The sequence below is a fragment of the Lactuca sativa genome, chromosome 6 (assembly GCF_002870075.4).
Source record: "Lactuca sativa cultivar Salinas chromosome 6, Lsat_Salinas_v11, whole genome shotgun sequence".
Classification (NCBI taxonomy): Eukaryota; Viridiplantae; Streptophyta; class Magnoliopsida; order Asterales; family Asteraceae; genus Lactuca; species Lactuca sativa.
In genome coordinates, this window is record NC_056628.2 from 133,458,170 (window position 1) to 133,530,258 (window position 72,089).

At 36.0% G+C, this 72,089-nt stretch overlaps 3 long non-coding RNA genes and 1 pseudogene across 3 annotated transcripts; all 4 read left to right on the plus strand.

Annotated features, from left to right (window-relative positions):
* Positions 1–29,546: 29,546 nt before the first annotated feature.
* On the plus strand, positions 29,547–32,621 carry LOC111905001 (U-box domain-containing protein 44-like; annotated as a pseudogene).
* A 4,551-nt stretch (positions 32,622–37,172) lies between these two features.
* On the plus strand, positions 37,173–38,296 carry LOC111904999 (uncharacterized). The gene is made up of 2 exons (XR_002854706.3): positions 37,173–37,657; positions 37,766–38,296. It is a non-coding gene; the product is annotated as an uncharacterized LOC111904999 (long non-coding RNA).
* Positions 38,297–51,470: 13,174 nt separating this feature from the next.
* Positions 51,471–53,946, plus strand: LOC128126634 (uncharacterized). The gene is made up of 2 exons (XR_008224602.1): positions 51,471–51,987; positions 53,781–53,946. It is a non-coding gene; the product is annotated as an uncharacterized LOC128126634 (long non-coding RNA).
* Positions 53,947–58,636: 4,690 nt separating this feature from the next.
* LOC128126635 (uncharacterized) lies at positions 58,637–61,112 on the plus strand. The gene is made up of 2 exons (XR_008224603.1): positions 58,637–59,153; positions 60,947–61,112. It is a non-coding gene; the product is annotated as an uncharacterized LOC128126635 (long non-coding RNA).
* Positions 61,113–72,089: the final 10,977 nt, after the last annotated feature.

The window sequence follows — 72,089 nt, forward strand, 5'->3', positions numbered from 1 at the left end:
AATCTTGTTTGTTGAGCCTAGCTAGCCCAACGACCTGATCTTAAGGCCCGAAGACTTCTATCTTACGAAGTGTTGGGTTTTACCGATCCGACACGACGTAACCGGACTTTCAATGGCTTGTATACTACTGGTCCCCAAGGGTCCTTTAGTGTCGCTAGTAGAGTCTACCTTTTATGCGAGGCGGGTCTGGGACCCCTCGTACCTTTTTATCCCCAACCGGCTAATGGAGTCATCGAGGCCTTCGTGTCCTCTTTCTCTTCGGATGTGGGACTACACGTAGTCAGGGCGGTTGGATAACGTGATTAGTACGGACGACGCCTACGGGATCGTTAGTATTGCTATAGACTAGTCGTTTGTGTAACGCGTGTTTGTAGCAGATAATCATGCTCAAAAATAATCCAATGTCGCCTGGTAATGATAACTTCATGCGTTGCAATGGTTTCAATGTAAGTTTCATACCTACTTCCAACATATGACCGACTGTGGATGGTTTGAATAGCTTAGTCATTCATGAAGAGCGACTTAGCTATTCTGGAAGTCAAAACATGTAAAGTGAACCACAAGAATAATCGAATCCAATATGGTCTCAGAACTTATGAATATAAATAAAACATCTTTTATTTATCACCATATTGGTTATCCATCATTCATTGCGTACTGTTTCAAACTATCAACTTTATACTTGAATTAAAACAATAGTTGTCATGTGCTCCAAGCATGTACATTATGGTTTTCTATGATTTTTACTTTGTGAAATAGATCGATTGAACATAATTCTAGTGATACTCATTTCACAATCCAAAATCCTTACTGCAAATGCAAGAATTCCAAATTCCTGCCATTTACCTAAATTTGTTTGATTCTAAACTTATATGCATTGGTCCTCTTGTAATGATTATGCACAAAGTCACAAACACTTGTCAACAGACATTATAGAGTATTCCAGTGGAGATCAACTCCATGGAAACGAAATCTTATATTCAAAGTTCATTGCCTTGGAACATTCTTCTTGCATTAAGTTTCCTAATACTACACAGATTTAATGAATACCTTCCACCTATGGGAACATTTCCATATTCCCCTTTTGACTATTACTCCTGAACAAGAATTGCCTCTTTTCCAGAATATGTCAATATGGTCCTTCCAAAATTAACACTATACTTCCAACTGTCCTTGAGCAGTAAACCTTAGATTGTCCTTGACAATTGCTTAATCAAATTAGTCATATCTAGTTCTAGTACTTTTCCCTCTTAATGCTTTGGGCATTTGGAAAATTTAGAATACATAAATCTTATAGCGCAGGCAACCGATCCCATATCCGCAGCATATGGGACACGATTCATAAAGACATGATACTAGACCAATCTTTTGCTATAATATTTCTATTTTTATTTGTCAACTTCTCATAATTCAGATTATGAAAAAGGGATGTCGTAATCATAATCGAATCTTAGAACGCAAATAATGGACCCATATATAGAATTTCCTTATGTTGATCCACTCCAACATGAAATTCTTATATATATATATATATATATATATATATATATATATATATATATATATATATATATATCCTTGACTAAATATGATTAAAACCTCAATCTAAGCTTTTAGAATTAAAGTGAAGTATAATTTCCTCTCCCTTAATTATAGCAAAACAACTTTTTCCCAATTGAAACCTTTAGTTTTCTATAATTAACATTGCTAACATGCAACACTTATTCTAATTATCATGCTCCCACTTGCATGATGCTTGTTAGCATGAAGCCTATGCTCCCACTAGCTTTGACATGTACTCAAAAATCTGTTGGACTTCTAGATATCAATACTTTATTGACCTTCTTACCAAAGTTTATATTTCTGATATGAGATGCTTTGATAAAACTTTATCAAAATCATACACCTTTCCTTAGATAGCACATATGTGTGTCTAAACAATTTCGGAACTATGAAAAGGGATCTCGTAATCATAGTCTCAATTGCTTAGACCTTTGCCATTTCTCACAAGTCCATGTTAGTGTGCCGGTTAACCACACATGCTCCACTAACGACTTTGAGAATTCAAATATCACATTTGCCATCTCCTTAAAATCTACTTAGTGAAAGCGTTTCCTCACCATCATTTTCATGAATCGGATAGAAACCTTATGACACTTAGATTTTATGGTGTATGTGTTCCTATCCATGTGAATTTGTCAAAACCATAATCACAAGACATGGTTATTGACAAATCCAAACTCTTATGGATTGAACTTGTGCAATCTTAACTTCTTGCCACCTGGAAGCACAAGGGTCTGCCATTACTTCCAAGCTGTTATGCAACCAATTGAGGACTCTCAGAACTCATATGCAAAGCCAACTTTAACTGGAATGGGCACAGAAATAGGAATATGTCAACACGATAGGTTATAAACCTCAAGTCGCTGCTAGTGATAAAGTATAGGCTTTTCCTTCTTGATTAGTTCTGGAAGCATTTCCAAGATCTTTAAGACTCCCACTGCCTTCTTGACATATAAGACTCACTTGCCAAATTTTCAAGAGATAGTGCAGATTCTTTATCAACACAAACACTTCACACAATTGGCCTTAAGTTGGTCTCTGTTTTATCAAAAACATCACAACTTACCAATTTCAAATGTACAAGAGTGGGATACATTTTACTCTTACATTTGACTAGTGTTATAAACCTTTCTTTAAGATATGTCACTCAAGTTACAATCTTGGAGTATGACTTTAAGAATTGTTTTTGGAATGAATTTTGACTCATCTTCTTGATTTAACCATTTCAACAATTCTTGATTCCTCTTCTTAGCCATATGAATGCACTAAGATGTCTTTAGAGGACCAATTGTGACATGGTTTCTTAATCATTAAAATGAACACAAAACATGATACTAAAGTACTCTCTCATCTTTTCAGATTTGAGAAACTTTTATCCTTCTGCCTAATTTGATTCTTCTCATCCGTCCTGCCATACACTGAAATTTTTTCAATGTTTCAGAATTATACTTATACTTATAAGTATAACCATATTTACTAAACCTTAGTAAATCATGATGAATAGTCTTATCAACCTTTTGTGGTGGACCTTGATCAGTGCACAAGAATGTGTACTCGATCCATTAGTCCTTCACTTGACTCACATATACATGTGAACAAGGAACTAGTCTTAATTTTCCAAAGCTGAAAGTTCTCATTCATCATACTGTACAACTTGTATGATTCCAAGTTTCTATCCAACTGAAAACATGGGTGATGAGAAGCTTTCCTTATTTGGTAAATTTAGACACTACCACAAACGAAAGAATCAAATTCACATTTCCATTATTGCTAGAAACATATAAAGATCAATTTTTAATAAAATTCATTGCAAGGAGATATAAACTAAAATAAAATCAAAATTTTATTTATTTATAAAAAATGCAGAAATTTTTTTCCTTACAATGCAACTTTAAATGAAAAGTATGCAATTACATATTTCCTAGCAATCTATCATAACTCTCTAAGTAGTAGCTAAAAAATCTGATCATCAACCATGCAATAGAAATCCATCTTCGCGATCAGATTCAGCATACTCTTTCTTTAAGTTTCCTTTCCTTTGCTTGATCCTGCCAAACATCAAAATGTAACTTAGTCACATCATGTCACAACTGGAAATTTCGTGTCATGTAATCTATACATTCAAGCCAATGTGAATCAAAAACTTAAGAACATGTGTAACACCTATGATTATGACTTCAAAAACTTCAATCAAATACATTATACAAGTACTACAAATAGTCATCAAACAATTGGAAACCCTAGAAGTCCTTGTTTAAGTCCATTTAAGGCTAGGACTCCCTTATTGGATCCAAATGGACCAATAAGCTTCCAATTAGACTATCATGGGCTTAGAACCCTAATTGGGCTCTAATTGGACCCACATTCATTTATTTCAATATTATGGGCCATATTGGGCCTAGAATGAAATAAATTGAAAGCTTTGATCCATGATTAACCTAATCTAGCTTATTAAAGCATAAAAATCACAATTTTATTTTATAAGGCCAATAAATACCCAAGATTAACTCTAATAGTGGTCTTAGGGGCAAAGGCCCAATTTTTTTTCTTTCCCTCCCAAAAATCTCGGCCCAAGGCCCAAATCCAAGAAGATAAGAAGAGAGTTGACTTTAGGATGCCACCTCATTATTGTCCCTTGGATATCCATGCAATTTAGTCCATATTTCCATGCAACATCACTTCAAAATCACTTCTATCCTCTCCTCTCTCTCACTCTCGGCCATACTCACACACACACACACTCACAAAAATCTCTCAAGCTCTCTCAAGAACATCCCTTCCTCTCCACTCAAAATCTCGAAAATTAGGAAGCATTCAAGAAGAAATTTCCACAAATTCTTCATCTAAGGTAAGATTATGCTTGGATCTATGATTTAGATTCTTTTTGTTATCAAAATCTTTTCCTAATCCATGCAAAAATCATGATCTTACACCCTAGAAACACTCAAACTCGAGATCTTCAAGGAAAGAGTGCTAAGGCCAAAAATCACCAAGTGTTCTTCCATATTCTCTTCAAAAACCGAAACTACATCCTAAGGTGAGCTTCATACCCCCTATTTTCTGTTTTTATGAGTTTTGTGGGAGGGGGAATACAAGTGAAAGTGTAGATCTATATGTGTTTTGTATGCCTTGTATGATTTCCATGCTTACATGTATGCTTTTGTGTGCTATAATGTTGGATCTAGCCATAAAACCCCTCAAAACCGAGATATATCTTATGTTAAATGATTTTAGCATCAAATGTATTCTACATACAAAGTGTTTCAAGAAAAATAGCTAAGTGGTTTAGTAGCAATTTTCTTTGGGCTAAAAACACAAATTTTGGGCCTAAAATGTGAAAAATACAAAATTAAGGGCCCAAATTGACATATCACGAATTCTGATGGATGAAGTGTGTCAAAACAGTTTCAATAAAACAATTTCTGGAAATATACTCATTTAGAGGATTAAAAACATAAATTTCAAGCTTAATGGGCTAAAAATGACAATTTCGGCCCAATGAGGCCCATTATGCGAGTTTTTCTGTTTTGGAGGGCCAAAACTGTGATTTTCTGTAAAACAGTGGACTATAAGTGTTCCAAGTCCTTTTCAGAGGTTTAAAAATGCTTTTTAAATTTAAAAAGGACCAAAGTTGCAAAAATTTTACAATTTGGGCCAAAATTGTCAAAATTGCGAAAAAGAAGGGTTATAACCGAGAAAACTGAAATTTCAGGGACTTAAGCTGTTTTCTATGAAAAATATGCTGGAAAATATTTATTTCAATAATTTTTGGTGTTAAAATGTCAAGAAAATTGATTTAAGGACCAAACCGGAAGGTATTTAAAATAAAGGGTTGGAAAGGTAAATTTTACAAACAAGGAGGGGCTGAAAACAGAAAATTTTCAAGACTAATTCAATACATGCAATTTGACCAAATAATGGTACCACGACTATCGACAAAATACAATACATTACAACACCAAAAGTCGTTGTTAAACGAATTGGATCGGTCTCGAACCAATAAAAATCTGAAACTACTAACACGACGACACTATGATACTTCAACACTACGATTCATACAAATAACGATTGGGAATTCATTATACATGCGAGTGTGCACAGACGTCTACGCACCATCTTTGGGCCCCACAAGTGTAAAATCTTGTTTGTTGAGCCTAGCTAGCCCAACGACCTGATCTTAAGGCCCGAAGACTTCTATCTTACGAAGTGTTGGGTTTTACCGATCCGACACGACGTAACCGGACTTTCAATGGCTTGTATACTACTGGTCCCCAAGGGTCCTTTAGTGTCGCTAGTAGAGTCTACCTTTTATGCGAGGCGGGTCTGGGACCCCTCGTACCTTTTTATCCCCAACCGGCTAATGGAGTCATCGAGGCCTTCGTGTCCTCTTTCTCTTCGGATGTGGGACTACACGTAGTCAGGGCGGTTGGATAACGTGATTAGTACGGACGACGCCTACGGGATCGTTAGTATTGCTATAGACTAGTCGTTTGTGTAACGCGTGTTTGTAGCAGATAATCATGCTCAAAAATAATCCAATGTCGCCTGGTAATGATAACTTCATGCGTTGCAATGGTTTCAATGTAAGTTTCATACCTACTTCCAACATATGACCGACTGTGGATGGTTTGAATAGCTTAGTCATTCATGAAGAGCGACTTAGCTATTCTGGAAGTCAAAACATGTAAAGTGAACCACAAGAATAATCGAATCCAATATGGTCTCAGAACTTATGAATATAAATAAAACATCTTTTATTTATCACCATATTGGTTATCCATCATTCATTGCGTACTGTTTCAAACTATCAACTTTATACTTGAATTAAAACAATAGTTGTCATGTGCTCCAAGCATGTACATTATGGTTTTCTATGATTTTTACTTTGTGAAATAGATCGATTGAACATAATTCTAGTGATACTCATTTCACAATCCAAAATCCTTACTGCAAATGCAAGAATTCCAAATTCCTGCCATTTACCTAAATTTGTTTGATTCTAAACTTATATGCATTGGTCCTCTTGTAATGATTATGCACAAAGTCACAAACACTTGTCAACAGACATTATAGAGTATTCCAGTGGAGATCAACTCCATGGAAACGAAATCTTATATTCAAAGTTCATTGCCTTGGAACATTCTTCTTGCATTAAGTTTCCTAATACTACACAGATTTAATGAATACCTTCCACCTATGGGAACATTTCCATATTCCCCTTTTGACTATTACTCCTGAACAAGAATTGCCTCTTTTCCAGAATATGTCAATATGGTCCTTCCAAAATTAACACTATACTTCCAACTGTCCTTGAGCAGTAAACCTTAGATTGTCCTTGACAATTGCTTAATCAAATTAGTCATATCTAGTTCTAGTACTTTTCCCTCTTAATGCTTTGGGCATTTGGAAAATTTAGAATACATAAATCTTATAGCGCAGGCAACCGATCCCATATCCGCAGCATATGGGACACGATTCATAAAGACATGATACTAGACCAATCTTTTGCTATAATATTTCTATTTTTATTTGTCAACTTCTCATAATTCAGATTATGAAAAAGGGATGTCGTAATCATAATCGAATCTTAGAACGCAAATAATGGACCCATATATAGAATTTCCTTATGTTGATCCACTCCAACATGAAATTCTTATATATATATATATATATATATATATATATATATATATATATATATATATATCCTTGACTAAATATGATTAAAACCTCAATCTAAGCTTTTAGAATTAAAGTGAAGTATAATTTCCTCTCCCTTAATTATAGCAAAACAACTTTTTCCCAATTGAAACCTTTAGTTTTCTATAATTAACATTGCTAACATGCAACACTTATTCTAATTATCATGCTCCCACTTGCATGATGCTTGTTAGCATGAAGCCTATGCTCCCACTAGCTTTGACATGTACTCAAAAATCTGTTGGACTTCTAGATATCAATACTTTATTGACCTTCTTACCAAAGTTTATATTTCTGATATGAGATGCTTTGATAAAACTTTATCAAAATCATACACCTTTCCTTAGATAGCACATATGTGTGTCTAAACAATTTCGGAACTATGAAAAGGGATCTCGTAATCATAGTCTCAATTGCTTAGACCTTTGCCATTTCTCACAAGTCCATGTTAGTGTGCCGGTTAACCACACATGCTCCACTAACGACTTTGAGAATTCAAATATCACATTTGCCATCTCCTTAAAATCTACTTAGTGAAAGCGTTTCCTCACCATCATTTTCATGAATCGGATAGAAACCTTATGACACTTAGATTTTATGGTGTATGTGTTCCTATCCATGTGAATTTGTCAAAACCATAATCACAAGACATGGTTATTGACAAATCCAAACTCTTATGGATTGAACTTGTGCAATCTTAACTTCTTGCCACCTGGAAGCACAAGGGTCTGCCATTACTTCCAAGCTGTTATGCAACCAATTGAGGACTCTCAGAACTCATATGCAAAGCCAACTTTAACTGGAATGGGCACAGAAATAGGAATATGTCAACACGATAGGTTATAAACCTCAAGTCGCTGCTAGTGATAAAGTATAGGCTTTTCCTTCTTGATTAGTTCTGGAAGCATTTCCAAGATCTTTAAGACTCCCACTGCCCTCTTGACATATAAGACTCACTTGCCAAATTTTCAAGAGATAGTGCAGATTCTTTATCAACACAAACACTTCACACAATTGGCCTTAAGTTGGTCTCTGTTTTATCAAAAACATCACAACTTACCAATTTCAAATGTACAAGAGTGGGATACATTTTACTCTTACATTTGACTAGTGTTATAAACCTTTCTTTAAGATATGTCACTCAAGTTACAATCTTGGAGTATGACTTTAAGAATTGTTTTTGGAATGAATTTTGACTCATCTTCTTGATTTAACCATTTCAACAATTCTTGATTCCTCTTCTTAGCCATATGAATGCACTAAGATGTCTTTAGAGGACCAATTGTGACATGGTTTCTTAATCATTAAAATGAACACAAAACATGATACTAAAGTACTCTCTCATCTTTTCAGATTTGAGAAACTTTTATCCTTCTGCCTAATTTGATTCTTCTCATCCGTCCTGCCATACACTGAAATTTTTTCAATGTTTCAGAATTATACTTATACTTATAAGTATAACCATATTTACTAAACCTTAGTAAATCATGATGAATAGTCTTATCAACCTTTTGTGGTGGACCTTGATCAGTGCACAAGAATGTGTACTCGATCCATTAGTCCTTCACTTGACTCACATATACATGTGAACAAGGAACTAGTCTTAATTTTCCAAAGCTGAAAGTTCTCATTCATCATACTGTACAACTTGTATGATTCCAAGTTTCTATCCAACTGAAAACATGGGTGATGAGAAGCTTTCCTTATTTGGTAAATTTAGACACTACCACAAACGAAAGAATCAAATTCACATTTCCATTATTGCTAGAAACATATAAAGATCAATTTTTAATAAAATTCATTGCAAGGAGATATAAACTAAAATAAAATCAAAATTTTATTTATTTATAAAAAATGCAGAAATTTTTTTCCTTACAATGCAACTTTAAATGAAAAGTATGCAATTACATATTTCCTAGCAATCTATCATAACTCTCTAAGTAGTAGCTAAAAAATCTGATCATCAACCATGCAATAGAAATCCATCTTCGCGATCAGATTCAGCATACTCTTTCTTTAAGTTTCCTTTCCTTTGCTTGATCCTGCCAAACATCAAAATGTAACTTAGTCACATCATGTCACAACTGGAAATTTCGTGTCATGTAATCTATACATTCAAGCCAATGTGAATCAAAAACTTAAGAACATGTGTAACACCTATGATTATGACTTCAAAAACTTCAATCAAATACATTATACAAGTACTACAAATAGTCATCAAACAATTGGAAACCCTAGAAGTCCTTGTTTAAGTCCATTTAAGGCTAGGACTCCCTTATTGGATCCAAATGGACCAATAAGCTTCCAATTAGACTATCATGGGCTTAGAACCCTAATTGGGCTCTAATTGGACCCACATTCATTTATTTCAATATTATGGGCCATATTGGGCCTAGAATGAAATAAATTGAAAGCTTTGATCCATGATTAACCTAATCTAGCTTATTAAAGCATAAAAATCACAATTTTATTTTATAAGGCCAATAAATACCCAAGATTAACTCTAATAGTGGTCTTAGGGGCAAAGGCCCAATTTTTTTTCTTTCCCTCCCAAAAATCTCGGCCCAAGGCCCAAATCCAAGAAGATAAGAAGAGAGTTGACTTTAGGATGCCACCTCATTATTGTCCCTTGGATATCCATGCAATTTAGTCCATATTTCCATGCAACATCACTTCAAAATCACTTCTATCCTCTCCTCTCTCTCACTCTCGGCCATACTCACACACACACACACTCACAAAAATCTCTCAAGCTCTCTCAAGAACATCCCTTCCTCTCCACTCAAAATCTCGAAAATTAGGAAGCATTCAAGAAGAAATTTCCACAAATTCTTCATCTAAGGTAAGATTATGCTTGGATCTATGATTTAGATTCTTTTTGTTATCAAAATCTTTTCCTAATCCATGCAAAAATCATGATCTTACACCCTAGAAACACTCAAACTCGAGATCTTCAAGGAAAGAGTGCTAAGGCCAAAAATCACCAAGTGTTCTTCCATATTCTCTTCAAAAACCGAAACTACATCCTAAGGTGAGCTTCATACCCCCTATTTTCTGTTTTTATGAGTTTTGTGGGAGGGGGAATACAAGTGAAAGTGTAGATCTATATGTGTTTTGTATGCCTTGTATGATTTCCATGCTTACATGTATGCTTTTGTGTGCTATAATGTTGGATCTAGCCATAAAACCCCTCAAAACCGAGATATATCTTATGTTAAATGATTTTAGCATCAAATGTATTCTACATACAAAGTGTTTCAAGAAAAATAGCTAAGTGGTTTAGTAGCAATTTTCTTTGGGCTAAAAACACAAATTTTGGGCCTAAAATGTGAAAAATACAAAATTAAGGGCCCAAATTGACATATCACGAATTCTGATGGATGAAGTGTGTCAAAACAGTTTCAATAAAACAATTTCTGGAAATATACTCATTTAGAGGATTAAAAACATAAATTTCAAGCTTAATGGGCTAAAAATGACAATTTCGGCCCAATGAGGCCCATTATGCGAGTTTTTCTGTTTTGGAGGGCCAAAACTGTGATTTTCTGTAAAACAGTGGACTATAAGTGTTCCAAGTCCTTTTCAGAGGTTTAAAAATGCTTTTTAAATTTAAAAAGGACCAAAGTTGCAAAAATTTTACAATTTGGGCCAAAATTGTCAAAATTGCGAAAAAGAAGGGTTATAACCGAGAAAACTGAAATTTCAGGGACTTAAGCTGTTTTCTATGAAAAATATGCTGGAAAATATTTATTTCAATAATTTTTGGTGTTAAAATGTCAAGAAAATTGATTTAAGGACCAAACCGGAAGGTATTTAAAATAAAGGGTTGGAAAGGTAAATTTTACAAACAAGGAGGGGCTGAAAACAGAAAATTTTCAAGACTAATTCAATACATGCAATTTGACCAAATAATGGTACCACGACTATCGACAAAATACAATACATTACAACACCAAAAGTCGTTGTTAAACGAATTGGATCGGTCTCGAACCAATAAAAATCTGAAACTACTAACACGACGACACTATGATACTTCAACACTACGATTCATACAAATAACGATTGGGAATTCATTATACATGCGAGTGTGCACAGACGTCTACGCACCATCTTTGGGCCCCACAAGTGTAAAATCTTGTTTGTTGAGCCTAGCTAGCCCAACGACCTGATCTTAAGGCCCGAAGACTTCTATCTTACGAAGTGTTGGGTTTTACCGATCCGACACGACGTAACCGGACTTTCAATGGCTTGTATACTACTGGTCCCCAAGGGTCCTTTAGTGTCGCTAGTAGAGTCTACCTTTTATGCGAGGCGGGTCTGGGACCCCTCGTACCTTTTTATTCCCAACCGGCTAATGGAGTCATCGAGGCCTTCGTGTCCTCTTTCTCTTCGGATGTGGGACTACACGTAGTCAGGGCGGTTGGATAACGTGATTAGTACGGACGACGCCTACGGGATCGTTAGTATTGCTATAGACTAGTCGTTTGTGTAACGCGTGTTTGTAGCAGATAATCATGCTCAAAAATAATCCAATGTCGCCTGGTAATGATAACTTCATGCGTTGCAATGATTTCAATGTAAATTTCATGGAATTCAAATAAATTAGGAAAACATCGGGTTTTCCTAGGGTTTTCAATACATACAGATTCGAAATACCTATAATTTCAATAAACAATCTCTTTTTTTTAACAAGTATAGAAACAAACAAGCATACTTATGGATCTTCACAAACGTTTTCAAAAGCTTCTCTTTTCAGAAAATATCGGATTTTCTGGTGGTTTTCAAACGATACGAAACATTGTTTCAAATACAACTTATGAACTCACCAACATTTCATATGTTGACGTTTTTCAAAATACTTGTATTCTCAGGGAACCAGTGAATCAAAGGAAATCGTATTCAGTGATGGCTTGCAGTTTATTTATGTACGAATCGAACAATTTATTTTGGGAATGTAATGTTTAAACAATGTACTTCATGTAAACTTTACTGGTTGTACTATATTAATGCATGGTGACGAATGTTGTTACGTTTCATATATATACAATGTTATGGTATTCAATTGAGTCACGACAGCCCCCGAACGTTTCCGCCGCCTGGTTTGGGGGTGTGACACATCATGTATTGATAATCAACAATTAGGAACTTTAACAGAGTTAGATAATGGACTTACCTGAATCATAGTCAAACTTTTTGATTCCTTTCAAATCCTTCAGGTAGCTAGGGAAGCTTGGCTTCCAATGTCCTTTTTCTTCACAGTGAAAACATATAGATTCTTTGGGAATGGTACAAAAGGCTATTCCAAACTTATACTTTCTCTTTACCTTCTGGTCAACCGGGTTGACCAAGGCCGATCCCTTTCCATTGGGAGAGAAAGATTTTCTGGACTTCTAATGTTACCATTGTCCATGTCCATGAAAGTTTGAGAAGTAGACCTTCCACCCATATTTGCTTGACTATTGCGCCAAATCATTTCTGATTCAGCAGCAATAAGCAAATAAGAAAGATCTAATAGGGTCATGTCGAGATTTGTCACATAACAGTCTTTAATAAACTTACTATATGACTCAGGAAGTGACTGAAGGACCCAGTGAATAGCCAACTTCTTTGGGACAATGACACCCAACATCCTCGACCTGTCAATGTCTGACTTCATTCCTAAGACATGAGTGCACACAGGTCTTCCATCTTAATGTTTCATTGTGAGCAGGGCTTGAGTGATCTTGAACTTTTCTAGTCTTTGAGCGTGTGGGTCAGGGAGAATAACTAGAGGAGGAGGAGGAGGAAGAGAAGTATGATTTCCATGAGCCAAACTCTGGAAGTCATCTTCATTAGGAAAGTTTGCTCCACAAGATTTGGGAAGATCATTGTTGTCTGAACCAGACATCTATAAAGGGAGAAATTCAAGTTAGTTGATTTAAATCCTTAATATAACACCCAATATGAAATATTAAGGCTAGGACCCAACACAATATTTTGTAACTTGGAAGAGGGATGTCGTAATCCAGGCTATAAGATATTTGAAGGTAGGTGAATGACGATTCACCAATTTCCACGATGAAAAACGAAATAGATTATTAGGTTTTAATTGGATTTGAAACTCCTAGATCTCTTGAGATTCATTGAACTTTCAATGGCATGTTTCAATCTCGAGTGTGCCCTTCAGGTTTTGTGACTGGGATGCCAATGATCACAAAACAAGGTGTGAATAACCATGAAAATATACTTGGTACCCTTAATTTTTACCCCTCAATCAATGTGTAGGTTAACCATACACGCTCCACCGATACTATGATAAACATTAAGTTGCCCTTTGCCTACCTTGTTAAATCAAGCTAGTGTGTTTATTAACCACACACGCGCCACTAACCGACCTAAGCAAAGTGCAAAGTGCAATTTCATGGGTTAGCACCAAATTCACATTTTCCTAAGTAACTAAGATTGGTTATTACTAAGAGTTTAGTTACTTAGTATTTATCATTAATACTTATAATGAAGGGAGAATTATAGTCCTTGTCATACCCATTCGGATAACGACCCTCCACCAGTCAAGGAAGTGGTGGGTGAGAGTGGACACCCATTGAACTGCCATTTTATAGGCAGTAACCTTATACCCCCTTATAGACCGGCTTCGTGAATGAGGCCTACTAATGGTAAGACGACTTGCTCTTATACATATATATAAATATTATTAACTTATAATATTATAAAGTGTAAGGGTTAAATTTTAACTTTTAAAATTCTAAGGACTTAATATGACTTTTCTTTGTTCATAACCTATGGAAATATTTATGAGTTTTATGAATCTTAAATGTGACTTTTCATATAACTTGAGAACAAGTTACAAAAATACATTTTAGAATCAACTCATAGATAAATTTGTATTGAAAACAACAATTTCACATAACTTTTCTATTAATCTAAGCAACTCATAAGAACAAGATAATTTAATCAAACTTTTTCATGTAATTAGCCTAGCCATTAAATTAATACAAAACATGAATCTATTGACAATTATCTTAGAAATTGGATTAGCATGAACATTACCACACCAAAAACAAGTTTATAAGTTGAAAAACAGCTTAGGGTAATGTTCCTAGTCCAATTCCAGCCAAAACAGTCGAAGATATGCTGTCTGGGGGTCCAACTCGTCGAGTGCACGAACCAACTCACCGAGTTGGATGATTTTTGTCATGGACTCGTCGAGTCCCTTCAGGGACTCAGCCAGTCTGCTGTCCACACAGCATACAAACTTCGATTTTCAGCCAATTTTGCAAGTATAACAAGAAAATAAGCCTAGGATCTGATACCACTGAAGGGTTTTGAGCATTCTAACACTCCTATGGTGTACATGCAACCCTAGAAACCTTAGATCTATGTTTTATCTATGATACATGCAAAATTAATTTTCCAAGGTTCTTAACCTATCTAGCATACAATGAAACTTTTAATAAAAATAAAAAAAAAGTTATGGTATCTTAAAAACATTATACTAACAATTTAAAAACATGTTTTTTGATGAATTTTGGAAGCTCAAAATCATAAAAGATAGTAAGAAAACATACCTTGTAGTGCTTTGGATTCCTTGAGAACCGTGTGAACCTAGCACCCCAAGTGTGATTCCTCAAAAATGCACTTGGAATAACTTGAGAGAAATGTCACACACTTAGAATCAACTATGCCCTCTTATTTCTTACACACTAGTCCGATTTTGGTCTACAACATGTAGCTAATATAGTGTGTCATAATTAGGGTTACACCATGTAAACCCTAATTTGACGTGGCTCTTCATTTCCATGATCCATGGGTTCAAAGACACCATGGAGCATCCTATGGTTTTTATCCCAACTTGATAATCCATGGAGCATTAGCCCACTATACAAGTATGGGTGATTTACACAATCAACCCATATATTTAATTAGTCTCCTTTTTGATCACTTAATTAATACCAAATTAATTCTTGATCAATACTAATTAAATAATACTATTAATATATTAGAATTTATAATATATTAATAAACCTTAAGTGTTATTTCTCTCATTTTAGTATATCCAAATACATGATGCCATGCAACCCAAATGGACCATGCTTATCGGGTCAAGTACATCCCATAATAGTTATGAACTTAGACACCTAATCCAACACCAAGATCAAAGCAATCGAAACCGGGGCAATTCCAGCAACGCCAACGGAAATTCGCCAATTCCTGGGTCTCGCAGGCTACTACCGAAGATTCATTCAGAACTTCTCCAAGATAGCCAAACCCTTCACCACATTGACTCAGAAAGGCCTACCTTTCAACTGGACCGAGAAGCAAGAAATTGCCTTCCAATCCTTGAAGCAAGCCCTTTGTAGTGCTCCAGTGTTATCCTTACCGGAGGGAACCGAAGAATTCATAGTTTACTGTGATGCATCAAATCAGGGTTTAGGTTGTGTCCTTATGCAACGTGGGAAGGTAATTCCTTATGCATCTAGACAACTGAAAACGCATAAAGTAAATTACACCACGCATGATCTTGAACTGGGGGCGGTGGTCTTCGCCCTAAAAATTTGGAGGCACTACCTCTATGATACCAAGTGCACCATCTTTACAAAGCACAAGAACCTCTAGCACATTCTGAATCAAAATGAACTATACATGAGGCAATAGAGATGGGTTGAACTGTTAAATGATTATGATTGTGAAATAAAATACCACCCAGGCAAGGCTAACGTAGTAGTCGATGCCCTGAGCCGAAAGGAGTATTCAAGTCGTCGCGTGAAGACCATGTCAATCACCATCCACTCGCATCTAGCCTTACAGATCAAGGAATCCCAATTGGACGCATTGAAGCCAAAGAATGTCGCTAGTGAATCGCTACGAGGAATGGAGAATGAACAACAATATTGAAGTCAAAGACGATGGAAACTATTACTTCATGAATAGAATATGGGTTCCCAAAATTGGGGGATTTAGAGAGGTAGTCATGCATGAAGCCCACAGGACATGATATTCTATTCATCCAGGGTCAGACAAAATGTATTTGGATATTAAACAACAATATTGGTGGCCTAATTTGAAGGCAAAGATAGCTACTTTCGTGGGCAAGTGCCTTACTTGTGCCAAGGTGAAAGTAGAATACCAAAAGCCCTCGGGACTACTGCAACAACCAGTGATACCCCATTGGAAATGCGAAAGGATTACTATGGACTTCGTGGCCAAATTGCCAAAGACGGCAGACGGATTGGATGCTATTTGGGTAATTGTCGATAGGTTAACAATATTTGCTCATTTCCTGCCAATAAAAGAATCCTACAAGATGGAAAATCTAACCCGAATCTACCTCAAGGAGGTTGTGAGACTCCATGGAGTTCCAGTATCTATTATCTCGGATCGAGATAGCATATTTATTTCAAGATTCTGGCAATCTCTTTAGAAGGTAATGGGAACACAACTAGATATGAGAACTGCTTACCACCCACAGACAGATGGTCCGAGTGAGCGCACTATCTAGACTCTAGAAGATATGCTCTGAGCTTGCGTGATCGATTTCGGCAAGTCATGGGATACCCATTTGCCTCTGATCGAATTCTCTTATAACAATGGTTACCATACGAGCATCAAGGTTTCTCCCTTCGAGGCTCTCTATGGTTGTAAATGTAGATCACCCCTATGCTGGGCCGAGGTGGGCGACACTCAACTAGCAAAAGGGAAATCGCCAACCAGTGCTCTTACAGGACCCGAAATCATTCGTGAAACAACCAAGAAGATAGTCCAAATCAAAGCTCGACTTCAGGATCGCGAGACCGACAAAAGAGCTATGCTGACAAGCGGCGAAAGCTACTAGAACTTCAAGTTGGGGATCACATGCTATTAAAGGTCTCTCCAAGGAAAGGAATGGTTCGATTTGGGAAATGAGGAAAATTGAACCTGTGGTACATTGGAGCATTCGAGATTCTTGCCTGGATTGGTCCAGTGGCTTACAAGCTACAGCTCCTCGTCGAGTTCAGCAACGTACACCTAGTGTTTCATATCTCGAATCTGAAAAAGTGCCTATCAGATGAAACCCTTTTCGTCCCTTTGGAAGATATAGAGATAAACGAGAACCTCCTATTCGTCGAAGAACCAGTCGAGATTATGGATAGGGAGGTGAAACGTACAAAGCAAAGTCGCATCCCGATCATGAAGGTTCGATGGAGCGCAAAACGTAGACCAGAATTCACGTGGGAACGTGAAGACCAGATGAAGCAGAAGTACCCTCACTTATTCTTTCCTCCACAATCCTAGTTTTCAAAAGAATTTTGGGACCAAATTCCCTCTAACGGGGGAATGATGTCACAACTAGCATTTTAGCTAGGAAATTCTATTCATGTGTAACCATTCATCCATTATAAAACATGCACTCTAAGTAAATCTCAATCAATACTCATTTAAATTCATCATTTATGTTCAACAAAGAGTCTAAAAACCCTAAGAATCCCGGTTTGAGTCCATATTGGACTAGAAATTCCTTATTGGGCCTAATGCAACAATAAGCCCTCAATTCAACTTTATTGGACTTAGAAGCCCTAATTGGATCCTAATTCGACCCATTCATAAATCTAAAACATTTTGGACCATTTGGGTCTAGAATGATTCATTATAACCCTACTGGCCTTATTGGGCCATAACTAATCCAATTAACCTTAGTGATCCATAAGCCCATTCTTTTTATTCTATTTGGGCCGTGAATGCTTCCAAGGGCCCAATGGGCTGAAATTTTTTTGGAGGTGCCACCTCCATATTATACACCAAATAACAAGACAATTGCATCTCATACTTCCATGCAATCTTGTATGATCCAACATGCATTAAGATTACTCTTTCTCCTCTCTTCTTGATATCTCGGCCTAGAGCCAAAACACACACACACACACACACTTGAAAAATTCTCTTCAAACTTCTCTAAAATCACCCTCTTCCTTCCTCCAAGATCTCAAAAATTTGCTAGGATTCTGAGGATCTTCATCAAGTTATTCAAATATTTGGTAAGTTATTTTTAAACAAAAGTAGCTCCTTTCATCTTTACATGAAAAACTCTTTCTTAATGGTTTTTATTCCATGATCACACCTTAGAAGCTTCATAAACTCGAGATCCACAACAAAGGTGTGCTAAGACCAAAAATTCTTTTCACTTCTTCTTCAAAAACCGAAACATCAAGCAGAGGTGAGTTCATATCCCCTTTTTTTCAGTTTTTAAATGATTTTTGGGGGAGAATGCAAGTAAAATGGGTAGATCTATGTGTTATATGCATGTTTTGTGTGAATTCTTAGCTTAGTTGATAATAAAGTGTTAGATCTTAGAAAATCTTGAAATTTTAAGTATTGTTTAGGAAAGATCTATGAACTATGACATTATATACATTACCTTACCAAGCCAAAAGTGATTACATGTTTAAGATACAAAAGATTTCAACAAAACCTTGTTAAAGGCCAAAATTGTCAAGAAAACAAAAGATTAGGGAAAAAGTGACATTTATGTTTTTATAAGGGCCATACAGGTCCTACATGTATAAAAATGTATTTTTGTGTTAAACATACTTTAAAAAGGGCCAAAAATGAAAATTTAAGCTTAATGGGCCAAAACTTTTGGGCCTCACGGTTTTGGGCCCAATTTGCGAAAAACAATGAAGTTTGGGGTTAAAAATGTTATTTGGTCAAAGTTTGAGTCATAAATGTAAATAAACTAAATTTAGGGGTGAAAATAACATTTATTTTCAAATTGGACCAAAAATGTAAAATTTTCCAAAAATTGGGCCAAAAGTGTAAATTTTTACATACAAGGGGCTTAAAATGCACTTTTCTACAAAACAGGGTTCTAAATGTAAAAATATAACTTTTTGGGCTAAAATCGTACATTTTTAGACATTTGGGACAAAATTGCAATTTTTTATAAATTACAGACTAAAGTGTCATTTTTACAAAACTTTGGGCCTTAATTAAGAATTGGAGGTTTATTGGCCAAAAATGTCATTTTTACAAAAAGAAAGCTTCTTATCATCAATCTAGTAACCCTTGAGCTAAAACAAACAACGGAACAAAACGAATGAACGGAATACGTCGATAACTATTTATTGGGCTTAATATTCATGTTACTTGGCGATTGGGCCCTAAGGGCCCAATTAAGTGTATATTGAGCTCCATGTTTTCCATGACATGTTTATTGGGTCTTGCGACTCACTTACATGTTAATTTGGGCCTAAGTTATGGACTACATGTTTATTGGGCTTTTGTGGCCCATATACATGTCTATTGGGCCCAAATTACTCTCTTACATGTTATTGGGCCTTGGAATGGAATTCATATGCTAGTGGATCGTAACTATACCGTTGCGTAATCATTAAACTTCATATACTTATATATGTACCTTTTTAATCCAAAACATACTACATATACCTAAACATTAAACATAGTACAAAAGGGGTTGAGAATCTAGTGAGACATGTCGGTTGGCACCTCTGAGTGTATAATCATAGCATGTAGTTATAATCAGAGTTTCCTAGTAGGAAAGTGGGAGTTTGTATATAGATCTATACGGGGTGACCCCCCACGCCTTAGTTGATCGCTACAACTAGACTAGGCCAGTGTAGGGCGACAAAATCCTTAGCAAGACCGGCATTTGGAAAAATACCAAGACGGGCGACCTAGTCATTATCATGCATGGTTATAAACGGCTCATAAAGGGATTCAATACCAAAAATTTAACCTTTTGAAGACAAACTCTTTAATTGTGTCAATGCAAAACGACTTATTTAACGATACAAGAATCTAAACGTTGTTCTAAAACATAAAATATCGGATTTTCTGGGGAAATTATTCATATACACTTATCATTTATTCAAAATACAATGAATCTAAACTACACTCATATAAGTTATAACTATGAAATTCACACATGCATTTATACCTGATTTTCACATCATTTTCAGACATTTTACAGAAAATATCATATTTTCTGGGTTTTTATGAAGATACAAAGACTTTTCCTCAAACATACTTACGAACACACTAACATTATATATGTTGACTGTTTTCACAATAATTTGTATTCTCAGGTAATCGTTAAGCTGGAAGATTTGCTAGTGTTTATGGTTTCGTTTTATGTAACAACACTTATTGTACTTTTAACAATATGAACTTATGTATTTTACCAATGTACTTGATGTCAACAATGCTAGTTGTATTATGTAATGTTGGTGATGATCGTGTTATGATTCATGTATATTCATTGTGATGATTATTCAATTGTTAGTCACACGAGCCCCAGACGTTTCCGCCGTTTGGTTCGGGGGTGTGACATAATGCCAATCTAATGATAAGTGAAGCAAAAACCTGAGATCAATTGAAAATGGATTTTTGAAATTCCTTCGATCCAAAATACGATGGTAAGGTCGGGTTTAGAGTCAATTTTTTTTTTTATTAAAAAAAATTCGATTAACCCGATCGTATTGACCCGATTAACAGCCCTAAACGCTTGAGAAATATCTATAATCTACGGGCTACACTAGTTATTGTGGTTGAAAAAAAAAAACATGATTTTTTATAGCAAATCTTTGACACTAATGATCAGCTACTTATTAAATAACAATTTTATATTTATTCTTTAACTATTTTTATATTGTAATATAGATTTTCTTTTGTTGATTTCTTGAACGTGTGATAATAACATCGAAGGTTTATAATTTATTGAATTTTGTAGAGTTTAATATATTCTTATGTGGTCATTTAATTTTTTATATAATTTTATCATTGTGTTTATATAATTTATTAAATATTCTAAAAAGTTCAATGAAACAAATTTTAAAAAAGAATATTTATTTGCTGATTATTTTATATTAAAAAACGTTTTATTTTTCTTGTAAAAAATTCAATGTCGGGAGTAATCCATATTTATTGAATGTAGCGTGATATTCTATTGTTTTTTAGTTTAATCTTATTACATGACAGTTAATTAATTTAAAAAGTTCAATTTAATTCATACGATCGTTCTATTAAACTTTACATTATATTATGAATTCTGTAGATTGATTAACAGTTTTTTTAGTATGTTTTGTAAACCTTTATAGAATTTAATGTATTATATAAAAAAATATGTGACAATGAAAAAAATCGATTAAACTATATAGTATTTAATGCAGTGAGGACTGAGGATATCGTGAGTTTAATCCTGATATGTATTTGGTTCTGTCCTAGAAATGGTAAACATGTTGATGCGTGTCTTCTTTACACCATCCACATAGATGAATAATTGGATGAGTCGGTTGGTAAAATATGATTAAATAAATAGAGTGTTTCCAAATGCCAAGTTGCCAACGACCGACACTTTATGATAAATGTCATTCACCTATTTTTAATTGATTTATACATGGCGGAATTAAACAAAAGTTTTTTTTTTTTTTCAATAAAACTTTTTTCGAAAACCAAGAAATTTATATCAAGATAAGACTTTTATACAATGTAAAAAAATATATACAAATATTATTAAGAATTATCGTTTTTTACTTATAAATAGATTATAATATGGAGATACTTTTATATCTAGTTCCTATAGATGCTATTTAGAGATGGAGCATCAAACCAAAGAGGAACTCGCTTGGTGATCATACTAAAATCGACATAGGGGGACATCCTACCCAAGCAACCAGTTGTGAATTTAATGAAACCAACAAGGAAGGAGAATACAAGGCACTAAGCATGGGACTATAGCTAGCCAAATATCTTCAAATCAAGGATTTTCGGGAGATTATTGGATTAGGTGTCTAACCCCATAACTATAATTGGTATGTACTTGAATTGATAATGGCATGGTTCTTTTGGGTTGCCTTACATACGCAACTAGACATGATGATCAATTGAGGAAGAGGAAGAATTTATTAATTGATTAATAAATTGGAATAAATGATTTATTAGTATGCTATGAAAATAATATATTAATTAGTAATCATGTTATTAATTAATATTTAATTTGAATTAACTTTGGGATTAATGGAATTAATTAAAAATGTAGGGATTAAAAGTGAAAATTTTCAATAGTTGAGCAAAAGGGTCCAGAACCTTCCTAGGGGAAGGGTGGACGTTTTTAAATGTGTATATGTAAGATTATTCTATATTTTCGGGAATATCTTATCATATATGGATAATCAAAGGAGGTGGATAATTATCATATTTGAGATTAGGGTTATCTATAGTATCCTTGGTGCACTATAATAGAACCCTTAAGACTATGATTTTCAGCTACTCTTTGATAGAAGCTAGAACCGAAAATTTAATCTCCTCCTCCCTCATTTCATTCTCTTGCATTGTGTGTTTGTGAGCCATTAGAGGTGTTACACTTGTGACACTAAGTTCTCAAGCTTCAAGATCTACAAGGGAATCATTGTTATTACAATATAAAAATCAAGGTATGTAACCTAACCCTACTGTTATATGAATTTCGAAAATTGTAGACACTTCCTAGGGTATCTCCTTTTGTGTTCAAGTTTGCATGTTCAATTAGAGAAAACCTAGATCCAAAGCATTAGGGTTGCGTGTACAGATAGGAATTGTTGTTATGCTCAAAACCCATCAAAACATTCCAAAATACCAAGGATCCTAATACAAGTAAACTGGCACCTAAATAGGAAGGGCCATATCTCATAGATGCCGAAGCACGAAAGGGGGCATATTAGTTAGCCACCCTAGATGGAAACATTTTTCCAAGATCCTGGAATGCTATACATCGCAAAGCCTATTTTATGTAAGTAAGGTTAGTCGTTTCCCAACACACTTAAGGTACGCATGCTATTTACCATTTATCCTTTATTACTATTATTATTTATTCTCTTCAAATACCATTACTAACTTAAACATCGGAGGGGCTTTAGCTAGGCTAACGCCCACCCCTAGCTAATCTTTGTTGCATGCAGGGACTTACAGATCCTAACATATAAGGATCTTAACGGTTGAACACTCAAGGATCCTAACATTCTGGGATTCTGACACCTAAGGATCTTGACATCCAAGGAGCTTGACAGATGAATACTGGAGGATCATAACGTTCAAAAGACCACTGGAATAAAAGAGTTCCATGACTGCAAACATCTAACAATTCACAATATGAATTTCCTAAGAATAGAGACCGATCATCTCTCCTACAAATAAGGGTACTTAATCCCCTATAATGTTTAAAGAGCTAATTACCTCTTTCACACGAGTTAAGGTTTATACACCTTGCTTGGACGCACGATATCCAACTATGGGATGTGAATGAGGGGATCATTTTACGCTTTAGTAACTTGGCAACCCTCTAATTTATGAACATAAGGTGAGATCCTAATGTTTGAATCTAAGGTTAATAACATTTACATGTTATCTCAAGTTGGGATTTTCACTAGAGCTTGCTATAAAGTCATAACATTAGCATGTTATCTGAAGATTGGATACTTCCCAAAAAGTAAACAAGATTTATAGCATTATCATGCAAAGACTTTCCTGAAGTTAAAGTTAATTTCAATAAAGGATCCTTCCTAAAATTTGCTAAGATGAAGTCAAATAAGGATCCGTTGCAAAACAATATCTAACGTAAAGATCTTTTCGCATAATAGCATCAAAATCATATGAAGATAGGGAATTCGTAACTTCAATAACCATTTAATCCCATCTGTCCACGCAAATCAAAGCAGCCCAGTTCGATGCTATGAAGATAGAAAACAGAACAAGCGAAGCGTTACATGGAATGGAAAAGAATTTCGAAGTGAAGGAAGACAGAGCATACTATTTCATGAACCGGATTTGGATCCCTAAACTTGGGGGATTCAGAGAAATAGTCATGAATGAAGCCCACAAGACACAATACTCCATCCACCCGGGTTCAGATAAAATGTACTTGGATATCAAGCAGCATTATTGGTGGCCTAACATGGAGGCAGAAATTGCCACTTACCTTAGCAGGTTCCTCACTTGTGCTAAAGTCAAGGTAGAATATCAGAAGCCCTCAAGATTATTACAACAACCAGTAATTCACGAGTGGAAATGGGAAAGGATTACTATGGACTTTGTGACCAAACTACCCAAGACAACTGATGGTTTGGATAACATATGGGTAATAGTTGACAGGTTGACAAAATCCGCTCATTTCCTACCAATAAAAGACTCATACAAGATGGAACGATTAACAAGAACCTATATCAAGGAAATCGTGAGGCTCCATGGAGTGCCAATATCTATCATCTCAGATAGAGATAATAGGTTTACTTCATGCTTTTGGCAATCGCTTCAGAAAGCTATGGGAACACAACTTGACATGAGCACTGCCTACCACCAACAAACGGATGGTCAAAGCGAGTGAACCATTCAAACGCTTGAAGATATGCTTCGTGCATGTTTGATAGACATTGGAAGGTCGTGGGATACCCACTTGCCTTTAATCGAGTTCTCGTACAACAACAGTTATCACTCAAGCATCAAAGTTTCTCCATTCGAGGCATTGTACAGGCGTAAATGTAGATCACCGTTGTGTTGGGCTGAGATAGGTGACACTCAGCTAGCAAGAGGACAGACACCAAGCAATGCATTAACAGGACCAGAAATCATACGCGAAACGACAGAGAAGATAGTTCAAATCAGGGCTCGACTTCAAGCATCACGAGACCGACAGAAGAGTTACGTTGATAAACGGCGAAAGCCCTTGGAATTTCAAATCGGGGATCGGGTGTTGTTAAAAGTCTCTCCCTGGAAAGGGGTGATTCGTTTTGGGAAACGGGGAAAACTAAACCCACGATACATTGGACCCTTCGAGATTCTTGCCCGAATCGGTCCAATGGCTTATAGACTGTAGCTACCCACTGAGCTCAACAGTGTACACCCCGTGTTCCATGTTTCCAATTTGAAGAAGTGCTTATCCGACGAAACCCTCGTCGTTCCATTAGAAGAAATCGAAATCAACGAGAATCTCCTGTTCGTCGAAGAACCAGTCGAAATCATGCACATGGAAGTGAAGCGTACTAAGCAAAGTCGCATTCCGATTGTGAAAGTTCGGTGGAACGCAAAACGTAGACCAGAATTCACATGGGAACACGAAGACCAGATAAAGCAGAAGTACCCTCACCTATTCTCGCATTCTCAAATCTAGCTTTAAAAAGAATTTTGGGACGAAATTCCCTCTAACGGGGGGATGATGTCACAACTAGGAATTCTGATGCTTTGTAAAACCCTTAACAAAGATAACAATGTAGCTAAAACTTGAAAACATGTATGGTGCTTATTAAATGACAAAAAAATTCCATCAAATACTCTATACAAACATTCAAATAGTAAACAAAAGGTTGGAGACCCTAAAAAAATCCCGGTTCAAGTCCATTTTGGACTAGGATTTTCTTATTGGGCCTAATGGACCAATAAGCTTCCAATTTGACTATTTTGGGCTTAGAACTCTTATATAGGCTCTAATTGGACCCACTCTCATGAGACTTAACCTTTTTGGGGCTTATAAGCCTAAAATGGACTAGTTGATCTTTAATGGGCCTTATTGGGCTATAACAAATATAATTAGCCCTAATGGGCATAATCCTTTCTTTTATACCAAAATGGGTCGTGAGTTTCCCAAAAGGCCCAATGGGCCGAAAAATAATTATTGGGCCTCATAAATTCGAACCAAGGAAAGGATTTGGACCAAGCTACTTCATCCTTTCTCCTAGCCCAAGTTCTCTGCCCAATAAAACAAAAAAAGAGAGATTTAGCGAGTTGACTTGTGTGGTGCCACCTAATTTTTATTTGGTGGATAAATAGGCTCATTACACTCCAAACATCCAAGCCCTCTCATGTTCCCATGCAACCTCATCTCTCTTCTTCTTCCCTCTCACTCTCGGCCGAAAGTAGACACACACACACACCCATAATTCATCTCCAACTCTTTCCAAATTCTCTCAAGAACACTTTGCTTTCCTCCATCCAAATTTCAAGATCTAGGCACTATTAGAAAAACAGCCTTTTACAACGCTCATTGCGCATCGTAAAACGCTCAGACGACGTGCAAATGCGCGTCAAGAAAGGCCCTGTCATAAAGAGAGACGACGCGCTTTTGAGTGTCGTCTATAGACGACGCGCATTTACGACGCGTATTTAAAACGCACATTTACAACGCTCGGTTAAGACACGCAATGCGTATCAAGGAAGGCCCTGTCATAAAGGAAGACGACACGCATTTGCGTGTCGTAACCTTACGACGCGCGTGTTTATGACACGCAATGCGTATCAAGGAAGCCCCTGTCAAGAAAGGTCATGTCATAAATGAAGATGACACACATTTTTGCGTATCATAATTTTAAATGTTCTAAAAACAGTATATTTATATATTTATTAATTTTTAAATTAAATTTGCATTTAATGTCTCATAATATAAATAAAATATCATATACAAAAAATAAAATCCATTGCATAAAATTTAATGTCATACAATTCTATTTTTTACAATATCTAAATTTGCATCTAATCTACTATGTACATCAAATTCCAACTAAATAAAGTTGCATCTTGCCTTTCATAATTCTTTAAGACTAATGCTCCAAGCAGCTGATTATATGGATAAGCAGTTGTACATTGGCCCATCTCAAGAATGACTTAGCCAAATTCAACTTCAAGTCTTTACTGCATCTTGCTGATAATGCTGCAAGATTTGAATCAAGTGGCTTCATATTCCTTTCTTCCATCAACTTTACCTGATGCACAAAATACATAGAAAAAAAAAACATTGTAGAGGAAGGGGTATTTGGGAAAATGTGAGGGGTATCCTCTGCAAAACAAAACAAAAAATATCCTTTGCAAGATTTGCTCTTTAGTATCCTCTGCAAAACAAAACAAAAAATATATATCAAAAAATGAAATTGTTTATAGTTTTATATTATAATTATGCCTAGAGTATTGCATACCTGAAGAACCATTTGTTAGCTCTACAACACTTTTTGAATCTGAACCTTGTCTTTCATCACTAACACCAGCACCTTTTAAAAGGTGTTGGTGTTAGTGATGAAAGACAAGGTTCAGATTCAAAAAGTGTTGTAGAGCTAACAAATAGTTCTTTAGGTATGAAATACTCTAGGCATAATTATAATATAAAACTATAAAAAAATACGGTCCGGGGTTGAATGAAGTACATCATTAACCAACACAATACATCATGAACCAACACAACACAGCAAATATGATAGTTACCTTGAATTGCAAAGTGCTATTAATAGCATCACTTATAAGCTCCCAGTTTGGTTCGGATAGTTCTAGAGGCCTATTTTAGTAATTGCGTAGAATATAGTATTAAAAAAAGTTAAAAAAAAAAAAAAAGAAGAAGTAAAAAGTACAATAGAGAACTGACGTGAGGAAAGGCCCGCCATTTAGGTTATTTGGCATGACTTGAGAAAGAGAAAATGCATGAGAAGTATGAGGCTGCTGCAACTGTTTTGGATCCTGATTATCATTCTTTGTAGAAAAATGATTATATGAGTATAGTAGAATCATTCATAATAATAATAATAATTGCATAGCATAAAATAAGTTAGAAAGTTATTGGGAGACTACCTGTGTCCTTCTGTAATGTTGTTTCAAAATGAGATTTCAGTGTATCCTCTTCCATTGGTCCCTGCAACCGTTGAAATAATTGTCTTGCACTACCCTGTATAAACACACATACATACAATTATACTCACACATATGTATACTATATCAACATGTATATTTCATATATAAAAAAGTTGAATATTGCCTCTGGCATCAAATAGCTTTCATTAACAATGGAACCATCTGTAATTAAACGTCCATTATGTATTCAAGGGTAAAATGGTAAAAAAAACTCACATGGGCAGTGGGATGGCTCATTCTATCTAGTAACTCTTGGAGTAAGTAACTCCTGGAGTAACTCCCGGAGTAAATGACATCAATTTTTAAACTAACTGACATCAATTTTTCAAGCATTCTTCAATGAGTATACAATATACTGGCAGATTAAGAGGAGTAAATTCAAATCCTACAGAATAAACATTGTCCCTAAGTTAAATCAAAATACTATAACTTATCAATATATTCAACATGTGCAAATGTATACAGTATACTAGCGGATCAATCAAGCTATGTAGTTGCAAATCAAGAATATGACAGCCTCTCTATTGGCATATCAAGCAAGCTCGACAGTTGTTTAAAGACTGGGGCAAATTCTCAGGGCATTGTAATAGAAAAAGTGTGTCATGATCTCCATAAGTAAGAGGCTAAGGACCCAACGAAAACCATACCAAGCCACTTGTTTCAGTGTATAACTATTCTGAGGTGTATCCAGCTGCCACAACAGGTCGGAAATTTGTCTGATACAAAGCTGCTTGAAGCCAATTAGCAACTGCATTGACATTAGGTGAAGTGGCACTCATTTTAACAATTTGAAGACCATGAGTGGGGTCACTTTTCCCACTTTTTGACCCTGAACATTCTCCTTTTGAAAACTCCAACCTGCTTTCACCAGCTCCATACCTAAGCTTTGTCAACATAAGTTCCAACAGATACCCCCTTTGCTGATCTCCAACCTGCGAAACAATGAATGATAAAAAGAGCTTATTGTTTGCATCATAATGTTCAAATAAAGGAAATTCAAATTACCATGTGAACTTCATCAATTAGTATGATCCCAACTTCTGAAAAACGCCCCTCTTCCAACAATCTATTGAGTAGAGTTTGTCTTCTCAATTTTGCAAACATCAACAGATGTATCATTAGGAAGTGTTCCTCTACCTTGGCTTCCATATTAACTACGAACATGCTTGTCAAGTGGTTCCAGTAAGGCTTCAAGATGTTCTTCCTGCATCACTTAAATACAAATAATGAACTTCAAGAACATAAATACTAATTCTCAACTAATAAGATACAAAAATACCCGGACATTCTCTGTACAAATGGATACATAGGGAAGAACAAGAATTGCCACTTTTCTTATTGAAAACACTCTAAGTAACATCAAGATTTCTGTAACAAAACTTTTCCCAGCACTATGCCAAAAAGGACAAATGGTTAAGAAAAAGTGATTAAGTAGAAAAGATTTAGCACCCCATCCACCTGAAGGCAGTCCACCTGGAAAAACAGAACCTCAATTAACAAAATAAAATCGATTTAAAAGTTAAAGAAACTAGAAAATACAAATAGTTAAAAAGACTAGAGAAGTACCTGCCATGGATACAGTTTTGATATTCCTCGTTTTTTATATGTTATGCATAACTCAGAAAGGAGTATCATGAACTCAATGTGCAGTCATTATGCCTGTTAATAACATCCAGATGTGCAGCAAAGTGACAGTTCACAAAACATATAATCTGACCACAGATTCTCATCCTCAATCTAACTCCTCCCTGTTGAAACTAGTAATTTTATAAGTTGTTATTATTACATAACTAAAATTAAATGAGAATTTTATAAAGCAGTTACATTGAGCCTGAAGTTAGTTTAGATAAACCAACAATAAACTGTATGAAATAATTAAAAGAAAAAAAAAGTGAATATAAAGAAAGAAGTATTTTAGTAAGAGAAACTCGTTAGGGCGGCAACCGTTAGAACCGCTTCAATCGTTTTACTGTCTAATCACCGGCGACGTGATGGAAGATCCGGTGGAAACGCCGTCGGGGCATAGCTTTGAGAGGTACGCTATTGAGAAGTGGTTGGCGGAAGGGAATAATGGTTGTTCGATTACGAAGACGCCGTTGAAAGCATCGGGTTTGAGGACTAATAAGACGCTTCGTCAATCGATGGAAGAGTGGAGAGATAGAAACACGATGATTTTTATTGGTTCTATGAAGTCGCGGATTCTTTCTAATGAGGAGGAAGAAGTGATAGTGTCGTTAGGGAAGCTTCGAGTTTTGTGTTTGGAAAGAGAGCTTCATCAAGAATGGATGATGATGGAAGACTACTTGCCTGTTCTTGTTTTGCTTCTTTCTACCAAGAATTTTAAAGTTAGATCGCATGTTCTCGTTATTCTTCGCATCCTTGCAACCAACAACGATGACAGGAAGGTATGAATCAATTTAGAATCACATCAAAACACGTCTAAAGAATTAAAAGTTGATAATCTTTGATTGGTAACTTACAGGAAACCATAGCGAAAACGCATGATGGCATCAAATTGATTGTGTGTTCTCTAGCACGAAAGATCAAAGAAAGTAAGTTGGCATTGCAATTGCTCATGGAATTATCAGAAAATGAGGTGGCAAGAAACATAATTGGGAGTAGTCAAGGTTGCATACTTCTTCTTGTTACCATATCTTGTAGCGATGATTAAGGATGAGCAAAAGGACTGAACCGGCCGGAACCGGACCGGACCGGGGAACCGGCTTCGGCCGAAATCAAGAACCGAACCGGCCCGGCGGTTCTACCGGTTCCCGGTTCCTACCGGTTCTTGTCGTGTCTTCAAATGTTGGAACCGCTCCTTGAAAAATAGCATCATACGGTTCCGGTTTTTGCCGGTTCCACTGGTTCCGGTTAAATCGGTTCCGGTTCCTACCGATTCCCGGTTCCAAAAATCCACAAAAATAACGTCCCGGTCCCGGCCCGACCGGTTCCATCGGGTTCCGGTTCCGGTGCCGGTTCCCCGGTCCATATGCTCATCCCTAGCGATGATCCTCAAGCTGCCACTGACGCCAAAAAACTCTTGGATAATTACTCTTTTCTCCCTCAAAATATCATGCAAATGGCCAGAGCTAATTATTTTGAACCTCTACTTCACCTTCTTTCTTCAGGTAAACAATAATGTCTGTAATTAATGTTCAATAGAAATTGATGATGAAAAAACGAATCAACACAGGGTCTGAAACTGTTCAACAGGAAATGGCGGAGACATTATCAGAAGTTGATATGACAGATCATGGAAAACTTACAGTTTGTGAAAGCGGAGCAGTAGAGTCACTTGTTGCTATGCTTTCTCACGTTAATATAGAGATGAAGAAGGCTGCCATTTTAGCCCTGGAAAAACGCTCAGGTGTGCCACAAAATGGATTAAAAATGATCAAACAAGGTGCAGTGGATCTATTGTTTGGAATACTCTTCCATGAAAGCTTATCAATGCCGATTGTGGTTGAAAAGGTCGTAGCCACAATTATGAATCTAGCGTTATCGTTAACTTCCGGTGAACTAGATCAACATGAGATTCCATTTCTGGAATCGGAAGAAAATGTTTTTAAATTATTCTCGCTCATCTCAATAAACGGACCAAATGTTCAACAAAGTATTCTTCGAACATTCCTTGTAGTTTCTCAATCTCCTCCAGGTTCAAACATCAGGACAACTTTACGGAAGGTGAGTTTTCCAATTTTCTGTTTATCTCCTTTGATTACATCGTCAATCGGTGCTCATTTACGTTCAATTTCATCATCAGATCTCTTCGGTTCAAGTACTGGTTCAGTTATGCGAGCACGAAAACCCAGCCGTCCGATCGCCGTGAAGCTGTTATGTGGTTTGATAAAAGACGGGAGTGAGAATGACGAGACATTTCAGGAACACGTTGGGCCTAAATGTGTGGAGACTTTGTTGAGAATCATACCAGCTTCCGATAAAGTTGAAGAAGGCGTCGCTTCAATGGAAATCATCTCTAACCTTCCAAAAAACCCTCAAATGAAGCGATGGATTCTCTATGGCACAGCACTCGAATTGATCGTTTCCATCCTCACTAATCAATTTCAAAAACCGGAAATCATGATCGAAAGTGCTTCCAGAGCTCTTTGTTGATTCACCGTTTCATCAAATCCAGATCTGCAAAAAAAAAGTAGCGGAAACCGGGATTATCACTATGCTCGTACACTTGCCTGATTCTAGAGGATCTTTGACTAAACGGAACGTATCAATTTCACTCCGGCATTTCTCCGAGAGCTCCAGCAGCTTGACCCGACCCGTGGAGCCGAAATCAAGTTTATTTAGCTGTTGTTTGGCGTCACCGGAGCTAGGATGTACTGTTCACTCTGGAATTTGTGCAATTGATTCCCCTTCTATTGAAAAGAGCAGAAGAATTGAGAATTTCAGGAAAAATAACCACAGATGTGAATCACTTGTGATGTAGAAGCATACCTTGATCCATGTCTTCGCCTTTTCTTATCCATCCAATGGAGCTTCAATTTCACAAGCAATCGGGAACCATCATCATCAAATAATGATAACGTGGACATATCGAGGTTTTCAATAGAGCTAATCGGGAACCAACGAAGCTTCGTATGTGAGGTTTAGCAGAAGATGTTGGTTTATTATTGATGATGTTTTGGATTTCTTTAGGGTTTTTTTGAGCCAATCGGATGCATTAAACCCCTGAACCATATTTGAGCTAATCAGAAGAAGAGCAAACCCTTCCTCCTCCATAGCTTCATTCCTAGATTTAGGTTTCGTGGTAGGTTGGGTCGCTTTCTATTTCCTTAGCATCAAGCTCTGATTGTACATAACCCATAGTTTGACATGATATTAGGGCTTTTAGACTCCAAAAAGTTATTGTCGGCAATATTGAGATTAACCCTCGATATGATATTTTTCCTTTAATCAGGGTGGTTTATCCCTAATATAAGGAGAGTTTTTAGGGTTTGGTGGTGGCAATGGAATGCCTTAGGGTTTGCAGAGAGAAGGGGGGAGAGAATGAAGGGAGATCTACAGAAGAGAGTGGAAAGCGGGGTACTTCAAAATTTTAGAAATTTTAAGGATTTCATTTCCCCCTTTAAAAACGCATGTTTAAGTAAAAAATTATAAAGTGACATTTGTAGAGGGCGAACATTTAAGATAAGCGCCCTCCGTCTTTGTAATTTATTTTTTATTGGACACTAATTTTAGGGTATGCAAAAATGCTCGTCCTAAATTCTTCAAATTTCTAAAGATCTGACATTATTTTTAGAGCACGCCTTGTTGCGTATCATTAATAAGTGCGTGTCGTAAAAAGCGTGTCATTAAAGGTCTATTTTCTAGTAGATGAGAGCATTTCAAGGAGGTTCTTCCATAAGAAATCATCATCCTAGGTAAGTTGATGCTTATATCCATGGTTTAGCTTCTTGAATCTTTTATAAATCTCCTTCTAACTCGTGAAACTTCATGATCATGCTTCTTAGAACCTATCTAAGCGAAAGTCTTCTCAAGAAGCTGTCTAGGGCCAAAACCAACATCAAACTCTTCCATTTCTTTCTTCAAACCGAAACAACAAGCAAAGGTGAGTTCATACCCCTCTATTTTCGGTTTTCACAAGTTTTATGGGGGAGAATACAAGCAAAATGTGTATATCTATGTGTATGTGTATGTTATGTGTGATTTCATGTGTTTATATGGTAAATATTGTGCCAAAAAGGAAAGAAATCTCGAGATCTATAGCTCAAAGAGGAAAATAAACGTGATCTAAGATATATTACATTAAACAAGTCAAGAAAAATTACCCTCTAATGTAACAACGTAAATTTTCAAAACAATTTTTTTATTTTTAAAACATGGGTAGCCTATCGTTTGGATTTGCCAGCAGAGTTGGGGCAGATTCACAACACTTTCCATGTGTCGCAGCTGCGGAAGTGTATAGCCGATGAGTCGGCAGTGGTTCCATTAGAGGATATTCAGGTGGATGCGAGCCTGAATTATGCTGAGAGACCAGTGGCCATTAGAGATCGGAAAATCATGGTTCTGAGGAACAAGGAGGTACCCCTGGTTTTGGTTCAGTGGCAACATCGGAAGGGGTCCGAGATGACTTGGGAACCGGAGTGTGAGATGCGTGAGCAGCATCCAGAGTTATTTGCAGAGCAAGAGTTCGAGGGCGAAGTCTAGTTCTAGTAGGGGAGAATTGTAACAGCCGGATTCCAAGGTATTAATCAATTATTATTTTTGGTAAATTGTGAGTAGACTCGGCGAGTTGGAGCCTAGAACTCGTCGAGTATGATCGCGGATTTGGATGCGGGTTCGCGGCCGGACTCGGCGAGTCCACGCTGTTTAATGAAACCCTAATTTCTCGGCCCTGAGCCCTATTTAAAGGACCTTATAACCCTTCATTGCGGCTACCTTCGACCTTGAGAGCACCAGAGCATCTGAGAGTCCTTGTGAGTGAGAAAAGAGGCCATTATTCATCATCCTTGTGTGTGTTAGCAAGAAGGGAAGAGGAAGGCCAAGCTAGAAGTGTTGGGGAACTTGGATCTACTTCCATTTCGGCAGAGGAAGCTATTTGAGGTAATATTCAGAGCTTATTCTCGTGTTTTTATTGATATGGTCAAATCTAGGGTATCTTCTTGCCTTGTTTATCATGTAATTGGAGTGTGAGAGGTCCCATGGGGAAATGGTACCTAGATCTGGACCTTAGTAGGTCCAGAGAGTCCCAAATGCTCTGCTTTATGCCTTTCCTTTTGAGTTGGAGACTTAGGTTACCATTTTAGATGTCATTTCACCGAAAGAAGCCTTGTAGGCGTCGCATGGTAGCCAAGATAGTGACTTTACATGATGAATGTGCTTGGAAGGACTGGATCTATGAGTTAATGGAGCGGATCTGACCTCAGAAGCGAGTTTTAGTTGATGCATGGTATGGACTCGCTGAGTCTGAAGAACAGACTCGGCGAGTAGCATGAAGATTGTCCTTAACCACTCAGCGAGTGGTCTTGCCGAGTTAAGGTGTTGACTCAGTGAGTCAGAGAGGGTTGTCGAGTGGACTGAGTCAAATGGGACTCTCCGAGTTGTTCTTCAGACTCGGCGAGTTGAGTCGTGGTGGCCCCGCGATTCATGCCAGAAGGAACTCGTCGAGTCAGGGAAGTACTTGACGTGCCAGGAGAGGATCCGAGGGAGTCAGTGAATGTGTATAGACTCGCCGAGTCGCTTCGGTGCACTCGCCGAGTCCGGTCAAAGTTGACCATTGACCAGCGTTGACCAATGTTGACTTGTCAAGGGAAGTCAACCTTAGTTGTGAAAGTGTTAATTAGAAATATAAATTGTGTTATAGGAAGAGTATAGCTCGAGGGATCGAGCACGAGTGATTCCGGGATTTGCGAGTTAGCGAGATACACGAGGTGAGTCTTCTCACTATACTTTACCTTGAGTAGGTAACCAGAGTTATATGATACATTGTTTGTATGCTATATATGTGTTATGTGTTGCATTGCATTATTCTATGTGATTTATGCTGTGCATGTTTACAGAGTTAGAACCTGAGGGTTCACAGAGTTGGGTGCACGGACCCACAGAGTTATAGCCTCGAGTGGCTAATATGTGTTACATGTGGTATTTTGGGGAACTCACTAAGCTTTGTGCTTACAGTGTTTGGTGTTATTTGTTTCAGGTACTAGTGACGACCGTGGGAAGGCGCCGGCTTGATCAGTACACACGCATGGGATTTTATGATTTTGTGATCTTGGGATTATTGTACACTGGGATTGAATTTTGAACATGGGGGTTTTATGAATATTACAGGAATTATGTTTTATAAAATTTGAAAATTTTGTTTCGAAATTTACGTTGTTACATTAACCAATACATCAACTGAATTTTGGTTAGATAAACGGTAAAACAGAAACCATATATATACAAATATAAAATCAAAAGCATACATGAGTATCAAAAATATCCCACAAAATAAGAAAAAATAAGTATGAAAATACATAGGATCAACCCTCCAACCTACTCATTGTTGCTCTCATACTCACCCTTATCATCCTCCGTGTCATCCTCATTATCATCATCAGTATCCCCATGATGTGTTCCTGAAGGGCCATCACTATCATGACCAGGCTGAGCAGGTGGTGGAACAAAAGGACCCGACTGAGGAAAAGGTGGATAGTCCATGCCCAAATGCTACATCACCCCAGCAATCAAAGCCATGATACAATGACGCTCTTCATGTGGAGCATCCAGAAGGTGTATCACATTGGCTAAACTTGGCTCTGGCTTATCATGCTCCATATTCCTAGGTCTCTGACGCCTCTTGAAGGCAAGCTCGGGGATATGCTCCGGCTCCACCTGTCTAATCGGCTCCATAATATCATCATCTAGAACCCTCCACTGCCACCCAACTCCTTGAACCAACACGCATATCTTCCCTAAAGCGGTAGTACCCATGTCTCTGATAGGAATAGGATCCATCCCGCTAGAATCAACCTTATAAGATAGGGCCAACCGACTGACCTAATGACCTCCTCAAATACTGCTAGAGGCATGGAACCTAGAGTTATACCAGATAAATAGAGAGCAAGAGCCTAAATTGTGAATGTAAGATGCTAACTATCTTTGTGACTCTTGCATGTTTGTATGAGTCTGTATGGTAGTATATATGTGCTGACCAATTGGGTCTTATTTGTCACTACTGTGATATGTGTTACTCTTCGGTTAGTCTCCAGGGTTGCTGATAACCCCCATGCATGTTGTTTGCCCACTGAGATTTCGAGTAGTCTCCAGGGTTGTTGATAACCCACAGGGCGTGTTGTTTGCTCAATTAGATTTCAGGTAGTCTTCAGGGTTGCTGATAACCCATGGTTGCTCATTGGTGTTGTGTTTTATATGATATTTTTGGAAACTCGGTAAGATTTATGCTTACAATTTGTGGTTTAAATGTTTTCAGGTTTTCTTATATTAAAGCAGGGGCACAACTCAATTGCATCGCATCAATGAGAGACTTGTACACATGATAACTTTTAATGATACTCTGATAAATGTTTTAAGAATAAATGGTCATCTTTTAAGATTTTGTAGTTGAGATTTGAATAAACACTTACACTTTTATTTGAAAATTTTGAGTTGAAATTTGATACGTTACAGATGTTCAGCTTCATAGCTGCATATCTTCAAAGATCTCTGGATCTTTTATTCAAAGGATTTATCTTCAAATATCTCCACATATTTGTATTTCAGAAGCTTTATATGCCCAAAGCTCTTAAGATTTGTATATCTTCAAAGGTTTTGTCTCCAAAAACTTATATTACAATTTGATCTTCTTCTCAAACAAAGAAATACTAATAGGTTCTGGTGTTCTAAACACCAAGTACATATGATATAACTACAGTTTACTTACTCTATACTTCTAGGGCTCATTACTAGGGCTCATTATCAGTGAACAACATTCATACCCACTTGATACATTGGAATAATTGTTCTTAAAACCCATTTGATGAGAAAAAAAAAGAGGAGAAAATACAAATATTCTTCTCATTCAATTATATCACAACCACCATAAATTTCACCCGAAAGCATCAAAAGGCTCCAAATCTCACAATAGTGGTGACGATTATCCTGATATAGTAACCCTAAATCTTCACAGACTCTTTAACTAGAAGCAACCCAACGTGGTGTTCGCGAAATTGAAAATGGAGCACAATACCTTCGAGTTTTGAAGAAACTCATTCTAAGGCAACGCCACTACATAACCAAATCATTAGTCCTTTATGCAAACTCGATCCAGGTTCTCACTCTCAAATTACCTCAGTTTATACATGGTCGACGCACATAGAAACTCCAAAATCAAATAAGTGTTTCACTTCTGTAATCTCGATTCTCGTTTGTCTGATAGTAAAATCGACAGTATTTGGCTCCTACACTTGAAGATGCAGACGCATATTTAATCCTAGAGCTTGAAACATGAGGCTAATTTAAGCTACAGCTCCTGGGAAACGCACCATTGATGGCATTCTCTCGTCAATTGACTACAAAGACATACTCATCGGCTAACAAAAAGGGAGAAATGAGTCATGCGCACAAGGTGTTCGGCAAAATTCTCCAGAGAAGATTGTTGGGAAGAATACAAGCTTCTGATCGGTTCCTGATGCCATCTCCATATCCAAAAAAAATCGGATGATGTAACAAAGCGCTCAACGAAATGTAACAAAATGTTTTGCTTCTAGATTCTCTGGTAGATTTAACTGGCATAATGAAGGAGGAAGAATGAGCTATGCACATAAGGTGCTCGATGAAATTCTTAAGAACTAAAACATCATTTATTTAGCTTTTACACTTAACCTTTGCAAGGTCTTACATTCAAACAGCAACATTTTCACATCCATATATACTTTCCCGTCTTTCTAATAGATTTTCGTTAGCATTATTAAGATACTAGTTTATAACATGTGAGAACCACGGTTATAAAATTAATTAAACTTTCATGTTTAAGAGTCAAAATTATTAATCAATTATTTTAAATAAATTATTAGTTAAGAAATGTATATTTTTTAGTTATATAAAATTATAATCGTTGATTTAAATAAATACGTGAAGTTATATCACTTTATAATATGTATTAATTTAATTTAATTTTTTAATTTGATGTTATTAATTTAATATAATTAGAGTGAAAAAATTTAAAATTTAAAATTTAAAATGGATAACCAATTAATAATTTAATATAATTATAGTGAAAAATTTTAAATTTTAAATTTAAAATTGATAATTAATAGGTTGACAAGTGACATCATATGTAACATACAATGTTGATAAAGAGTTCTAATAATATAACACTTGGCAACAGGAGATTAAATCTATTCATTTATTACAATATGGATTCGCTCTCTTTTTAGTATATACATAGACCAAATAGGTAAATCCCCGAGGACAACTTAAACTTCTTTTCATATAAGATATCCTTACTATATAAAGTTGATTTTTTTTGGAAGAGACTATTAGCCACCATACTAGTTGCATGCTAACCAAGAACTTTCTCTAAAGTGGATTGACCTATGTCATTGTACAAAAAAATATAAAAAGATAAAAGAAGGAAAAAAGCATAGATAAACAAAGAAAAATGCTATAAATAACTTCTAGGAAACTGTGTGCCCATTTTGTTTTGAGCGTCTTTCCTATCTATTGACTCTACTATTCTTTATATAGCATGAAACATGATAAATTACTATTGTCCAAATGAATGAGACACAAGCATGCAAACACAAGCTAATGGATCATGAAGTCAAAGCTCCAATTCCTTACCTATGATACACATACTAGTATTTGCCACCGGAAGAAGTACCAACAAAAATGATATATGGCTCAATCGAATACCTCCGATACAATCATGCATATAACAAAACCCCCCAAGACATTATCTGGTTTCCACAAATCTCCATCAAACTGTGAAACAACCTTGCAACAAATTACAAATGACAAGCCTTATACCAAAATTCGTCACCCGCAGAAGCAACTCTTGAAAATTAATGACATACTCATATGCAAGTTCATACACCTTTTTGGTCGAACCAGCAATACAAGATAGCAACCTACACTTAGTCGTAGAAGGCCTAACAACCATACATTTGTCATTCTCGTTTCACCTTTTCCAAAATAAAAAAAAAAAGAATGGGGGGGGGGGGGGGGGGGGGGAGTAGAAGGGTTGATACAACATTGTGCAAAAGTATTATCTCCATTTCGTGGGCAAAGTTGAGCTACAAGACGAGTTGATATTGTGCATGATAGCATATCCCCGAGAGATTAAACTGTCATTTCGAACAGGAAGCTTGGCAACTCGATCCTTGCCATCAGCGCAACTGCCCGGTTCTTGCCACCATTCTGGCTGCCCAACTCTTGCTAGCAGCCCGACTACCAGTTCCTGCCACCAGTCCGACTGCCCAGCTCTTGCCAGCAGTGCGACTACTCGGTTCTCATCAGTAACTCGGTTGCCTAGATCTTGCAAGAAGCCAACCAATCTCTTAAAAACAAGTGCATTGCTTACCTCTCAACAACTCTGTTGCCCAACTTTTAGTAGCCTTATTGCCCAGCTCCTAATAGTTATGTTACCTAGCTCTTAGCAGCCATACTACCCGGTCTCTTAAGATCTATAATGCTCAACTTTCCATACTAGTTACCATTATATTACTACCTGGAATGATCACTCAGGGCAGACAATATGACAATAGGTTTCTTAGCCTCCACTCACAACGGTCCTACTCATTGGAGACACTAGAAGAGAGGGCCATACCAAGGACATGGAACGCCAAGAATAAGAAAAGACCTGAAGAAACTTAAGGCAAAGCCAGGCATAGGCTAGGACATTATGTAACCCCTACTCAGAAGGGATGACTACAAGTTAGCTCCTATTCAAAAGGGATAATTATGAATTATTTTCTTATATAATCACTTGCCTACCGGATGGGCTGACCACCCAGACTGACGCTTAAATACTAAATGTATTCACTTCTATAATAGTTCAAATATAACACATAATGTAAGACTCGAAAGGATTAAAACCTTAGTCTTAGAAGATGCTAGGCACATAAATTCATCTCATGTGTACTGACCAACAAGCCCAAAACCAGGGACTAGAGATAAGAATCTTAATCCCAGAAGATGCTTAGTATCTAAATCATCTCACGTGCACTAATTAGTAGACCCAAAACCAGGGACCCAGATATAACAATCTCAATCCTAGAAGATACCTGGTTTCCAAGCCCATCTCATTTATACTGACTAGCAGCTCCGAAAGCAGAGGATCATAAATGCCAACCTCAGCTTCAAAAGCAATTAGACATTCGGGCTCATATACAAGCCAACAGGCTTCAACGTCAAAACAGAAGAATAAACAATTACACAAATAAGAATATCTCAACAAAAAGCAACTAAAAGCAAATAAGATACAGGACAAAACATGAAAAGCTACCCAAAAATAAATGCCAAGGATTAATCTAGACCAACAACGCGACCGAGGGTTCCCCACGACAGTTGCCCCAAGAGAGTTTCACGTCCGCGAGCATCCACACAACAAAGGATGCTCGTACAGGGCAAAACCCCACAACGAATACTTCTAGCCTCACGAAAAACCTAACAGATCCAAGCGAAAAGGAGTAAGCTCAGAGCATTACCACCTGAACCAATCGTAGCTCTAACGTGACGCAGAACATGATTACCCAGTCAGCGCGCCCGATCCTGTCGGGTATGACGCCCTTGTCCAATGTACAGACCAACAGGAAACCTAATAGTAAGTATAAAAAATGAATGATCGATTAGATTCAAACAAGTAAAAGAATCAAACACAAAAAGAAAATCAATAGCTCCTGTAGTTGTGTAGACAACTCTTTCATCTCTGGTGGTGCTAATCGATAAGGTTCCTTGGCTATTAGAGTCGCACCTGGAACCAGATCAATATGGAACTCAACCTGCCTCTCCGGAGGCACTCTAGGAAAGTCCTCTGGGAACACATATGAATACTCTTGAACAACCGACACGTCATCAATTGGCCTCTTTCTCTCCTACCTGGAGTCCAATACATAATCCATAAAACTAGAACAACCATGCTGCAGGTATCACTTAGCTCTCACAACTGAAAAAAGATCTAGTCCACGCTGAGCATCCTCACCATAAATAACTACTTCTCCCCCACTTGGGGTTCGAACTCGAACTAACCGGTGCTCGCAATCAATCATCACCCATTAGGGCTCAACCAATCCATCCCCATGATCACCTTTCTCCCGTGCAAAGGAATAGGAACCAAATCAATTGGATACCGCTCGCTAAATAACTCCAACACACAACCCCGATGAACCCTCGATAGATGTATTGGACAATCGTTGGCAATCTCTACCTATAATGGATAATCAAACTCCCCTGGAGAGTCACCTAATCTATTGCTAAGTGCGAGAGATAAAAACGATCGGGTGGTGCTCGAATCAAATAGAACTAAAGTTGGAACACTGTTCACAAGGAACGTCCCTATATAACATCAAATACATAATAAGTATAAACACCAAATTAGTAAATGAGATAGGGATAAAATACATACCAATAAACACATATGGCGTTGTACGAGCTTCCTCGACTAACAACTGGAAACCTCATCTCCTCATTGTTGGGTTTTGAGCATTCTAACACTCCTAAGTGTACATGCAACCCTAAATACCTTGGATCTATGTTTTCTCTATTATACATGAAAATATGAACTTCCAAGGTAGTATCCTAATCTAGCATAAAAAACAATGAAAATAACAAGATAGAATACATACCTCTTTGATGTAGAAAGTCATCATGAAGCTTGAGTGCCTAGTGCCCCAAGTGTGACACCTCAAATGGTTCACACTACCTCAATTGCTTTTGGAATAACCTTGAGAGAAATGAGGAACACTTGAAATCGGCTAGCCTTTCTCTAGAATGATACTAGTGCCAATTTTGGTCAAGAATAAGATGCATATAGAGTTAGGGTTACACCATGTAAACCCTAATTGACATGGCCTTTCATTTCCATGATCCATGGGTACCAAAACACCATGGAGCATCATATGGGTTTTAGCCCAACTAGATAATCCATGGAGCAGTAGCCCACTATATAAGTATGGATGATTTACACAATCAACCCATATATTTAATTAGTCTTCTTTTGATCACTTAATTAATCCTAGATTAATTTTTGATCAATACTAATTAAATAATCTTATTTATATATTAGAACTTATAATATATTAACCAACCTTAAGTGTTATTTCTCTCATTATAGTCTATCCAAATGCATGATGCCATGCAACCCAAATGGACCATGCCGGGTCGGGTCAAGTCTTACCAATTATAGTTATGGACTTAGACATTAATCCAACAATCTCCCACTTGGATAAGTCTAAAACTATTATTGCGTATGACTTCAAGAAACGACTGGCAATCGTAGCTCTCAAAAGCTTTTGTCGAACTCTGACCTTGTAGATGAACTCTGACCTTTGTCAATGACTTGTCCATTAGATAAGGGATCGTATATTCCTCCATTCTAGATATCATATAGACTGAGAGATGGATTATAATCATTCTCTCTGTCCATTTGTTGTTTCCCGATTTCTAATTTATGACGATTGACTAATTGAACAAATCAAATCAGTCCTGGCCCGGCCGAGCATTTCCATTTGTCATCATCAAATCATTAAGGGGCCCACAGATATCGCTTTTATCCTGAAGGTAAAATGAATGGATAAACTTTGACTCATATGGCTTGTTCTACTACTCGTTGAATCATACACAAAGGCACGTTTTATAACACTGAGTTATCGAATGCGTTTTCGTGCAATCAATGTACAACTAACTCATAGTAACAACTCATATCTCTAAGTTTGAAGAATATAAGATATTATCGTCTCATGATCACTCGTGATAAAATCCATGAAGTGATTCCAATGAGCACGGGTTGAATCCAATACTCATAACTTATGAGCACTCATGAGTGTTGTAGCCCTTTGTCCAACATATTAGACCTCTACAAGCCAACCCATGACAGTCTTAATTCAGATCTACCTCCAACATATGACCAACTGTGGATGGTTTGAATAACTTAGTCATCCAGAACAATGACCTAGTTTATTCTGGAAGTCAAAACATGCAAAATGAAACACAAGAATAATTAAATCAAATATGGTATCAAAACCTATGAACATAAATAAAACATCTTTTATTTATCACCATATGATTACACATTATTCATTATATACTGTTTCAGCTATCAACTTTATTCTTGAATTTAAAACAATAGTTGTCCCATGCTCCAATCATGTACACTATGTTTTCTAAACACTAGTCACGCCATACACCAAGTATGCATAGTATGTTTGTCTATGATATTTACTTTGTGAAATAGATCAATTGAACATAACTCCAATGATCCTCTTTTCACAGTCCCAAATCCTTACTGCAAATACAAGAATTCCAAATTCATGCCATTTACTGAAATCTGTTAGATTCTAAACTTATATGCATTGATCCTCTTGTAATGATTATGCACAAAGTCAGAAAGACTTGACAACATCCATTACAGAGCATTCCAAAGGAGTTCAGCTCCTTGGAAACATCCTTCTTGCATTGAGTTTCCTAATCTTACATAGATTGAATAATTTTTAACCTTGAAACATTTCCATAGTCCATTTTGACTATCACTTCTAAACAAGAGTTGCCTCCTTACAGATTATGTCAATATGGTCCTTCCAGAATTATCACTATACTTCCAACTGTCCTTGAGCAACCAATCTTGGGTAAACCTTAGATTATCCTCGACAATTGTTTAATCCTTTTAGTCATATCCAATTCTAGACCTTTTCCCTTCTTAATGCCCCAGGCATTTGGAAAATTTTTAGAAAGGATGAATATAGCACATGTAATCGATCCTATATCTGAAGCATATGGGACACGATTCATGATTTCTCACTTAAAGACTAAACCAGTCTTTTGCTATAACATTTCCATTTCTATTTTCCAAGTTCTCATAATTCAGATTATGAAAAGGGATGTCGTAATCATAATCGAACTTTAGAAAGCAAATAATGGAACCATATACTGAATTTCCTTATGTTGAGCCATTCCAACATGACATTCATATATATATATATATATATATATATATATATATATATATATATATATATATATATATATATCCTTGATGAAATACAATTAAAACCTCAATCTAAGATTTTAGATTTGAGATGAAGTATAATTTCCTCTCCGTTAATTATAGCAAAACAACTCTTTCCCAATTGAAACTTTTGTTTTCTATAATTAACATTGCCAACTTGCAACCTTTATCATAATTATCATGCTCCCACTAACATGATTATTATTAGCATAACACTTATGCTCCCACTAGCTTTGATATGTACTCAGAAATTAGTTGACTTTCTTACCAAAGTTCAGATTTCTGATACTAGATTGTTTTGATAAAACTTTATCAAAATCATACACCTCTTTTAGATAGCTCACAGGTGTGTCTGAACAATTTTAGAACTATGAAAAGGGATGTCGTAATCATAGTCTCAATTGTTTAGACCTTTTTTTCACTTCTCACAAGTCCATGTTAGTGTGTCGGTTAACCACACAGCTCCACTAACGACTTTGAGAATGCAAATATCACAATTGCTATCTACTTCAAATCTACTTGGTGGAAGTGTTTCCTCACCATCATTTTCATGAATCGGAGAGAAACCTTATATTTACTAGTGTATGTGTTCTTATCCATGTGAATTGTCAAAACCATAGTCACAAGACAAGGATAATGACAAATCCAAACTCATATGGACTGAACTCAATCTTAATTTCTTGCCACCTGGCAGCTCAAGGGCCTGCCATTGCTTCCAAGTTGTTGTGCAACCAATTGAGAACTCTAAGAACTCATATGCAAAGCCAACTTTAATTGGAATGGGCACAGAATATGTCAACACGATAGGTTATAAACCTCAAGTCGTGTGCTAGTGAAGAACTTCAGGGTTTATTCTTGATTAGTTCTTGAGACTTTCAAGACCTTAAAGACTCCCACTGTCCTCTTGACATATAATACTTCCTTGTCAAACATCTAAGAGATAGTGCGGATTCTAATCAAGACAAACACTTCACACAATTGGCCTTAGTTGGTCTCTGTTTTATCCAAAACATCACAACTTACCAATTTCAAATGTACAAGAGTAGAAAACTTTTACTCTTACATTTGATGATTGTTTTAAACCTTATTTAAGACATGTCACTCAAGTTACAATCTTAGAGTATAACTCTAAGAATTGTTTTTGGAACGAAGTATGAATCATTTTCTTGATTTAACCACTTCAACAATTCAAAACCCCTCTTCTTAACTAACAGAATCCACTTAGAGGATGAATTGTGATAAGGTCTCTAAATCATTAAGATGATCATATAACATGATACTAAAGTACTCTCCCATCTTTTCAGATTTGAGAAACTTTTATCCTTCTACCTAAGTTGATTTTTCTTATTCGCTCTGCCTTACATTGGAACCTTTTCTAATGTCTCAGAATTACACTTAAGCTTGTAAGTATAACCATATTTACTGAGCTTTAGTAAATTATAACGAATAATCTTATCAATCTTTTGTGGTGGACTTAGCCAGTGCACAAGAATGTGTACTCGATCCCTTAGTCCTTTACATGACTCACACATCCATGTGAACAAGTAATTAGTCTTAATTTTCCAATACTTGAAAGTTCTCATTCATCATGCTATACAACTTGCATGATTCCAACTTCCGGTCCAATTGAAACTTGGGTGATGAGAATCTTTCCTTATTTGGTAAATTTAGACATTACCACAAATGAAAGAATCAATTTCATATTTCCACTCTTGCTATTAATGTAATTTTATAAGCAACAAAAATTCTCACAGATGTCATTGTAAGGATATTTTAAATTAAATAAAATCAGAAATTTTCCTTTTATTTTAAAAACTTTGCAGAAGAACTTATCCTTACAATCCATATGAAAACTTGTTGTTATCTATTCCTAAGCAATATCTCATAACTCCTAGGAAGTAGCTCAAGAATCCAATCTTCAAACTATGCGATAGAAATCCATCTACGCGATCAGATTCAACATATTCTTTCTTTAAGTTTCTTTACTTTCTTTGATTCTTAAAACATCAACATGTGACCTAGTCACATCATGTATCAAGAATCTCAGAATAGAAACTTAGCAGAGTTAGATAGTGGATTTTACCTGAAGTAGAGTCAAACTTATTGACTTTAACATACTTAGGTAAAATTGGCAGCTTTGCAACTAATGCTCCTTCCTTTGGCAATGAACCCTTGATAATGGGACTATCTCAGACTTATCCTCTCTCTTTACCATTTGGTGAACCGAGTTGACTTTGGCTGATCCCTTTCCATTGGGGAGAGAGAGCTTTACTGGATTTCCAATGTCATCATTCTCAATGTCCATAAAGTTTTAGGAAGTTGATCTTAGCAAATAGATAAGATCATTAAGGGTATTGTCATAGTCTGTTTCATAGGATTCCCAAATGAACTCACTATGTGACTTAGACAGTAGTTGAGCCACCAACTTTGTCAAGACTTTGACACCCAACTCTCCCGGCTTGTCAATATGTGACTACATCTCCAAAATGTGATCACACATAGACCTTTGCTTGCCAATAGGGCTTGAGTGACCTTAAACTTTTCAAGAACATGTGGGTTAGGGAGAATAACTGGAGGAGGTGAAAGAAATATGATTTCCATGGTACATCATCTTCATTTAGGAAAGCTTGTTTCAAGAGATTTGGGAAGATCATAGATGTCTAAACCAGACATCTTTTAGGAGATATTCAAGATAGTTGATCTAAAGTCCTTAATATGACACCCAATATGAAATATTAAGGCTAGGACCCAACAAACTATTTTATAACTTAGAAGAGGGATGCCGTAATCCAAGCTATAAAATATTTAAAGGTAGGTGAATGACGATTTACCAATTTCCACCAAGATAAACGAAATGTATTATTAGGATTTGAAACTCCTAGATCTTTTGAGATTCATTGAACTTTTCCATGGCATGTTTCAATCTCGAGTGTGCCCTTCAGGTTTTGTGACTGGGATGCCAAGGATCACAAAACAAGGTGTGAAGTAACCATGCAAATTACTTGGTACGCTTAAGTGTTTACACCTCAATCGATGTGCCGGTTAACCACACACGCTCCATCGATACTATGATAAACATTAAGTTACCCTTTGCCTACCTTGTTAAATACGAGTTAGTGTGCCATTTAACCACACACGCTCCACTAACCGACTTAAACAAAGTGCAAAGTGTAATTTCATGGATTAGCACCTTATTCACATTTTCCTAAGTAACTAAGATTGGGTATTAATAAAAGGTCTAGTTACTTAGTATTTATCATTAATACTTTTAATGAAGGGGGAATTCTAGTCATTGTACTACCCGTTCGGCTGACGACCCTCCACCGGTCAAGGAAGTGGTGGGTGAGAGTGGACACCCATTAAACTGTTATTTTATAGGCAGTAGCCTTATACTCCCCTTATAGACCGGCTTCGTGAATGAGGCCTACTAACGGTAAGACTGACTTTACTCTTATACATATATATAAATATTATTAACTTATAATATTATAAAGTATAAGGGTTGAATATTAACTTTTAAAATTCTAAGTGCTAACTTGGAATTAAAGTATTCATAAGTGAAAACTTTTCAAATTCCAAAACTTGAGGGCAAGTTTTGAAACTATTCAAAACTAATTAATTCCATAATCTATGTGTTTAAAGTAGTTTTAATCCAAAAACTCTTCAAGTTCCATAACTTGAGGACAAGTTATGGAAGACTTTAAACTAATAAAAGAATTAACTTTTCTTTATTTTATAACTTATGGAATTAATTAAGGTTACACATTTTATTACTTAATGAAGTGACTCTTGAACTTCCATAACTTGAGGACAAGTTATGGAGTCATAAAACCATTCAATGAGACAAGACTCTTCATTTTGTAACCTTTGCCAACTTTTATGAGTTTTATGAAACTTAAATGTGACTTTTCATATAACTTGAGGACAAGTTACAAAAACACATTTTAGAATCAACTCTTAGATTAATTTGGATTGAAAACAACAATTTCACATAACTTCCTATTAATCTAAGCAACTCATAAGAACAAGATAATTCAAATCAAACTTTTTCATGTAATTAGTCTAAACGTTAAACTAATACAAAACATGAATCTATTGAAAATTATCTTCGAAATTGGATTAGCATGAACATTACCACATCAAAAACAAGTTTATAAGTCCAAAAACATCTTAGGGTAATGTTCCTAGTCCAATTCCAGCCAAAAAAGCCGAATATATGTTGTCTAGGGCTCCTACTCGTCGAGTGCATGAACCTACTCGACGAGTAGGATGATTTTACTCATGGACTCGGCGATTTCATCAGTGGACTCGGCGAGTCCAGTGCCCAGAAAGCCAGAAAATCGAGTTTTTCAGCATTTTTCAGCATTTGCATCAAGTATAATTGAAAACAAGCCTAGGCTCTGATACCACTGTTGGGTTTTGAGCATTCTTACACTCCTAAGTGTACATGCAACCCTAAATACCTTGGATCTATGTTTTCTCTATTATACATGCAAATATGAACTTCCAAGGTAGTATCCTAATCTAGCATACAAAACAATGAATATAACAAGATAGAATACATACCTCTTTGATGTAGAAAGTCTTCATGAAGCTTGAGTGCCTAGTGCCCCAAGTGTGACACCTCAAATGGTTCACACAACATAAATTGCTTTTGGAATGACCTTGAGAGAAATGTAGAACACTTGAAATCGGCTAGCCCTTCTCTAGAATGATACTAGTGCCAATTTTGGTCAAGAATAAGATGCATATATAGTTAGGGTTACAACATGTAAACCCTAATTGACATGGCCTTTCATTTCCATGATCCATGGGTACCAAAACACCATGGAGCATCATATGGGTTTTAGCCCAACTGGATAATCCATGGAGCATTAGCCCACTATATAAGTATGGATGATTTACACAATCAACCCATATATTTAATTAGTCTTCTTTTGGTCACTTAATTAATCCTAGATTAATTCTTGATCAATACTAATTAAATAATCTTATTAATATATTAGAACTTATAATATATTAACCAACCTTAAGTGTTATTTCTCTCATTATAGTCTATCCAAATGCATGATGCCATGCAACCCAAATGGACCATGCCGGGTCGGGTCAAGTCTTACCAATTATAGTTATGGACTTAGACATTAATCCAACAATCTCCCACTTGGATAAGTCTAAAACTATTATTGCGTATGACTTCAAGAAACGACTGGCAATCGTAGCTCTCAAAAGCTTCTGTCGAACTCTGACCTTGTAGATGAACTCTGACCTTTGTCAATGACTTGTCCATTAGATAAGGGATCGTATATTCCTCCATTCTAGATATCATATGGACTGAGAGATGGATTATAATCATTCTCTCTATCCATTTGTTGTTTCCTGATTTCCGATTTATGACGACTGACTACTTGAACAAATCAAATCAGTCATGGCTCGGCCGAGCATTTCCATTTGTCATCATCAAATCATCGAGGGGCCCACAGATATCGCTTTTATCCTGAAGGTAAAATGAATGGATAAACTTTGACTCATATGGCTTGTTCTACTACTCGTTGAATCATACACAAAGGCACGTTTTATAACACTGAGTTATCGAATGCGTTTTCGTGCAATCAATGTACAACTAACTCATAGTAACAACTCATATCTCTAAGTGTGAAGAATATAAGATATTATCGTCTCATGATCACTCGTGATAAAATCCATGAAGTGATTCCAATGAGCGCGGGTGGAATCCAATACTCATAACTTATGAGCACTCATGAGTGTTGTAGCCCTTTGTCCAACATATTAGACCTCTACAAGCCAACCCATGACAGTCTTAATTCAGATCTACTTCCAACATATGACCAACTGTGGATGGTTTGAATAACTTAGTCATCCAGAACAATGACCTAGTTTATTCTGGAAGTCAAAACACGCAAAATGAAACACAAGAATAATTAAATCAAATATGGTATCAAAACCTATGAACATAAATAAAACATCTTTTATTTATCACCATATGATTACACATTATTCATTGTATATTGTTTCAGCTATCAACTTTATTCTTGAATTTAAAACAATAGTTGTCCCATGCTCAAATTGTAACAATTGGTAAAAATAGGAACGATCGTACGATGCTATCTTTTGATTATTAAGCAATATGAGTATTTTATTAAGAATGGTTGAAGGAATTTAACCTCTTTTATTTAAATAAGTTATTGTGAAATATAAAACAAGTAACTAATGATAATTCCGTTATGGTGTATGACTACGAACCATCACCAGTTTGTGAAATTAGCATATAACATCATTTAAACGCAACAAACTTAATTTTTGTATCAACATGTCTCTATTTGATAAGTAAGTTAGGTTCTATGTAAAACGTTTGCTTAATAGATGTGAAGGATCTAAATTTGACAAATATACGAACCAAAGTGACAAAACGTGTTTAACGATATGGTTAACCGGTTAAATGTCACGAAATTATACATTGCTCAATAAATTTTATATTTAAATAAATTAAAATATAAAATGAATTATTATAAGGTATAATTAAAATGTATTTAAGTGTTTTTGAATAAAAAGAATAAAACATAAACATTAAAGTTCAAATACACAAAAACTACATTGTTATTTTATACTAAGTATACATGTATGTATTTGTATATATGTATTATTATCTAGTGAATGACTAGTTATAAGTCATGAATTAAAATGATTTCATGTAAGTTTTATGATGTCTAAATCAATTAAGATAAGAGAATTGGTGGAGATAAGTGCCAACTTAACTAATAAGTGCTTAATCACTTAAGACATTTTACTAAGAATGTTTATTAATCCCTCTTCTAATTTTCGAGATTAAGACCTTCCCTCTCCTTAACTAGAACTCCTAACTAACTAAATAACTAGTAGTTAGTTAGTTAACTAACTCTATCTCTAAACAACCACCCAAGCAAGTGGCTAGACAAGATCACATCACTTAAACTCACATCCCATCACAAGCTAGTCTAGGTTTTGTCCCCTTATCCTCTTCCACCCTTTCCTCCTTCATAACCACGAAATTTCCTCTTCATTTTACCCTCATTTGACCAGCCAATACTCCAAGTAATTACTCTCAACCTTCATCTCATTTTCAAGCACAAGAACTTCCTTCCAAAGCCATCAAAACCATGAACTAAAGAGTTGCTGTCCCTTTTGTGTTTCAGCCACCATTTCACCCATCTACACCTTCCTTTTGCTTGATATTTTTACCACCAAATACCCCTGGAAGTTACTTGTTTTGATACTCAAAATTATTGATTCAAAACAGTGAGTAAACTACCCTTTTTCTTGCACTTTTGCTGTGAAATTTTCGTGACAGCAACATAGCCAAAAGAGTGGCTGTTTTGGAGCATCAAACCAACAACCAAAAGTTCATCTTCAACTTTCCATTCTTCAAGTATTCACATAAGGTGAGTTCATACCCCTACATTTACATGTTTTATTCAAGTTTTAAGGGGGGGAATACAAGTTAGAACACTAAACATAACTTAAATTTAAATGACAGCTTTCTACAGAAAAGTTGAGTCCTGTTCACGGACTGTTTTGACCATCTTAAACTTAATATCTTTCAAAACTGTACAATATGCAAATAGTTCAAGTTTATACCTTTCTAATGACTACTCGCACGCGTTCATACGATTTTTCTACAATTTATGGCGATTTTTATAAAACTGCCTGTCATTTCAGAAGTGATTTCGGACCAGTCTGTGAAGATGTTCATTTTCACACTAGTTTGAGACCACTAAAAATCATAATAAAAATTTGGAACAAAGTAGACTCATTTTATAAACTCTCAGAGGTGACGGATTCAGTTTTTGACTTACAAGGATTTTTCTATGAGTTTTCTAAAAACAGGGACAGTAAAGGGCAAAACTGTCAAAAGTGGTTTATACATTTATTAACACCTTCTAACATTTTTTAGCAATGTTTATACATTAAGGAAGTTAAAACACAATCATTTAAATATGTTTAATTACCTTTTGTAACAAAAGTGATAAGTACAAAAAGGTCTTTAGTATCAAACTTAAGGATTATTTCATGCAAAGTTTCTAATAAAAACGTAAGAATATGAACAACAATTACGAAACATGCCAAATCATCCTTTAAAACTTATACATATATATAACCATATACATATATATGTTTTGTTTACAAACTTGTCTTCTACACCAAAAATTTAACTTTACTCGTTTTTATCAAATGAATCACTTGTGATTTATTACTACTATGTGAAAACTCTTGTCATACTTCGCATGCACTAGATTTATACAAAGTATTTAGAAATTCCAAAGTATTCTTCGTTGCTAAACCGTTTTATACATTCTAAAAACTTATGATTTATGCTTTGTCAAACATTGTGAAAAAGGATAAACTTTGCATACAAAACTACTACTTTAATACAGACTTAGTTGAGAATCCATGAGACGTGTACATCTTCAAACACTGCCTTTTTGATAAAAGGTATCGCTACAAGTCCTGTCTATAACCAGAGTCTCCCGTTCGGAGAACGTGTCAAATGTGTATAGATCTATACGGGAAGTCATGATCCCGCGCCCTGACTGTTAGCTACAGTCCGTCTTTTGGGGTGACAGTTGTCATAACGCTACGACGCCTGAAGAACGTCGCTACAGGCATATTATGTTTAGTATGGTTATAAAACTCATCGGATATACAATTATTATGGTATTATGCTTTTGTGAAAGAGTAGCTATTAAAACTATTCTTCATCTAACAAATGCGATCTTCGTATAGCTTTATTATATAAAACTATGCCACACCTTTCGAGCACGTCGGTTGCTTGCGATTTTCGGTCTTAGAGACTGCCAGTTATGTCAGGAAAATAAGGGTTTTTCCTGTATACAAACCAAACAACTAATAGGAAAATAAGGGATTTTCTCGGTACAATTAGTTGCAACTTATAACATGAACATTCATATGCATTTCATACTTTTATAAGAAAATAAGGGTTTTTCTTGGAAAACACAACAAATCATACCTCAACCATTAGGGAAAATATGAGATTTTCTGGATCTAATACATTCATTTTCAACACAACAAATCATAACTCCTTACATTTGAAACAGTGCGTTTTCTGGAAAACATACACGAACTTTCGAATGGCGTACATTTTCTCAAAACACTACTTATGAACTCACCAACTTAATTGTTGACACTTTTTCTTTGAAATAACTTGTATTCTCAGGGAACCGCTAAGCAGATTTGGAAATCAACTTTTGGGGATTAACGTGCTGACGTTAATTACTTCTTTTGAAGGATGTTTTTGTATTTATCTTTTGAACAAGTAACGAATACGATTATGTAAACATTTTGGAAACTTTAATATATATGGTGGTGTGTACTTTCCTTTCTATGAACTGTTATGATACTGAATATGACGTCCTCCGCCCCCGAACGTTTCCGCCGTTCTGGTTTGGGGGTGTGACAGATTGGTATCAGAGCATTGTTTATAGTGAATTGAGTATATCAACCCATAAAAGATATACTAACTATAAATACAATGGGATTAAAAATACTCTGATTTAGAGTTTATACTTTAAATAATAAAATATTTAAGTAAGTATACGTGCTGCATTCATACTAAAATCAGTGTCACTAGGACAGTACAAAAGAATTACGATTGTTGGGCAACACAAGTGGGCTTAGAGACATATGGTCAAAACTGGGAAGATATAGCCTGATCGCCTATATTATCCGAGGGTTGACTAGCATGTGCCTAAGTTTAAATGTGTAGTCGCAACAATGCTAAAATCTTACCAACCCTACCACAATGAGAACAATAGAACATAACATAAAAATTAAAATACTATAGGAGTATTTGGTGTTACTATAAGTACTTTATACTTGAGAATTAAAACGGGATCCTCATTACTAAGTTGATAGTTGCTAAGTGGATACACTAAGGCTACATGTAATTAGGATGTTATAGACTTAGAATCAGCGATAATTTTGCCTTACCCCTATTCTGTGTGAATTTGGAAATAAGGTCACTTATTCGAAGGTCTATCCTGTTTAGATTACACATAGCTGGTATGCACTTCACAAATAGTGATGTAACTAATGAGGGTTTTCTAAATAATTATCTAGATAGTTCGTCTAATAATTATCCACTTACCCTAAATTCTCGCATAGAAATCATAGTTGGGCTCCATCCCCTTGACAACCAGTATCTTCCGAATGAAGTCATAGCTGGTTGGTTTGGAGAAGAACCAGAGAATGATCATCCTATCCCTTTGGATGATCATCATGATGAAAACCTTTCAGCCGATGCTAATTCCGAACTAGAGGTTGAGAACCTACCTCGAGCAACTCCCATTCCAATTCCTAACCCTCGTCCAGCTCTTCATGGCCCGACGCCTGATTCGGTGGAATGCTTGGAAACATGAAGCCAAGAACAAGATCAGCCCATGCCATTATTTGGCGACCGAAACTTTTACGACCTGAGCAATGGGGGCTCAGCAGGTAGAATCTTGCCACTCATGGTCCGCAGAGTGGCCCAAAATGAGATTCAAGGCAGGACAGCCCAACATCAGATTGCCGAAGTTGTCACCGATGCAAGAATGAATACCCTCCACACCACTCATCTAGAAGATGCTCACAAGAGATCAGAAAGAAACCATGAGAACCTGCTGCAAACACTAGCTGAAAACCCGAGCCAAAGTCATAGAGCTCCAAGTACGCCAGAGGGTGTAATAGAGACACCTACTTGACATGGAACGTCAATTGGTTGAACTAAGAATTCACCAGAGGAATTACCGTCACCAGTAGTAGACGCTTTACTTTATATCCCTTACAAAAAGAGGAATCGTATTCTTCTGTCTATGCCTGATGTGGCACTTTCTATGAAATTATCTTGTATCGTAAGTACTTTAGTTAGGTCTTTATACTGTCAGGAACTATCTCCTGTGTATATGATGTAAGACCTTTACAAGGCCATTTTCCTGAACCTTTACGCCGTAAATATCCAAGATATTGACCGCCGGCTAACTTTTGTGTCATTTCCATCATTCAAGTACTCTTATCATACTCTCATTGGAGTCTATCTGAAACCTGCTTTAGTTAAGTCATTGGACCATAGCAAGTTAGATACGGAGACATTTCTAAGTCTCTTTCAGTGGTTGGATTTTATTATTCACCAATCCACGATACCTCAACTTGTACAACAAACAGTGACATTCCATACCACCACCATCCCTACTACCTCAGTGCCAACAAGACCATATGTTGGAAACCTGCCAAAATGCACCAAGTGTAGCTTTCATCACAAAGGAAAGTGCAGGGAAATGCATTGCAAGAACTATAATGAAAAAGGGGCATACCACAAAGTTCTGTAGGGTGCCGGCTCAACAGACCAACCAGAACACAAAAGCTGGGATGAGTCGGACTTGCTACAGATGTGGAGAAGTAGGGCATTTCATAAAGGAGTTCCCGGAGACTAAAAACAAAGATGTCAAGAGCATCGGAAGTGTTTTAGCAACAGAGTGTGGGAAAGCAGTAATAGACCCCGTTGAGATTCCGGTACGTTCATTCCGGATATCACATATGCATGGATACTATATAATAGCAACGCGGAGAGGAGTATTGTGAGTCGTAGATTTAATCAATTTCTCAACCAAAAACCTCAAAAACTTAAACGAAATATTTACAGTAGAATTGGAATAATCAAAAGCACTAGAGACGTGTACATAGGGTGCACTCTAACACTAAATCAACCAATTCATTCAAATCATACTAAAACCGGTCACAATAAAAATTTACGACATTTTCATTTTAACAACGTATTAGTTAGTTTCCTCACCATACCGATATCATATATTACGAAAAGTCCATTCGCCTAAACCCATCGAGTAATAGAACCCTCGTTGTCTATAACGACAAACCGGACACAATCCCCCGACTCACCTTTTGCAACAAGACTCAGAAGTACCTACACAGGAGGCACCACGCCGTCCTAGCCTGTGCTGTGGATAAGAAACAAGAAGAGAAAGACATCATGGATGTTGAAAAAGCCCGTAACCTTCTCGATATATTCCGAGAAGATCTCCTGGGAATACCATCCATACGGTAACCCGAGTTCAAAAATCAACCTAAGTGTAGTAGTTGCGGAAAAGGGTTGTGGTAAATGCCATCTCACCCAAGTTAATCACCCCACTCAAGTAGAGACTATGGACCCATACTAGTGAATCTATGATTACTAAGTGTATATATTGGAGCCCTATATAATTAAGATTCTACGGACTTAGGGTTGGTAATTCCGCTTTAAATCCTTTTCCTTGTTTGGATGTGGGCTTAGAATAGAATCATCGATTCGACTGTCTTTTCAATCTTAATTATATACGACTTATAAACACAAAGAGATGATAGATGAATCAGTTATGAGTCATACCATGAACTCCATGACAAGTTACCCAAGACAGTGGATGGACATGCTACCACTTGAGCGATCGTAGACAAATCAACCAAACCCACACACTTTCTACCGACCAAGGATACAAAGAAAAATAGAAAAGCTAACAGGAGCATATACAAAGAAAATTGCGAGACTGCATAGTATACCACTGTCTATCATTTTGGATAAGGGACAGGCGATTCGCCTCGTGTTTTTAATAGTCGTTAAAGAAGTCCTTTTTATCACCCTCAAACTGAAAGACAAAGAGGAAGAACCATTCATCGAATCCTTATACAACATCAACTATTACATTAACATCAATGTCACGTCATTCGAAGCTCTCTGCAGAAGCAAGTGTAGATCACCTCTTTGATGGGATGAGGTAGGTGACACACAAATAGCTAATAGGCAAGTTCCTAACAACACTTTCACCAGCCCCCAGATCATACGAGAAACTACAGAGAAGATTGTTCAAACCCGTGAATGATTGAAGGCATCCCAGGATCGGAAGAAGATCTTGTCTGATGAGACTCTTGTTATTCCACTGGATGAAATTGAAATCAACGGGAGTCTAAACTTCATCGAAGAACCGGTGGAAATCATGGATCAGGAGGTCAAAAGGACGAAACAAAGCCGCATACCCATAGTGAAGGCCCGTTGGAACGCCAAGCGAGGACCTGAATTCACTAGGGAACGCGCGAGTCAAATAAAAAAATAAAAAAATAAAAAATAAAAAAAAAGAAACACCCCCAATTTTTTTAGTGAAATCTCGTCTACAAGTTTAATTTCGGGGCGAAATTCTTTTAACGGGGGGAGAATGTAACAATTGGTAAAAATAGGAACGATCGTACGATGCTATCTTTTGATTATTAAGCAATATGAGTATTTTATTAAGAATGGTTGAAGGAATTTAACCTCTTTTATTTAAATAAGTTATTGTGAAATATAAAACAAGTAACTAATGATAATTCCGTTATGGTGTATGACTACGAACCATCACCAGTTTGTGAAATTAGCATATAACATCATTTAAACGCAACAAACTTAATTTTTGTATCAACATGTCTCTATTTGATAAGTAAGTTAGGTTCTATGTAAAACGTTTGCTTAATAGATGTGAAGGATCTAAATTTGACAAATATACGAACCAAAGTGACAAAACGTGTTTAACGATATGGTTAACCGGTTAAATGTCACGAAATTATACATTGCTCAATAAATTTTATATTTAAATAAATTAAAATATAAAATGAATTATTATAAGGTATAATTAAAATGTATTTAAGTGTTTTTGAATAAAAAGAATAAAACATAAACATTAAAGTTCAAATACACAAAAACTACATTGTTATTTTATACTAAGTATACATGTATGTATTTGTATATATGTATTATTATCTAGTGAATGACTAGTTATAAGTCATGAATTAAAATGATTTCATGTAAGTTTTATGATGTCTAAATCAATTAAGATAAGAGAATTGGTGGAGATAAGTGCCAACTTAACTAATAAGTGCTTAATCACTTAAGACATTTTACTAAGAATGTTTATTAATCCCTCTTCTAATTTTCGAGATTAAGACCTTCCCTCTCCTTAACTAGAACTCCTAACTAACTAAATAACTAGTAGTTAGTTAGTTAACTAACTCTATCTCTAAACAACCACCCAAGCAAGTGGCTAGACAAGATCACATCACTTAAACTCACATCCCATCACAAGCTAGTCTAGGTTTTGTCCCCTTATCCTCTTCCACCCTTTCCTCCTTCATAACCACGAAATTTCCTCTTCATTTTACCCTCATTTGACCAGCCAATACTCCAAGTAATTACTCTCAACCTTCATCTCATTTTCAAGCACAAGAACTTCCTTCCAAAGCCATCAAAACCATGAACTAAAGAGTTGCTGTCCCTTTTGTGTTTCAGCCACCATTTCACCCATCTACACCTTCCTTTTGCTTGATATTTTTACCACCAAATACCCCTGGAAGTTACTTGTTTTGATACTCAAAATTATTGATTCAAAACAGTGAGTAAACTACCCTTTTTCTTGCACTTTTGCTGTGAAATTTTCGTGACAGCAACATAGCCAAAAGAGTGGCTGTTTTGGAGCATCAAACCAACAACCAAAAGTTCATCTTCAACTTTCCATTCTTCAAGTATTCACATAAGGTGAGTTCATACCCCTACATTTACATGTTTTATTCAAGTTTTAAGGGGGGGAATACAAGTTAGAACACTAAACATAACTTAAATTTAAATGACAGCTTTCTACAGAAAAGTTGAGTCCTGTTCACGGACTGTTTTGACCATCTTAAACTTAATATCTTTCAAAACTGTACAATATGCAAATAGTTCAAGTTTATACCTTTCTAATGACTACTCGCACGCGTTCATACGATTTTTCTACAATTTATGGCGATTTTTATAAAACTGCCTGTCATTTCAGAAGTGATTTCGGACCAGTCTGTGAAGATGTTCATTTTCACACTAGTTTGAGACCACTAAAAATCATAATAAAAATTTGGAACAAAGTAGACTCATTTTATAAACTCTCAGAGGTGACGGATTCAGTTTTTGACTTACGAGGATTTTTCTATGAGTTTTCTAAAAACAGGGACAGTAAAGGGCAAAACTGTCAAAAGTGGTTTATACATTTATTAACACCTTCTAACATTTTTTAGCAATGTTTATACATTAAGGAAGTTAAAACACAATCATTTAAATATGTTTAATTACCTTTTGTAACAAAAGTGATAAGTACAAAAAGGTCTTTAGTATCAAACTTAAGGATTATTTCATGCAAAGTTTCTAATAAAAACGTAAGAATATGAACAACAATTACGAAACATGCCAAATCATCCTTTAAAACTTATACATATATATAACCATATACATATATATGTTTTGTTTACAAACTTGTCTTCTACACCAAAAATTTAACTTTACTCGTTTTTATCAAATGAATCACTTGTGATTTATTACTACTATGTGAAAACTCTTGTCATACTTCGCATGCACTAGATTTATACAAAGTATTTAGAAATTCCAAAGTATTCTTCGTTGCTAAACCGTTTTATACATTCTAAAAACTTATGATTTATGCTTTGTCAAACATTGTGAAAAAGGATAAACTTTGCATACAAAACTACTACTTTAATACAGACTTAGTTGAGAATCCATGAGACGTGTACATCTTCAAACACTGCCTTTTTGATAAAAGGTATCGCTACAAGTCCTGTCTATAACCAGAGTCTCCCGTTCGGAGAACGTGTCAAATGTGTATAGATCTATACGGGAAGTCATGATCCCGCGCCCTGACTGTTAGCTATAGTCCGTCTTTTGGGGTGACAGTTGTCATAACGCTACGACGCCTGAAGAACGTCGCTACAGGCATATTATGTTTAGTATGGTTATAAAACTCATCGGATATACAATTATTATGGTATTATGCTTTTGTGAAAGAGTAGCTATTAAAACTATTCTTCATCTAACAAATGCGATCTTCGTATAGCTTTATTATATAAAACTATGCCACACCTTTCGAGCACGTCGGTTGCTTGCGATTTTCGGTCTTAGAGACTGCCAGTTATGTCAGGAAAATAAGGGTTTTTCCTGTATACAAACCAAACAACTAATAGGAAAATAAGGGATTTTCTCGGTACAATTAGTTGCAACTTATAACATGAACATTCATATGCATTTCATACTTTTATAAGAAAATAAGGGTTTTTCTTGGAAAACACAACAAATCATACCTCAACCATTAGGGAAAATATGAGATTTTCTGGATCTAATACATTCATTTTCAACACAACAAATCATAACTCCTTACATTTGAAACAGTGCGTTTTCTGGAAAACATACACGAACTTTCGAATGGCGTACATTTTCTCAAAACACTACTTATGAACTCACCAACTTAATTGTTGACACTTTTTCTTTGAAATAACTTGTATTCTCAGGGAACCGCTAAGCAGATTTGGAAATCAACTTTTGGGGATTAACGTGCTGACGTTAATTACTTCTTTTGAAGGATGTTTTTGTATTTATCTTTTGAACAAGTAACGAATACGATTATGTAAACATTTTGGAAACTTTAATATATATGGTGGTGTGTACTTTCCTTTCTATGAACTGTTATGATACTGAATATGACGTCCTCCGCCCCCGAACGTTTCCGCCGTTCTGGTTTGGGGGTGTGACAGATTGGTATCAGAGCATTGTTTATAGTGAATTGAGTATATCAACCCATAAAAGATATACTAACTATAAATACAATGGGATTAAAAATACTCTGATTTAGAGTTTATACTTTAAATAATAAAATATTTAAGTAAGTATACGTGCTGCATTCATACTAAAATCAGTGTCACTAGGACAGTACAAAAGAATTACGATTGTTGGGCAACACAAGTGGGCTTAGAGACATATGGTCAAAACTGGGAAGATATAGCCTGATCGCCTATATTATCCGAGGGTTGACTAGCATGTGCCTAAGTTTAAATGTGTAGTCGCAACAATGCTAAAATCTTACCAACCCTACCACAATGAGAACAATAGAACATAACATAAAAATTAAAATACTATAGGAGTATTTGGTGTTACTATAAGTACTTTATACTTGAGAATTAAAACGGGATCCTCATTACTAAGTTGATAGTTGCTAAGTGGATACACTAAGGCTACATGTAATTAGGATGTTATAGACTTAGAATCAGCGATAATTTTGCCTTACCCCTATTCTGTGTGAATTTGGAAATAAGGTCACTTATTCGAAGGTCTATCCTGTTTAGATTACACATAGCTGGTATGCACTTCACAAATAGTGATGTAACTAATGAGGGTTTTCTAAATAATTATCTAGATAGTTCGTCTAATAATTATCCACTTACCCTAAATTCTCGCATAGAAATCATAGTTGGGCTCCATCCCCTTGACAACCAGTATCTTCCGAATGAAGTCATAGCTGGTTGGTTTGGAGAAGAACCAGAGAATGATCATCCTATCCCTTTGGATGATCATCATGATGAAAACCTTTCAGCCGATGCTAATTCCGAACTAGAGGTTGAGAACCTACCTCGAGCAACTCCCATTCCAATTCCTAACCCTCGTCCAGCTCTTCATGGCCCGACGCCTGATTCGGTGGAATGCTTGGAAACATGAAGCCAAGAACAAGATCAGCCCATGCCATTATTTGGCGACCGAAACTTTTACGACCTGAGCAATGGGGGCTCAGCAGGTAGAATCTTGCCACTCATGGTCCGCAGAGTGGCCCAAAATGAGATTCAAGGCAGGACAGCCCAACATCAGATTGCCGAAGTTGTCACCGATGCAAGAATGAATACCCTCCACACCACTCATCTAGAAGATGCTCACAAGAGATCAGAAAGAAACCATGAGAACCTGCTGCAAACACTAGCTGAAAACCCGAGCCAAAGTCATAGAGCTCCAAGTACGCCAGAGGGTGTAATAGAGACACCTACTTGACATGGAACGTCAATTGGTTGAACTAAGAATTCACCAGAGGAATTACCGTCACCAGTAGTAGACGCTTTACTTTATATCCCTTACAAAAAGAGGAATCGTATTCTTCTGTCTATGCCTGATGTGGCACTTTCTATGAAATTATCTTGTATCGTAAGTACTTTAGTTAGGTCTTTATACTGTCAGGAACTATCTCCTGTGTATATGATGTAAGACCTTTACAAGGCCATTTTCCTGAACCTTTACGCCGTAAATATCCAAGATATTGACCGCCGGCTAACTTTTGTGTCATTTCCATCATTCAAGTACTCTTATCATACTCTCATTGGAGTCTATCTGAAACCTGCTTTAGTTAAGTCATTGGACCATAGCAAGTTAGATACGGAGACATTTCTAAGTCTCTTTCAGTGGTTGGATTTTATTATTCACCAATCCACGATACCTCAACTTGTACAACAAACAGTGACATTCCATACCACCACCATCCCTACTACCTCAGTGCCAACAAGACCATATGTTGGAAACCTGCCAAAATGCACCAAGTGTAGCTTTCATCACAAAGGAAAGTGCAGGGAAATGCATTGCAAGAACTATAATGAAAAAGGGGCATACCACAAAGTTCTGTAGGGTGCCGGCTCAACAGACCAACCAGAACACAAAAGCTGGGATGAGTCGGACTTGCTACAGATGTGGAGAAGTAGGGCATTTCATAAAGGAGTTCCCGGAGACTAAAAACAAAGATGTCAAGAGCATCGGAAGTGTTTTAGCAACAGAGTGTGGGAAAGCAGTAATAGACCCCGTTGAGATTCCGGTACGTTCATTCCGGATATCACATATGCATGGATACTATATAATAGCAACGCGGAGAGGAGTATTGTGAGTCGTAGATTTAATCAATTTCTCAACCAAAAACCTCAAAAACTTAAACGAAATATTTACAGTAGAATTGGAATAATCAAAAGCACTAGAGACGTGTACATAGGGTGCACTCTAACACTAAATCAACCAATTCATTCAAATCATACTAAAACCGGTCACAATAAAAATTTACGACATTTTCATTTTAACAACGTATTAGTTAGTTTCCTCACCATACCGATATCATATATTACGAAAAGTCCATTCGCCTAAACCCATCGAGTAATAGAACCCTCGTTGTCTATAACGACAAACCGGACACAATCCCCCGACTCACCTTTTGCAACAAGACTCAGAAGTACCTACACAGGAGGCACCACGCCGTCCTAGCCTGTGCTGTGGATAAGAAACAAGAAGAGAAAGACATCATGGATGTTGAAAAAGCCCGTAACCTTCTCGATATATTCCGAGAAGATCTCCTGGGAATACCATCCATACGGTAACCCGAGTTCAAAAATCAACCTAAGTGTAGTAGTTGCGGAAAAGGGTTGTGGTAAATGCCATCTCACCCAAGTTAATCACCCCACTCAAGTAGAGACTATGGACCCATACTAGTGAATCTATGATTACTAAGTGTATATATTGGAGCCCTATATAATTAAGATTCTACGGACTTAGGGTTGGTAATTCCGCTTTAAATCCTTTTCCTTGTTTGGATGTGGGCTTAGAATAGAATCATCGATTCGACTGTCTTTTCAATCTTAATTATATACGACTTATAAACACAAAGAGATGATAGATGAATCAGTTATGAGTCATACCATGAACTCCATGACAAGTTACCCAAGACAGTGGATGGACATGCTACCACTTGAGCGATCGTAGACAAATCAACCAAACCCACACACTTTCTACCGACCAAGGATACAAAGAAAAATAGAAAAGCTAACAGGAGCATATACAAAGAAAATTGCGAGACTGCATAGTATACCACTGTCTATCATTTTGGATAAGGGACAGGCGATTCGCCTCGTGTTTTTAATAGTAGTTAAAGAAGTCCTTTTTATCACCCTCAAACTGAAAGACAAAGAGGAAGAACCATTCATCGAATCCTTATACAACATCAACTATTACATTAACATCAATGTCACGTCATTCGAAGCTCTCTGCAGAAGCAAGTGTAGATCACCTCTTTGATGGGATGAGGTAGGTGACACACAAATAGCTAATAGGCAAGTTCCTAACAACACTTTCACCAGCCCCCAGATCATACGAGAAACTACAGAGAAGATTGTTCAAACCCGTGAATGATTGAAGGCATCCCAGGATCGGAAGAAGATCTTGTCTGATGAGACTCTTGTTATTCCACTGGATGAAATTGAAATCAACGGGAGTCTAAACTTCATCGAAGAACCGGTGGAAATCATGGATCAGGAGGTCAAAAGGACGAAACAAAGCCGCATACCCATAGTGAAGGCCCGTTGGAACGCCAAGCGAGGACCTGAATTCACTAGGGAACGCGCGAATCAAATAAAAAAATAAAAAAATAAAAAATAAAAAAAAAGAAACACCCCCAATTTTTTTAGTGAAATCTCGTCTACAAGTTTAATTTCGGGGCGAAATTCTTTTAACGGGGGGAGAATGTAACAATTGGTAAAAATAGGAACGATCGTACGATGCTATCTTTTGATTATTAAGCAATATGAGTATTTTATTAAGAATGGTTGAAGGAATTTAACCTCTTTTATTTAAATAAGTTATTGTGAAATATAAAACAAGTAACTAATGATAATTCCGTTATGGTGTATGACTACGAACCATCACCAGTTTGTGAAATTAGCATATAACATCATTTAAACGCAACAAACTTAATTTTTGTATCAACATGTCTCTATTTGATAAGTAAGTTAGGTTCTATGTAAAACGTTTGCTTAATAGATGTGAAGGATCTAAATTTGACAAATATACGAACCAAAGTGACAAAACGTGTTTAACGATATGGTTAACCGGTTAAATGTCACGAAATTATACATTGCTCAATAAATTTTATATTTAAATAAATTAAAATATAAAATGAATTATTATAAGGTATAATTAAAATGTATTTAAGTGTTTTTGAATAAAAAGAATAAAACATAAACATTAAAGTTCAAATACACAAAAACTACATTGTTATTTTATACTAAGTATACATGTATGTATTTGTATATATGTATTATTATCTAGTGAATGACTAGTTATAAGTCATGAATTAAAATGATTTCATGTAAGTTTTATGATGTCTAAATCAATTAAGATAAGAGAATTGGTGGAGATAAGTGCCAACTTAACTAATAAGTGCTTAATCACTTAAGACATTTTACTAAGAATGTTTATTAATCCCTCTTCTAATTTTCGAGATTAAGACCTTCCCTCTCCTTAACTAGAACTCCTAACTAACTAAATAACTAGTAGTTAGTTAGTTAACTAACTCTATCTCTAAACAACCACCCAAGCAAGTGGCTAGACAAGATCACATCACTTAAACTCACATCCCATCACAAGCTAGTCTAGGTTTTGTCCCCTTATCCTCTTCCACCCTTTCCTCCTTCATAACCACGAAATTTCCTCTTCATTTTACCCTCATTTGACCAGCCAATACTCCAAGTAATTACTCTCAACCTTCATCTCATTTTCAAGCACAAGAACTTCCTTCCAAAGCCATCAAAACCATGAACTAAAGAGTTGCTGTCCCTTTTGTGTTTCAGCCACCATTTCACCCATCTACACCTTCCTTTTGCTTGATATTTTTACCACCAAATACCCCTGGAAGTTACTTGTTTTGATACTCAAAATTATTGATTCAAAACAGTGAGTAAACTACCCTTTTTCTTGCACTTTTGCTGTGAAATTTTCGTGACAGCAACATAGCCAAAAGAGTGGCTGTTTTGGAGCATCAAACCAACAACCAAAAGTTCATCTTCAACTTTCCATTCTTCAAGTATTCACATAAGGTGAGTTCATACCCCTACATTTACATGTTTTATTCAAGTTTTAAGGGGGGGAATACAAGTTAGAACACTAAACATAACTTAAATTTAAATGACAGCTTTCTACAGAAAAGTTGAGTCCTGTTCACGGACTGTTTTGACCATCTTAAACTTAATATCTTTCAAAACTGTACAATATGCAAATAGTTCAAGTTTATACCTTTCTAATGACTACTCGCACGCGTTCATACGATTTTTCTACAATTTATGGCGATTTTTATAAAACTGCCTGTCATTTCAGAAGTGATTTCGGACCAGTCTGTGAAGATGTTCATTTTCACACTAGTTTGAGACCACTAAAAATCATAATAAAAATTTGGAACAAAGTAGACTCATTTTATAAACTCTCAGAGGTGACGGATTCAGTTTTTGACTTACGAGGATTTTTCTATGAGTTTTCTAAAAACAGGGACAGTAAAGGGCAAAACTGTCAAAAGTGGTTTATACATTTATTAACACCTTCTAACATTTTTTAGCAATGTTTATACATTAAGGAAGTTAAAACACAATCATTTAAATATGTTTAATTACCTTTTGTAACAAAAGTGATAAGTACAAAAAGGTCTTTAGTATCAAACTTAAGGATTATTTCATGCAAAGTTTCTAATAAAAACGTAAGAATATGAACAACAATTACGAAACATGCCAAATCATCCTTTAAAACTTATACATATATATAACCATATACATATATATGTTTTGTTTACAAACTTGTCTTCTACACCAAAAATTTAACTTTACTCGTTTTTATCAAATGAATCACTTGTGATTTATTACTACTATGTGAAAACTCTTGTCATACTTCGCATGCACTAGATTTATACAAAGTATTTAGAAATTCCAAAGTATTCTTCGTTGCTAAACCGTTTTATACATTCTAAAAACTTATGATTTATGCTTTGTCAAACATTGTGAAAAAGGATAAACTTTGCATACAAAACTACTACTTTAATACAGACTTAGTTGAGAATCCATGAGACGTGTACATCTTCAAACACTGCCTTTTTGATAAAAGGTATCGCTACAAGTCCTGTCTATAACCAGAGTCTCCCGTTCGGAGAACGTGTCAAATGTGTATAGATCTATACGGGAAGTCATGATCCCGCGCCCTGACTGTTAGCTACAGTCCGTCTTTTGGGGTGACAGTTGTCATAACGCTACGACGCCTGAAGAACGTCGCTACAGGCATATTATGTTTAGTATGGTTATAAAACTCATCGGATATACAATTATTATGGTATTATGCTTTTGTGAAAGAGTAGCTATTAAAACTATTCTTCATCTAACAAATGCGATCTTCGTATAGCTTTATTATATAAAACTATGCCACACCTTTCGAGCACGTCGGTTGCTTGCGATTTTCGGTCTTAGAGACTGCCAGTTATGTCAGGAAAATAAGGGTTTTTCCTGTATACAAACCAAACAACTAATAGGAAAATAAGGGATTTTCTCGGTACAATTAGTTGCAACTTATAACATGAACATTCATATGCATTTCATACTTTTATAAGAAAATAAGGGTTTTTCTTGGAAAACACAACAAATCATACCTCAACCATTAGGGAAAATATGAGATTTTCTGGATCTAATACATTCATTTTCAACACAACAAATCATAACTCCTTACATTTGAAACAGTGCGTTTTCTGGAAAACATACACGAACTTTCGAATGGCGTACATTTTCTCAAAACACTACTTATGAACTCACCAACTTAATTGTTGACACTTTTTCTTTGAAATAACTTGTATTCTCAGGGAACCGCTAAGCAGATTTGGAAATCAACTTTTGGGGATTAACGTGCTGACGTTAATTACTTCTTTTGAAGGATGTTTTTGTATTTATCTTTTGAACAAGTAACGAATACGATTATGTAAACATTTTGAAAACTTTAATATATATGGTGGTGTGTACTTTCCTTTCTATGAACTGTTATGATACTGAATATGACGTCCTCCGCCCCCGAACGTTTCCGCCGTTCTGGTTTGGGGGTGTGACACAAATCATGTACACTATGTTTTCTAAACACTAGTCACGCCATACACCAAGTATGCATACTATGTTTGTCTATGATATTTACTTTGTGAAATAGATCAATTGAACATAACTCCAATGATCCTCTTTTCACAGTCCCAAATCCTTACTGCAAATACAAGAATTCCAAATTCATGCCCTTTACCGAAATCTGTTAGATTCTAAACTTATACGCATTGATCCTCTTGTAATGATTATGCACAAAGTCAGAAAGACTTGACAACAACCATTACAGAGCATTCCAAAGGAGTTCAGCTCCTTGGAAACATCCTTCTTGCATTGAGTTTCCTAATCTTACATAGATTGAATAATTTTTAACCTTGAAACATTTCCATATTCCATTTTGACTATCACTTCTAAACAAGAGTTGCCTCCTTATAGATTATGTCAATATGGTCCTTCCAGAATTATCACTATACTTCCAACTGTCCTTGAGCAACCAATCTTGGGTAAACCTTAGATTATCCTCGACAATTGTTTAATCCTTTTAGTCATATCCAATTCTAGACCTTTTCCCTTCTTAATGCCCCAGGCATTTGGAAAATTTTTAGAAAGGATGAATATAGCACATGTAATCGATCCTATATCCGAAGCATATGGGATACGATTCATGATGTCTCACATAAAGACTAAACCAGTCTTTTGCTATAAAATTTCCATTTCTATTTGCCAAGTTCTCATAATTCAGATTATGAAAAGGGATGTCGTAATCATAATCGAACTTTAGAACGCAAATAATGGAACCATATACTGAATTTCCTTATGTTGATCCATTCCAACATGACATTCATATATATATATATATATATATATATATATATATATATATATATCCTTGATTAAATACAATCAAAAAACCTCAATCTAAGCTTTTAGATTTGAGATGAAGTATAATTTCCCCTCCGTTAATTATAGCAAAACAACTCTTTCCCAATTAAAACTTTTGTTTTCTATAATTAACATTGCTAACTTGCCACCTTTATCATAATTATCATGCTCCCACTAACATGATTATTATTAGCATAACACTTATGCTCCCACTAGCTTTGATATGTACTCAGAAATTAGTTGACTTTCTTACCAAAGTTCAGATTTCTGATACTAGATTGTTTTGATAAAACTTTATCAAAATCATACACCTCTTTTAGATAGCTCACAGGTGTGTCTAAACAATTTTAGAACTATGAAAAGGGATGCCGTAATCATAGTCTCAATTGTTTAGACCTTTTTGTCACTTCTCACAAGTCCATGTTAGTGTGTCGGTTAACCACACAGCTCCACTAACGACTTTGAGAATGCAAATATCACAATTGCTATCTACTTCAAATCTACTTGGTGGAAGTGTTTCCTCACCATCATTTTCATGAATCGGAGAGAAACCTTATATTTAATGGTGTATGTGTTCTTATCCATGTGAATTGTCAAAACCATAGTCACAAGACAAGGATAATGACAAATCCAAACTCATATGGACTGAATTCAATCTTAATTTCTTGCCACCTGACAGCTCAAGGGCCTGTCATTGCTTCCAAGTTGTTGTGCAACCAATTGAGAACTCCAATAACTCATATACAAAGCCAACTTTAATTGGAATGGGCACAGAATATGTCAACACGATAGGTTATAAACCTCAAGTCGTGTGCTAGTGAAGAACTTCAGGTTTTATTCTTGATTAGTTCTTGACACTTTCAAGACCTTAAAGACTCCCACTGTCCTCTTGACATATAAGACTTCCTTGTCAAACATCTAAGAGATAGTGCGGATTCTAATCAAGACAAACACTTCACACAATTGGCCTTAGTTGGTCTGTGTTTTATCCAGAACATCACACCTTACCAACTTCAAATGTACAAGAGTAGAAAACTTTTACTCTTACATTTGATGAGTGTTTTAAACCTTATTTAAGACATGTCACTCAAGTTACAATCTCAGAGTATAACTCTAAGAATTGTTTTTGGAACAAAGTATGAATCATTTTCTTAATTTAACCACTTCAACAACTCATAACCCCTCTTCTTAACTATTAGAATGCACTTAGAGGATGAATTGTGATAAGGTCTCTAAATCATTAAGATGATCATATAACATGATACTAAAGTACTCTCCCATCTTTTCAGATTTGAGAAACTTTTATCCTTTTGCCTATGTTGATTCTTCTTATTCGCTCTGTCTTACATTGGAACCTTTTCCAATGTCTCAGAATTACACTTAAGCTTGTAAGTATAACCATATTTACTGAGCTTTAGTAAATTATAACGAATAATCTTATCAATCTTTTGTTGGTGGACTTAGCCAGTGCACAAGAATGTGTACTCGATCCCTTAGTCCTTTACATGACTCACACATCCATGTGAACAAGTAATTAGTCTTAATTTTCCAATACTTGAAAGTTCTCATTCATCATGCTATACAACTTGCATGATTCTAACTTCCGGTCCAATTGAAACTTGGGTGATGAGAATCTTTCCTTATTTGGTAAATTTAGACATTACCCCAAATGAAAGAATCAATTTCATATTTCCACTCTTGCTATTAATGGAATTTTATAAGCAACAAAAATTCTCACAGATGTCATTGTAAAGATATTTTAAAATAAATAAAATCAGAAATTTTCCTTTTATCTTAAAAACTTTGCGGAAGAACTTATCCTTACAATCCATATGAAAACTTGTTGTTATCTATTCCTAAGCAATATCTCATAACTCCTAAGAAGTAGCTCAAGAATCCAATCTTCAAACTATGCGATAGAAATCCATCTACGCGATTAGATTCAGCATATTCTTTCTTTAAGTTTCTTTACTTTCTTTGATTCTTAAAACATCAACATGTGACCTAGTCACATCATGTATCAAGAATCTCAGAATAGAAACTTAGCAGAGTTAGATAGTGGATTTTACCTGAAGTAGAGTCAAACTTATTGACTTTAACATACTTAGGTAAAATTGGCAGCTTTGCAACTAATGCTCCTTCCTTTGGCAATGAACCCTTGATAATGGGACTATCTCAGACTTATCCTCTCTCTTTACCATTTGGTGAACCGAGTTGACTTTGGCTGATCCCTTTCCATTGGGGAGAGAGAGCTTTACTGGATTTCCAATGTCATCATTCTCAATGTCCATAAAGTTTTAGGAAGTTGATCTTAGCAAATAGATAAGATCATTAAGGGTATTGTCATAGTCTGTTTCATAGGATTCCCAAATGAACTCACTATGTGACTTAGACAGTAGTTGAGCCACCAACTTTGTCAAGACTTTGACACCCAACTCTCCCGGCTTGTCAATATGTGACTACATCTCCAAAATGTGATCACACATAGACCTTTGCTTGCCAATAGGGCTTGAGTGACCTTAAACTTTTCAAGAACATGTGGGTTAGGGAGAATAACTGGAGGAGGTGAAAGAAGTATGATTTCCATGGTACATCATCTTCATTTAGGAAAGCTTGTTTCAAGAGATTTGGGAAGATCATAGATGTCTAAACCAGACATCTTTTGGGAGATATTCAAGATAGTTGATCTAAAGTCCTTAATATGACACCCAATATGAAATATTAAGGCTAGGACCCAACAAACTATTTTATAACTTAGAAGTGGGATGCCGTAATCCAAGCTATAAAATATTTAAAGGTAGGTGAATGACGATTCACCAATTTCCACCAAGATAAACGAAATGTATTATTAGGATTTGAAACTCCTAGATCT